The sequence below is a fragment of the Mesoplodon mirus genome (genome assembly GCF_964341445.2).
Source record: "Mesoplodon mirus genome assembly, chromosome: 3".
Taxonomy (NCBI): domain Eukaryota; kingdom Metazoa; phylum Chordata; class Mammalia; order Artiodactyla; family Ziphiidae; genus Mesoplodon; species Mesoplodon mirus.
In genome coordinates this window covers 142,475,929-142,548,017 of record NC_138978.1, presented here as the reverse complement: position 1 = coordinate 142,548,017, position 72,089 = coordinate 142,475,929, and the positions used below count along the sequence as shown (strand labels likewise).

General features: G+C 46.4%; 1 long non-coding RNA gene across 1 annotated transcript; it reads right to left on the bottom strand.

The window, feature by feature from the left end:
- Positions 1-39,257: 39,257 nt before the first annotated feature.
- LOC309800383 lies at positions 39,258-69,883 on the bottom strand. Its single transcript, XR_014293450.1, has 3 exons — positions 69,867-69,883; positions 69,366-69,468; positions 39,258-39,269 (listed from the first exon to the last, which is right to left on the bottom strand). It is a non-coding gene; the product is annotated as an uncharacterized lncRNA (long non-coding RNA).
- Positions 69,884-72,089: the final 2,206 nt, after the last annotated feature.

Here is a 72,089-nt window from a genome sequence, read left to right as displayed (position 1 = left end):
TGGGAAGTAGCATCATGGGAACTGTCATCATGAGCATTTTCACAATGGGAACTGTAACTATGGGCACTATCAACGTGAGGACTATCAGCATGGCCACTATCTCCATGGGCACTCTCACCGTGAGCACTGTCACCATGGGCACTATCACCATGAGAATTTTCACCATAGGCACTGTCATAGTGAGTAATATCACCATGCACACTGTCACCATTGGCACTATCACCGTTAGCACTATCACCATGTGTACTATCACAATGGAGTCTGTCACAATGGGCACAGCCAGCAAGTATACTATCACCATGGGCACTATCACTTTTAGGACTGTAACCATGGGCACTATCACAATGAGATGTATCACCATGGGCACTCTCACCATGAGAACTGTCACCGTGGTCACTGTCACCATTGACACCATCACCGTGAGCAGTATCACCATGTGTACTGTCATCATGGGCATTGTCACCATGGGCATGGCCACCAAATGCACTATCACTACGGGCACTCTTACTGTGAGCACTGTCACTATGGGCACTTTATCCATGGGCCCTATCACTGTGAGCACAGTTACCATGGGCACCATCACCATTTTTCAGTGCCACCATGTGCACTACAACTATGTGCACTGTCCCTATGAGCATTATAACCGTGAGCACTGTCACGATGTGCACTGTCACCATTTATCTCTGCCACCATATGCACTGTCACCATGGGCACTATCACCATGAGCAGTGTCACCATGATTACTGTCATCATGGGCATTTTTACCAAGGGCACGGCCACCATGTGCACACTTTCCATGGTCAGTATCACTGTGAGCACTGTCACCATGGAAAATACCAACATGGGCACTGTCCTCATGAGCACTTTCACCATGCGAACTGTCACCATGGGCACTATCGCTGTGAGCACTGTCACCATGAGTACTGTCATCATGGGCACTGTCAACAAGGGCAGGGCAACCATGTGCACTGTTACCATGGTCACTATCACCCTGAGCACTATCACCATGGAAACTACCTACGTGGGCACTGTCATCATGACCACGTTCACAATCAGAACTGTCACCATGGGCACTATCAAAGTGAGGTCTCACCATGGGCACTATCACCATAAGAACTGTCACCGTGTGCACTGTCACCGTGGGCAATGTCACCATGGGCACTTTCACTGTGAGCACTGTCACCATGAGTAATTTCATCATGGGCACTTTCACCAATGCCACAGCCACCATGTGCACTGTTACCATGGTCACTATCACCATGAGGACTCTCACCATGGGCAGTATCACCATGGGCACTGTCACCATGAGCACTGTCAACGTGGACACTGTCACCATGAGAATTGTCACCATAGGCACTGTCATAGTGACAATTATCACCATGCGCAGTGTCACCATGGGCACTATCACCATCAGCAGTATCACCATATATGCTGTCACCATGGGCACTGTCACAATGGGTACGGCCAACAAGTGTACTACAACCATGGGCACTATCACTGTGAGGATGGTCACCATCAGAACTACCAACATGGACACTGTCATCATGAGCACTTTCACCATGGGAACTGTCACCATGGGCAATTTCACCATGGGCACTATCAATGTGAGGACTGTCACCATGGACACTATCACCTTGAGCAGTATCACCATGGGCAATGTCACCGTGGGCACTGCCACCATGGCAGTGTCACCATGGGCAATGTCACGATGAGCATTGTCACCATAGTCACTGTCACCATGAGAACTGTCAGCATGCGCACTGTCACCATGGGCTCTATCACCTTGAGATGTATCACCACGTGTGGTGTCACCATGGGCACAGTCACCACATGCACTAACACTATGCTCAACATTACCGTGAGCACTGTCACCATCGGCACCTTAACCACATAAAATATCACCATGAGCACTATCACCATCGGCTCCATCACTGTGAACATGGTTACCATTAGCACTATCACTGTGTGCAGTGTCACTATGTGCACTATCACCGTAAGGAATCTCACCATAAGCAATGTCACCATGAGCAATGTCACCATGGGCACTGTCACCATTTTGCACTGCCACCATGTGCAGGGTGACCATGGGCACTTTAACCATAAGCAATGTCACCATTGGTCATATCACCATGGGCACTGTCACCGTAAGAAATGTGACTGTGTGGAATGTCTCGATGGGCACTGGCACAATGGGCATTGTCACGGTGAGTACTGTCACAATGGGCACTATCATAGTGAGAAATCTCACCATGCTAGCTGTCCCTATGGGTGCTGTCACCGTGAGAACTGTCACCATGGGCACTGTAACTGTTGGTACTGTTACTATGGGCATTGATATTGTGGGCACTGCCAACATGAGCACTATTTAAATGAACACTGTTACCATGAGCACTATGATCAAAAGGACTGTCACCATGGGCACTCTCACCATTGGCACTGCCACCATGGGCACTATCATGGTGTGCTCTGTCACCATGGCAACTGCCACCTCGGGTTCTGTCACCATGAACATTGTAACAATGTCCATTTTCACCGTCTGCACTGTCACCATGGGCACTATCACCATGAGCACTGTTAGCATGTGCACTGTCACTATTCAGCAGTGTCACCAGGTGAACTACCACCATGGGCACTGTCCCGATGTGCACTATCACCTTGAGCACGGTTACAATGGGCACTGTAACAATGTGCAGTGTCACCATCGGTACTGTCCCCATGGAAACTGCCACCAAGAGCACTGTCACCATTAGCACTGTCACCACGAGTACTGCCACCTTGGGAACTGCAATTATGAGCACTGTCACCATGAGAACTGTTGCTATGAGAACTGCCACCATGGGTATTTTCACCAAGAGTACTGTCATCATGTGTTTTGTCGCCATTAGCACTGTCACCATGGGCAATGCGAACTTGGGCACTGTCACCATGGGCACTGTTACCCTGGGCACTGTCACAATGGGAAGTATCACCATGCGCTTTGTCAGCGTGGGCACTGTCACCATGGGCACTGCCACCGTGACATCTATCACCATAAGTACTGTAACCATGGGCACTGTCACCACGAGCACTGTCACTTATGGCACTGCCACCATGAGCAGTGTCACCATGAGCACTGTCACCATGGGCATGACACCCTGGGTATTGTCACCATGGGCACTATCACCGTGAGAATTGTGAACATGTGCACTGTCACCATAGGTGCTATCACCATGAGCACTGTCACCATGAGTACTGTCACCCTGGGTATTGACACCATGGGCATTGTCACCATGAGCAATACACTGTGAGAATTGTGACTATGGGCACTGTCACCATGGGCCCTTTCACCATGGGCACTGTCACCATGAACACTGTCACCATGAGCACTGTCACTGTGTACAGTGTCACCATGATCACTATCACCGTGGGAACTGCCACTGTAACCACTATCACCATAAGCAAAGTCTCCATGGGCACTTTCACCATGGGAACTATCACTGTGAGCACTGTCACTGTGGGCAGTGTCACCATGAGCACTATCACCATGACAAATGCCACTGTAAACACTACCACCATAATCACTATCACCATGGGCACTCTCACCATGGGCATTTTAACAATGAGTACTGTCACCATGGGTAATATCACCATGAGCACTCTCACCGTGAGAACTGTCACCATGCGGAATGTCTCTATGGGAACTGGCACCATGGATACTGTCACTATGAGCACTGTCAAAATGGGCACTATCACTGTGAACAGTCTCACCATGATAACTGTCACCATGGGCATTCTCACTGTTGGCACTGTCCATGGGCACTGTCACTGTGGGCACTGCCACCGTGAGCATTATTACCATGAACACAGCTACCGTGAGCACTATCATCATAAGTACTGTCACCATGGGCCCTGTCACCATTAGCATGGCCAGCATGGGCACTCTCACGGTGTGCAATGTCACCAAGGGCACTGCCACGATGAGCAATGTCACCGTGAGCACTGTCACCATGGGCACTGGCACAATGCAGACTGTCACCATGAGCCCTGTCTCCATGGGCACTATCACTGTGAGAAGTCTCACCATGGTCACTGTCACTATGGGCACTGTCACTGTGAGCAGTTTCACTATAGGCAATGTAACCATATGCACTGTCACCATAGGCCGTGTCATCATGGGCAGTGTCATGGTGGGCACTGTCACCATGGGCACTGCCACCATGGGCACTGTCACTGTTGGCACTATCACCATGGCCACTGCCACCATGGGCACTGTCACTGTGATCACTTTCAGCATGGGCTCTCACTGTGTGCACTGTCACCATGAGCACTATCACCATGGGGCCTGTCACCATTTTTCACTGCCGCAATGTGCACTACCAACATGAGCACTGTCACCATGGGCATTATCCCTGTGAGCACTGTCACCATGAGTACTGTCATCATGGGCAATGTCACCAAGGGCACGGCCACCATGTGCACTCTTACTATGGTCACTATCACCGTGAGCACTGTCATCATGGGAACTAGCATTTTGGGCAATGTCATTATGAGCACTTTCACAATAGGAACTGTCACCATGGGTGCTATCAATGTGAGGAGTATCAACATGGGCACTCTCACCGTGATCACTGTCACCATGGGCACTGTCACTATGGGCACTGTCACCATGAGAATTGTCACCATAGCCATTGTCATAGTGAGAAATATCACCATGTGTACTGTCACTATGGGCATTGTCACCTTGGGCACGGCCACCAAGTGCACTATCACTATGGGCACTATTTCCGTGAGCACTGTCACCATGGGCACTTTTTCCACGGGCACTATCACTGTGCGCACAATCACCATGGGCCCTATCACCGTGAGCACGGTTACCATGGGCACCATCACCATTTTTGACAGCCACCATGTGCACTACAACCATGTGTACTGTCCCCATGGGTACTATAACCATGAGCACTGTCACCATTTATTTGTGCCACCATGTGCACTACAAACATGTGCACTGTCACCATGGGCACTATCACCGTGAGCAGTGTCACCATGAGTTCTGTCATCATGGGCATTGTTATGAAGGGCATGGCTACCTTGTGCACTCTTACCATGGTCACTATCACTGTGAGCACTGTCACCATGGGTACTAACAACATGGGCACTGTCAGCATCAGAACTTTCACCATGGGAACTCTCACCATGGGCACTTTCACCATGGACACTATCAACGTGAGGACTGTCACCATGGGCACTATCACCTTGAGTAGTACCACCATGGTCACTCTCACTATGGACACTGTCACCATGGCCACTGTCACCATGAGAATTGTCACCATAGGCACTGTCATAGTGAGAAATATAACCATGCGCACTGTCACCATGGGGACTATCACCATTAGCACTATCACCATGTGCACTGTCCCCAGTGTCACTGTCATAGTGGGCACGGCCAACAACTGTACTATCATCGTGGGCACAATTACTGTGAGGACGGTTACCATGGGCACTGTCACAATGGGAACTATCACCGTGAGCAGTATCACCATGTGTACTGTCACCATGGGCATGGCCACTAAGTGCACTATCACTATGGGCACTATTACAGTGAGTACTGTCACCATGGGCAGTTTAGCCATGGGCACTATCACCGTTAGCACTGTCACCATGGGCACTATCACCTTGAGCACGGTTACCATCGGCACTCTCACCATTTTTCACTGCCACCATGTGCACTACAACCATGTACACAGTCACCATGATCACTATCACCGTAAGCACTGTCACCATCTGTACTCTAATCATGGGCATTGTCACCAAGGTCACGGCCACCGTATTCATTCTTACCATGGTCAGTATCACTGTGAGCTCTGTCACCATGGGAACTACCAACATGGTCAATGTCATCATGAGCACTTTCACCATTGGAACTCTCACAATGGGCACTTTCACCATGGCCACTATCAACGTGAGGACTGTCACCATGGGCACTATCACCTTGAGCAGTGTCACCATGTGTACTGTCACCATGGGCACAGTCACCAAGTGCAATGTCACTATGCTCACTATTACGGTGAGCACTGTCACCATGGGCAAATTAACAATGGGCATTATCACCATGAGCACTATCATCATCGGCACTGTCACCATGAGCACTGTCACCATGGACACTTTATCATTGAGTACTCTCACTATGGGTAATATCACCATGGGCACTGTCACCATGAGAACTATCACCGTGAGCAATATAATGATGGGCAGTGGCACCATGGGACTTGTCACTATGAGCGCTCTCACAATGGGCATTATCACCATGAGCAGTCTCACCGTGGTTACTATCACCATGGGCACAGTCACCTTGGCACTGTCCCTGAGCACCGTCATGGTGGGCACTGCCACCGTGAGCATTATTACCATGAACACTGCTACCGTGTGCACTATCATAATAAGTACTGTCATTATGGGCACTGTCAGTTTCCACACTGTCCATGGGCACTGTCATTGTGGGCAATGCCACCGTGAGCATTATTACCATGAACACTGCTACTGTGAGTGCTATCATCATAAGTACTGTCACCATGGGCACTGTCACAATTGCCATGGCCACCATGGACACTCTCACAGTGTGCACTGTCACCAGGGGCACTGCCTCCATGGGCACTGTCACCATGAGCACTGTCACCATTGGCACTGTCATCATGGGCACTGTCACTGTTGGCACTGTCATCATGGGCACTATCACAATGAGAAATGTCACCATGAGAACTGTCACCATGGGCACTTTCACTATTTTCCACTGCCACTAGGTGCACTACCAACATGGGAACTGTCACCATGGGCACTATCACCATGAGCACCATTACCATGGGCACTGTCACAATGTGCAGTGTCACCATCGGTACTCTCACTGTGGGCACTGCCACCATGAGCACTGTCACAATGAGAACTATCACTATGTGAACTGCCTCCATGGCCACATTCACTATGATTACTGTCACCGTGGGTATTGTCACCTTGGGCACTGTCACCATGGGCACTGGCACAATGCGGACTGTCACCATGAGCCCCATCTCTATGGGCATTATCACCATGAGTAGCCTCACCGTGGTCACTGTCACCATGAGCACTGTCGTCGTGGGCAGTGTCACTGTGAGCAGTGTCTCCATGGGCACTGCCACCATGGGCATTGTCACCATGAGCAAATTCAGCATGGGTTCTCGCCGTTTGCACTGTCACCATGAGCACTTTCACCGTGGACACTGTCACCATTTTTCATTGCCACAATGTGCACTACCAACATGAGCACTGTTACCATGGACACTATCTCCGTGAGCATTGTCACCATGAGTACTGTCATCATGGGCATTGTCACCAAGGGCATGGCCACCATGTGCACTCTTACTATGGTCAGTATCACCGTGAGCACTGTCATAATGGGAAATAGCATTATGGGCACTGTCATCATGAGCACTTTCACAATGGGAACTGTCACCATGGGTACTATCAACGTGAGGACTATCATCATGGGCACTATCAGCATGGGGACTCTCACCGTAGGCACTGTCACCATTAGAATTTTCACCATAGGCACTGTCATAGTGAGAACTATCACCATGCACACTGTCACCATGGGCACTATCACCATGAGAAGTGTCACTGTGTGCACTGTCACCATGGGCACTATCACTGTGAGAAGTATCACCATGTGTACTGTCACCATGGGCAGTGTCACCAAGGGCACAGCCACCAAGTGCACTATCACTATGGGCACTATTACCGTGAGCACGGTTACCATGGGCACCATCACCAATTTTCACTGTCACCAATTGCACTACAACCATGTGCACTGTCCCCATGTGCATGATAACTGTGAGCACTGTCATCATGTGCACTGTCACCATTTATCTCTGCCACCATATACACTACAACCATGTGCAAAATCACCATGGGCACTATCACCGTGAGCAGTGTCATCATAAGTTTTGTCATCATGGGCATTTTTACCAAGGACATGGCCACAGTGTGCACTGTCACCATGGTCACTATCACTGTGAGCACTGTCACCATGGGTACTACCAACATGGGCACTGTCATCATCAGAACTTTCGGCATGTGGACTCTCACCTTGGGCACTTTCACCATGGGCACTCTCAATGTGAGGACTGTCACCATGGGCACTATCACCTTGAGCATTTTTCACTGCCACCATGTGCACTACAACCATGTGCACTGTCACCCTGGGCACTATCACCGTAGGCACTGTCACCATCAGTACTGTCATCATGCACATTGTCACCAAGGGCACGGCCACCGTATTGACTCTTACCATGGTCACTGTCACCATGGGCACTGTCACCATGGGCACTGTCTCCATGAGCATTGTCACCATAGGCACTGTCATAGTGAGAAATATCACCATGTGCACTGTCACCATGGGGACTATCACTGTTAGCACTATCACCATGTGAACTGTCACCATGGGCACTGTCACAATGGGAACAGCCACCAAGTGTACTATCACCATGGGCACTATCACTGTGAGGACTGTCACCATGGGCATTATCACCATGAGCTGTATCACCATGGGCACTGTCACAATGAGAAATGTCACCATGGGCACTGGCACCATGGGAACTATCACCATGAGCAATGTCAGCATGTGTACTGTCACCGTGGGCACTGTCACCATGGGCAGTTTAACCATGGGCACTATCACCCTGAACACTGTCACCATGGGCACTATCACCGTGAGCCCGGTTACCATGGGCACCGTCACCATTTTTCACTGCCACCATGTGCACTACAACCATGTGCACTGTCACCATGGGCACTATCACTGTAAGCACTATCACCATCAGTACTGTCATCATGCACATTGTCACCAAGGGCACGGCCACCATATTGACTCTTACCATGGTCAGTATAACTGTGAGCACTGTCACCATGGAAACTACCAACATGGGCAATGTCATCATGAGCACTTTCACCATGAGAAATCTAACAATGGGCACTTTCACCATGGGCACTATCAACGTGAGAACTCTCACCATGGGCACTATCACCTTGAGCAGTATCACCATGGCAACTTTCACCATTGGCACCCTCACCATGGCAGGGTCACCATGGGCAGTGCCATGATGAGCATTGTCTTCATAGGCACTGTCACCATGAAAAGTTTCACCATGCGCACTGTCACCATGGGCACTATCAACTTGAGCAGAATCACCATGTGTACTGTCACCATGGGCATAGTCACCAAGTGCAGTGTCATTATGCTCACTATTACCATGATCACTGTCACCATGGGCAACTTAACAATGGGCACTATCACTGTGAGCACTATCACCATCGGCACTATCACCGTGAGCGCTGTCACCATGGGCACTATCACTGTGAGCACTGGTACCATGGGTTCTGTCACCATGTGCACTGCCACCATCAGTATTCTCACCATGGGAACTACCACCATGAGCAATGTAATCATGAGCACTGTCACCACGAACACTGCCCCCTAGGGCACTGCCACCATGAGCACTGTCACCATGGGTACCCCCAACATGGGCACTGTCATCATGAGCATTTTCACCATGGGAAATGTCACCATGGGCACATTCACCATGGGCACTATCAACGTTAGGACTGTCACCATGGGCTGTATCATCTTGAGCAGTATCACCATGGTCACTGTCACCATGCACACTGTCACCATGGCAGTGTCATTGTGGCAGGGTCACAGTGGGAACTGTCACGATGAGCATTGTCATCATAGGCACTGTCACCCTGAGAACTGTCACCGTGCACACTGTCACCACAGACACTATCAACTTGAGCAGTATCACCATGTGTATTGTCACCATGGGCACGGTCACTAAGTGCACTATCGCTATGCTCAATATTACCGTGAGCACTGTCACCATCGGCACCTTAACCACAGGCACTTTCACCGTGAGCACTATCACCATCGGCACTATCACTGTGATCACTCTCACCATGGGCACTATCAACGTGAGCATGATTACTATGGGCACTGTCACCATGTGCACTGCCACCATCAGTACTCTCACCATGAGAACTGACACCATGAGCACTGTCACCATCGGTGCTCTCACCATGGGAACTGCCACCATGGGCAGTGTCACCATTTGGCACTGCCAACATGTGCACTCTCACCATGGGCATTGTCACTATAGGCACTTTATCATTGAGTATTGTCACCATGGGTAATATCACCATGGGAACTCTCACTGTGAGAACTATCACTGTGAGCAATATAATGATGTGCACTGGTGCCATGGGCCTTGTCACTATGAGCACTGTCACAATGGGCACTGCCACCATGAGCATTATTACCATGAACACTGCTACCATGAGCACTATCATCATAAGTACTGTCACCATGGTCACTGTCACTTTTGACATTGTCCATGGGCACTGTCATTGTGGGCACTGCCACCGTGAGCATTATTACCATGAACACTGCTACCGTGAGCACTATCATCATAAATACTGTCAGCATGGGCACTGTCACCATTGCCATGGCCACCATGGACACTCTCACGCTGTGCACTGTAACCAGGGGCACTGCCACCGTGGGCACTGTCACTGTGGGCACTGTCACCATGGGCACTATCACCATGAGAACTGTCAGCATGGGCCCTGTCACTATTTTCCACTGCCACCAGGTGCACTACAACCATGGGCACTGTCACCATTGGCAGTATCATGATGAGCACTGTAATCATGGGCACTGTCACCATGTGCAGTGTCACCATCGGTACTCTCACCATGGGCACTGCCACCATGAGCAATGTCACCAAGAGCACTGTCACCACGAGAACTGCCACCTTGGGGAATGCCTCCATGAGCACTGTCACAATGTGAACTGTCACTATGAGAACTGCCACCATGGGCACATTCACCATGATTGCTGTCACCATGGGTATTTTCACCTTGGGCACTGTCACCATGAGCACTATCACCCTGAACACTATCACCATGGGCACAGCCACAATGCGGACTGTCACCATGGGCACTATCACGGTGAGAACAGTCACCATGGTCACTGTCACCATGAGCATTGTTACCATGAGCAATGTCACCATGGTCACTTTCAGCCTGAGAACTGTCACCACGGGGACTATCACCATTGGCACTGTCACCGTGGGATTGTCAACATGAGCACTATCACTATGGGCAATGTCTCCATGAGCAGTTTCACCGTGAGCACTGTCAGTATGGGAACTATCACCATCGGCACTGTCACCATGGGCAAGGTCACCTTGAGCACTGTCACAATTGGCCTTGTGACATGGGGCACTGTCACCATGAGCACTGTCACCAATAACACTGTCACCATGGGCACTGTCACCATAAGCACTGTCATCGTGGGCACTGTCACAATGGGAAGTATCACCATGTGCTTTGTTAGCATGGGCACTGTCACCATGGGCACTGCCACCGTGATGTCTATCACCGTGAGCATTCTCACCACGAGGACTGCCACTTAGGGCACTGCCACCTTGAGCCCTGTCGCCATGAGAACTGTCACTATGAGAATTGCCACCATGGGCACTTTCACCATGAGTACTGTCACCATGGGTATTGTCACTATAGGCACTGTCACCGTGAGCACTGTCCACTTGGGCCCTGGCACAATGCCGACTGTCACCATGAGCATTGTCTCCATGGGCACTATCACCATTAGAGCTGTCACTTTGGTCACTGTCACCATGGGCACTGTCACTGTGAGCACTGTCACGATAGGCAATGTCACCATTTGTTGCATCAACATGGGCACTGTCACTGTGAGCACTGTCACGATAGGCAATGTCAACATTTGTTGTGTCACCATGGGCACTGTCACTGTGAGCACTGTCACCATGGGCACATTCACCGTGACCACGATCACCGTGAGGATTGTGACCATGGGCACTATCACCATGGGCAGTGTCCCCATGGACAATTTCACTGTGAGCACTGTCACCATGAGTACTGTCACCCTGGGTTGTGTCACCATGGGCACTATCACCGTGAGAATTGTGAACATGGGCACTGTCACCATGGGCACTATCACCATGAGCAATGTCACCATGAGAACTGTCACCCTGTTTATTTTCACCATGGGCACTGTCACCGTGAGCACTACACGGTGAGAATTGTGACTATGGGCACTGTCACTATGGGCACTTTCACAATAGGCACTATCACTGTGAGCACTGTCACCATGAGCACTGTCACTGTGTGCAGTGTCACCATGCACCATATCACCATAAGGACTCTCACCGTAAACAATGTCACCATGAGCAATGTCACAATGGGCACTGTCACCATTTTGCACTGCCACCATGTGACGTGTCACAATGGGCACTTTAACCATTAGTACTGTCACCATGGGTAATATCACCATGGGCACTGTCACCGTGAGAACTGTCACCATGCGGCATGTCTCGATGGGCACTTGCACCATGGGCATTGTCACTATGAACACTGTCACAGTAGGCACTATCATCATGAGAAATCTCACCATGCTAACTGTCCCTATGGGCACTGTCACCTTGAGAACTGTCACCATGGGCACTGGCACAGTGAGCACTGCCACCATGGGCAATGTCACCATGGGCACTATCACTGTGAGCACTGTCAAAATGAGCACGTCACCATGGTCAACGTCAACATGGGTAGTCTCTCCAAGGGAAATTTCTCCATGAGCACTGTCACCAAAGGCTCTGTCACCCTGAGCATTGTCACCTTGGACACTGTCACCAGGGGCACTGACACCATGGGCACTGTCAGTTTGAGCACTGTCACCATGGGTAATGCAACCATGAGCACTGTCACCATTGGGAGTATCATCATGTGCACTGTCACCATGGGCACTATCACCATGAGAACTGTCAGCATGGGCACTGTCACTGTGGGCACTGCCACAATGGGCAATGTCACCATGGGCAATATCACTGTGAACACTGTCACTGTGTTCTGTGTCACCATGCATACTATCACCGCAAGGACAATCACCTTAAGCAATGTCCCCTGGGCACTGTCACCATTTTGCACTACCACCATGTGCAGTGTCACCATGGGCACTTTAACCATGAGTACTGTCACCGTGGGTAATATCACCATGGGTACTGCCAGTGTGAGAACTGTCACCATGTGGAATGTCTCGATGGGCCCTGGCACCATGGGCATTGTCACTATGAGCACTATAACAATGGGCACTATCACAATGAGAATTCTCACCGTGCTACCTGCCCCCATGGGCACTGTCACCGTGAGAACTGTCACCATGGGCACTGTCACTGTCGGTACTGTCACCATGGGCACTGACATTGTGGGCACTGCCACCATGAGCACTATTACCATAAACACTGTTACCCTGAGCACTATGATCAAAAGCACTGTCACCATGGGCACTCTCACTATTGGCATGGCCAGCATGGGCAATATCATGGTGTGCACTGTCACCATCGCAACTGCCACCTTGGGCTCTGTCACCCTGAACAATGTAACAATGCTCATTATCACCGTGTGCACTGTCACCTTGGGCACTATCACCATGAGTCCTCTCAGCATGTGCACTGTCACTATTTTGCAGTCTCACCAGGTGCACTACCACCATGGGCACTGTCACTATGTGCACTATCACTGTGAGCACGTTTACACCGTGTCACAATGTGCAGTGTCACCTTCGGTACTGTCCCCATGGGAATTGCCCCCAAGGGCCCTGTCACTATTAGCACTCTCACCACGAGAACTGCTACCTTGGGCGCTGCAGTTATGAGCACTGTCACCATGAGAAATGTTGCTATGAGAACTGCCACCATTTGTATCTTCACCATGTGTACTGTCACCATGGGTATAGTCACCATTTGCACTGTCACCATGAGCACTATTACCGTGAGCACTATCACCGTGAGCACTCTCACCGTGGTCACTGTCACCATGAGCAGTGTCACCATGGGCACTGTCATCATGGGCAGTGTCACCGTAGGCACGGTCACCATGTGCACTGCCACCATGGGACCTGTCACTGTGCACACTGTCACCATGGGTACTGCAACCATGAGCACTTTCACTGTGAGCACTGTCAGCATGGGTTGTCACCCAGTGCACTCTCACAATGAGCACTGTCACCATGGGCACTGTCACCATTTTTCACTTCCACCATGTGCAATACCACCATGTGCACTCTCACCATGGGCAATATGACCATAAGCACTGTCACCATGGGTACTGCCATCCTGGGCACTGTCACCTAGGGCATGGACACCATCTGCACTGTTGCCACGGTCACTATCACCATGAGCACTCTCACCATGGGAACTACCAACATGGGAAGTGTCATCATGAGCACTTTCACCATGGCAACTGTCACCATGGGCACTTTCACCTTGGGCACTATCATGGTGAGAAATCTCACCATGGACAATATCACCATGAGCAGTATCACCATGGGCACTGTCACCATGGGCACTGTCACACTGGGCACTGTCACCATGAGAATTTTCACCATAGGCACTGTCATAGTGAGAAATATCACCATACGCACTGTCACCATGGGCACTATCACCGTTAGCACTATCACCATGTGTACTGTCACCATGGGCACTGGAACAATGGCACGGCCACCAAGTGTAGTATCAGCATGGGCACCATCACTGTGAGGACTGTCATCATGGGCACTATCACAATAAGCTGTATCACCATGGGCACTCTCACTGTGAGAACTGTCACCGTGGGCACTGTCACCATGGCACTATTGCCATGAGCAGTATTACCATGTGTATTGTCACCATTGGCACTGTCACCATGGGCATGGCCACCAAGTGCACAATTACTGTGAGCACTGTCACCATGGGCACATCCACAATGTGGACTGTCACCATGGGCACTATCACGGTGACAACATTCACCATGGTCACTGTTACCATGGGCACTGTCAACATGAGCACTGTCACTATGATAATTATCACCATAGGCATTGTCACCGTGAGAACTGTCACCATGGGCACTGTCAACATGGAGACTATCACCTTGAGCACTATCACCATGAGCACTGTCACAATGAGCAATGTCACCAAGGTCACTTTCACCCTGAGATCTGTCACCATGAGGACTATCACAATTGGCACTGTCAACGTGGGATTGTCACCATGAGCACTATCACAATGGGCAATATCTCCATGGGCAGTTTCACCTTGAGCATGGTCTCTAGTGGCACTATCACCATAGGCACTGTCACCATGGGCACGGTCACTATGAGCACTGTCACCATGGGCCTTTTCACACTGGGCACTGTCACCATCAGCACAGTCACCATTAGCACTGTCACCATGGGCACGGTCACCATGGGCACTGTCACCATGGACACTGTCACAATGGGAAGTATCACTATGGGCTTTGTTAGTGTGGGCACTGTCACAGTGGACACTGCCACCATGACGTCTATCACCATGAGCACTCTCACCACAGGCACTGCCACCTAGCACACTGCCACCATGAGAAATGTCACTATGAGAATTGTCACCATGGGCACTTTCACCATGAGTACTGTCACCATGGGTATTGTCACTATGGGCACTCTCACCGTGAGCACTGTCATCTTGGGCCCTGGCACAATGCGGACTGTCACCATGAGCACTGTCTCTATGGGCACTATCACCATTAGAGCTGTCACCGTGGTCACTCTCAGCATGGGCACTGTCACTGTGAGCACTGTCATGATAGGCAATGTCACGTTTGCAGTGTCACCATGGGCACTGTCACCGTGAGCAATATCACTGTGAGGGTTGTGACCATGGGCACTGTCACCATGGGCAGTGGCCCCTTGGATAATTTCACTGTGAATACTGTCACTCTGGGTATAGTCACCATGGGCACTATCACCGTGAACATTTCACCATGAGAATTTGACTATGGGCGCTGTCAACACGGGCACTTTCACAATGGGCACTATCACCGTGAGCACTGTCACCATGAGCACTGTCGCTGTGTGCAATGTCATCATGCGCAATATCACCATAAGGACTATCACTGTAAGCAATGTCACCATGAGCAAAGTCACCATGGGCACTGTCACCATTTTGCACTGCCACCATGTGCCATGTCAGAATGGGGATTTTAACCATGAGTACTGTCACCATGGGTAATATCACCATGGGCACTGTCACCATGAGAACTGTCACTGTGCAGCATGTCTCGATGGGCTCTGGCACCATGGGCATTGTCACTACGAGCACTGTCACAATAGGCACTATCATCATGAGAAATCTCACCCTGCTAACTGTTCCCATGGGCACTGTCACTGTGAGAACTGTCACCATGGGCACTACCACTGTTAGATCTGTCACCATGGTCACTGTCACCATGGGCACTCTCACTGTGAGCCCTGTCACTGTAGGCAATGTCACTGTTTGCACTGTCACCATGGGCACTGTCACTGTGAGCACTATCATCGTGAGGGTTGTGACCATGGGCACTGCCACTATGGGCAGTGTCCCCATGGACAGTTTCACTGGGAGTACTGTCACCATGGACACTATCACTATGGGCACTGTCACCATGAGAACTGTCACCATGCATACTGTCAACAAGGGCACTATCACCTTGAGCAGTATCACCATGTGTACTGTCACCATGGGCACTGTCACCATGGGCACAGTCAACAAGTACAGTATCACTATGCTCACTATTACTGTGAGCACTGTCATGATGGGCACCTTAACCATGGGCACTAACACCGTGAGCACTATCAGCATCGGAACTACCACCGTGATAACTGTCTCCATGGGTCATCTCACCCTGAGCATGGTTATCATGGGCACTGTCACCATGTGCACTGTCCCATTGGTACTCTCACCATGGGAACTGCCACCATGAGCACTGTCACCACGAGCACTGCCACCTAGGGCACTGCCACCATGAGCACTGTCACCCTGAGAAATGTCACTATGAGAATTTCCACAAAGGGCACTTTATCAATGAGTACTGTCACCAAGGGTATTTTTACCTTGGGCACTGTCACCATGTCACTTGTACTGTCACCATGAGCAGTATTATCATGAGCACTTTCACTGTGAGCACTGTCACCATGGGCACTGGCACAATGCGGACTCTCACCATGAGCTCGGTCACCATGGGCAATGTCACCGTGAGAAGTGTCTCCATGTCACCGTGGGCACAGTCACCATGGGCACAGGCACCATGGGCACTATCATTTTGATCACTTTCACCATGGGTAGTGCAACCATGAGCACTGTCACCATGAGCAGTGTCACTATTGGCAGTATTACCATGTGCACTGTCACCATGGACATTATCACCATGAGACTGTCAGCATGGGCCCTGTGGGAACTGTGGGAACTGGGAGCATGGGCACTTCCACCATGGACACTATCACTGTGAGCACTGTCAACATGAGCACATCACCATGGGCACTGTCAATATGGGTACTCTCTCCAAGGGAAATGTCACCGTGATCATTGTCACAATGGGCAATTTCAAAATGAGCAGTGTCATCAAAGGCACAATCACCATGAGCAATGTCACCGTGGGCACTGTCACCAGGGGCACTATCACCTTGGGTAATGTTATCATTGGAACTTTCCCCGTGAGCACTGTCACCATGGGCACTGTCATCATGGGCACGGTCACCCGGGGCACTGTCACCATGGCCATTCTCTCCATGGGTACTGTCACCATTGTCACTGTCACCGTGAGCTCTCTCACCATTGCAATGTGATCGTGGGCACTGTCACCACGGGTCTATCACTGTGGGTATTGCCAGCATGAGCAGTGTCACTATGGGCACTGCCACCATGAGCGCTATCACCATGAGCACAGACACTGTGAACACTATCACCATAAGCACTGTCATCATCGGCACTGTCACCATGAGCACTGCCATAATGAGCAGGGTCTCCATGGGCAATGTCACAATGGGCACTCTCACTGTGTGCAGTATCACCGAGAGCAAGGTTACCATTGGCACTGTCACAATGTGCAGTGTCACCACTGGTACTGTTCCCATGGGAACTGCCACCAAGAGCACTGTCACCATGAGCACTCTCACCACGAGCACTGCCACCTTGGGCACTGCTCTATGAGTACTGTCACCATGAGAACTGTTGCTATGAGAACTGCCACCATGGGTATTTTCACCAAGAGTACTGTCATCATGGGTATTGTCACCATTTGCACTGTCACGATGCACACTATTACCGTGAGCACTATCACCCTGAGAACTGTCACAATGGGCACTGGGACAACAGGGACTGTCACCATGATCGCTGTCACCATGGGCACTATCACCATGAGGACTCTCACTGTGGACACTCTCACCATGGCCACTGTCACCATGAGCACTGTCAACATAGGCAATGTCACTGTGGGCACTGTCACCATGGGCACTCTCATCATGGGCAGTGTCATCGTGAGTACTGTCACCAGGGTCATTGCCACCATGGGAAGTGTCACTGTGAGCACTGTCACCATGGGTACTGCAACCATGAGAAGTGTCACCATGAGTACTGTCAGCATAGGTTCTCATCATGTACACTGTCACCATGTGAACTGTCACCATTTTTCACTGCCACCATGTGCACTCTCACCATGGGCACTATCACCGTGAGCACTGTCAACATGAGTATTGTCATCATGGGCAGTGTCACCAAGGGCACGGCCACCATGTGAACTTTTACCATGGTCAGTAGCACCGTGAGCACTGTCACCATTTGGACTACCAACATGGGCACTGTCATCATGAGCACTTTCAGAATGGGAAGTGTCACCATGGGCCCTATCAGTGTGATGACTCTCACCATGGGCACTATCGCCAGGGGCACTATCAACTTGAGCATTATCATCATGAGTACTGTCACCATGGATATTGTCACTATGGGCACTATCAGCATTAGAAATGTCACCGTGGTCACTGTCACCATGGGCACTCTCACTGTGAGCACTGTCACAATAGGCAATGTCACCGTTTGCACGGTCACCATGGGCCCTGTCACCGTGAGCAGTATCACTGTTAGGGTGTTGACCATGGACACTGTCACCATGGGCAGATTCCACATGGAAAATTTCACTGTGAGTGCTGTCACCATGGACACTATCACTATGGACACTGTCTCCGGGGGCTCTGTCACCATAGGCACCTTCACCATGGGCTCTTACCCCATGGGCCCTATCACCATGAGCACTGTCACCAAGAGCACTGTCATGGTGGGCAGTGTCACCATGCACACTATCACCGCAAAGGCTATCACCTTAAGCAATGTCACCATGGGCACTGTCACCATGAGCCTTTATCATTGAGTAATGTCACGATAGGTAATATCACCATGGGCACTGTCACCATGAGAACTATCGTTGTGAGCAATATCATGATGGGCACTGGCGCCATGGGCATTGTCACTATGAGCACTGTCACAATGGGCACTATCACCATGAGCAGTCTCACCATGGTAACTTTCACCATGGGCACTGTCACCGTGAGAAATATCACCATGGGCACTGTCACTGTTGGCACTGTCCATGGGCTCTGTCACCGTAGGCACAGAGACCGTGAGCATTATTTCCATGAACACTGCCACCGTAAGAATTATCATCATAAGTACTCTCACCATGGGCACTGTCACCATTGGCATGGCCACTATGGTCACTCTTGTGGTGTGCACTGTTACCAGGGACACTGCCACCATGAGCACTGTCAACATGAGCACTGTAACCATGGGCACTGTCACCATGAACAATGTCACCATGAGAACTGTCACCTGGGGCACTTCCACTATTTCCCACCGCCACCAGGAGCACAACCACCATGGGCACTCTCACCATGGGCACCATCACCATGAGCAATGTTACCATGAGCACTGTCAGCATGTGAAGTGTCACCATCGGTACTCTCACCATGTGCACTGCCACCATAAGCACTGTTACCAAGAGCATTGCTACCTTTGGCACTGCCACTATGAGCACTGTAAATATGAGAACTGTTACTATGAGAACAGCCACCATGGGCATTTTCACCATGATTACTGTCACCGTGGGTAGTGTCACCTTGGGCAATGTTACCCTGAGCACTATCTCCTTGAGCAATATCACCCTGAGCACTGTCACCATGGGCACTATCACCGTGAGCACTCTCACTGTGGTCAATATCTCCATGGTCACTGTAACCATGAGCACTGTCACCATAGGCAATGTCACCATGGGCACTGCCACCATGGGCACTGCCACCATGGTCTCTGTCACTGTGAGCACTGTCACCACAGGTACTGCAACCATGAGCACTGTCACCATGAGCACTGTCACCATGAGTACTGTCATCATGGGCACTGACACCAGGGCATGGCTACCATGTACACTGTTACCATGGTCACTATCACTGTGTGCACTGTCACAATGTGAACTACAAACCTAGGCACTGTCATCATGAGCCCTTTCACAATGGGAACTGTCACCATGTGCACTATCAACGTGAGGACTCTCACCATGACCACTACCACCATGGGCATTATCAACATGGAGACTATCACCTTGAGCACTGTCACCATGAGCAATGTCACCATGGTCACTTTCATACTGAGAACTGTCACAACGGGGACTATCACCTTTGGCACTGTCACCGTGGTGTTGTCACCATGAGCACTTTCACCATGGGCAATGTCTCCAAGGGCAGTTTCACCATGAGCACTGTCACTATTGGCACTATCACCATTGGCACTGTCACCATCGGCAGAGTCACCGTGAGCACTGTCAACATGGGCACTGCCAAAATGACCACTGTCTCTTATGGCACTGCCAACATGAGCACTGTCATATTGAGCACTGTCACCATGTGCATGACACCCTGGGTATTGTCACCATGGGCACTGTCACCATGAGCACTCTCAGCATGGGCATTTCACCCTAGGTACTGTCACCATGGGCACTTTTACCATGAGCACTGTTACCATGAGCTCTGTCACCCTGGGTATTGTCACCATGGGCACTATCACCGTGAGAATTATGATCATGGGCACTATCACCATGGACACTATCACCATGAGCACTGTCATCATGAGTACTGTCACCCTGGGTATTGTCACCATGGGCACTGTCACTGTGAGCCGTACACCATGAGAATTGTGACTATGGACAATATCACCAGGTACAATACCACCATGGGCACTGTTGCCATGTGCCCTATCACCGTGAGCAAGTTGACCATGGGCACTGTCACAATGTAGGGAGTCACCTTCGGTACTGTCCCCATTGGAACTGCCACCACGAGCCCTGTCACCATTAACAATGTCACCACAAGCACTTCCACCTTGGGCACTGTTACTATGAGCACTGTCACCATGAGAACTGTCGCTATGAAAACTGTCACCATGTGTATTTTCACCATGAGTACTCTCACTATAGGCATTGTCACCATTTGCACTGTCAGCATCAGCAATATTACGGTGAGCACTATCACCTTTAGCACTTTCATCATGGGCAGTGGCAAAATTCGGACTGTCACCATAAGCTTGTCACCAGAGGCACTATCACCATAAGCACTGTCACCATAGGCATTGGCACCATGGGCACTGTCACCGTGGGAACTGTCATCATGGGCAGTGTCACCGTAGTAACTGTTAACATGGGCACTGCCACAATGGGCACTTTCACTATGAGAACTGTCAACAAGAGAAATGTCATGGTGGGAAATGTCACCATGCGCTCTATCACTGCAAGTACTATCACCTTAAGCAATGTCACCATGGGCACTGTCACCATGGGCTGTGTCACCGTGGGCACTATCAACATGGGTACTGCAACCTTGAGCACTGTCACTGTGAGGAATGTCAGCGTGGGTTGTCACCATGTGCACTGTAACCATGAGCACTGTCACCGTGGGCACTGTCACCATGGGCATTATCACCGGGAGCACTGTCACCATCGGTACTGTCATCATGGGCATTGTCACCATGGGCACAGCCACCATATGCACTCTTTCCATGGTCAGTTTCACTGTGGGCACTGTCATCATGAGCACTTTCACTTGGGAACTCTCACCATGGGCACTTTCACCATGGGAACTATCAACGTGAGGAATGTAACCATGGGGACTATCACCTTGTGCAGTATCACCATGGTCACTGTCACCATTGGCACGGTCACCATGGGCACTGTCACGATTATCATTGTCATCATAGGCACCAGTCCCGTGAGAAGAGTCAACATGAGCACCATCACCATGGGCACTGTCACCATGGCAGGGTCACCATGGGCACTGTCAGGATGAGCATTGTCACCATAGGCACTGTCACCATGCACACTGTCAACATGGGCACTATCACCTTGAGCAGTATCACCATGTGTAATGTCACCATGGGCACGGTCACCAAGTGCACTATGACTATGCTCACTATTACTGTAAGCACTGTCACCATGGGCACCTTAACCATGGGCACTATCATCGTGAGCACTATCACCATCGGCACTATCACCGCGAGCACTGTCACCATGGGCACTATCACCGTGATCATGGTTACCATGGGGACTGTCACCATGTGCACAGCTACCATTGGTACTCTCATCATGGGAACTGCCACCATGAGCACTGTCACCACGAGCACTACCACATAGGGCATGGCCACCATGAGCACTGTCACCATGGGAAATCCGAACATGGGCACTGTCATCATGAGTGCTTTCTCCATGAGAACTGTCACCATGGACACTTTCACCATGGGCATTATCAACGTTACGACAGCCACCATGGGCAATATCACCTTGAGCAGTATCACCATGGTCACTGTCACCATGAGCACTTACACTGTCGCAGTCTCACTGTGGCAGTCTCACCATGGGCACTGTCACGATGAGCATTGTCTCCATAGGCAGTGTCACCGTGAGAACCGTCAACATGCACAATGTCACCATGGGCACTATCACCATGAGCATGGATACCATGGGTGCTGTCACCATGTGCACTGCCACCATCGGTTACCTCACCATGGGAACTGCCCCCATGAGCACTGTCACCATGAGCTCTGTCACCACGAGCACTGCCACCTAGGGCACTACCACCATGAACATTGTCACCATGAGAACTGTCACTATGAGAATTGCCACCATGGGCACTTTCACCATGAGTACTGTCTCCATGGGTATTTTCACTATGGGCACTGTCACCATGAGCATAGTCACCTTGGGCACTGGCACAAGGTGGACTGTCACCATGAGCACTGCCAGCGTTAGAACAGTCACCACAGTCACAGTCATCATGGTCACTGTCACTGTGAGCACTGTCATGATAGGTAATGTCACCGTTTGCACTGTCACCATGGGCACTCTCACCGTGACCTCTATCACCGTGAGGGTGGTGATCATGGGCACAGTCACCATGGGCAGTGTCCCCATGGAATATTTCACTGTGAGTACTGTCACCATGGACACTATCACTATGGGCAATGTCACCATGGGCACTGTCACCAGGGGCACTATCACTGTGGTTAATGTTATCATGGGCACTTTCCCCATGAGCACTGTCACCATGGGCAGTGTCATTCTTGGCACTGTCACAATGGACACTGTCACCATGAGCACTGTCACCATGGCCATTGCCTCCGTGGGCACTATAACCATTGTCACTGTCACCGTGAGCTCTCTCACCATTGCATTGTGATCATGGGCACTGTCACCATGGGTCTCTCACCGTGGGTATTGCCAACATGAGCAGTGTCACTATGGGCACTGCCACTGTGAGCACTATCACCATGAGCAGAGACACTGTGAACACTATCACCATAAGCACTGTCATCATTGGCACTGTCACCATGAGCACTGCCACATTGAACATTGTCACCATAGGCACTTCCACTATGAGCACTGTTACCATGAGCACTGTCACAATACGGAGGGTCTCCTTCAGCAGTGTCACAATGGGCACTCTCACCGTGTGCACTATCACCGAGAGCAAGGTTACCATTGGCACTTTCACAATGTGCAGTGTCACCATCGGCATTGTTCCCATGGGGACTGCCACCAAGAGCACTGTCACCATGAGCACTGTCACCACGAGCACTGCCACCTTGGGCACTGTTACTATGAGTACTGTCACCATGAGAACGGTCGCTGTGAGAAATCCCACCATGTGTATTTTCACCATTCGAACTGTCACCATGCACAATATCACTGCAAGGAGTATCACCTTAAGCAATGTCACCATGAGCAATGTCACCATGGGCACTGTCACCAATTTGCACTGCCACCATGTGCACTATCACCATGGGCACTGTCACCATGGGCACTTTATCATTAAGTACTCTCTCCATGGGTAATATCACCATGGGCACTCTCACCATGAGAAGTATCACCGTGAGCAATGTCACCAAGAGCACTGCCACCTTGGGCACCACTATTATGAGCACTGTCACGCTGAGAACCCTCGCTATGAGAACTGCCACTATGTGTATTTTCACCATGAGTACTGTCACCATGGGTATTGTCACCATTTGCACTGTCACCATGTGCACTGTCACCATGAGTACTGTCACTATGAGAATTGCCACCATGGGCACTTTGACGATGAATACTGTCACCATGGGTATTTTCACCATGGGCATTGTCACCGTGAGCAGTATTACCGTGAGCTCTTTCACTGTGAGCACTGTCACCATGGGCACTGGCACAATGCGGACTGTCACCATGAGCCCTGTCACCATGGGCACTATCACCGTGAAAAATATCACCATGGTCACTGTCACCATGGACAATGTCACCGGGAGCAGAGTCACCATAGGCAATGTCACCATGGATGTTGTCACATTGGGCACTGTCAGTGTGACCACTGTCACCATGGGTACTGCAAACATGAGCACTGTCCACATGAGTACTGTCACCATTGGCAGTATCACCATGTGCACTGTCACCATGGGCTCTATCACCATGAGAACTGTCAGCATGGGCACCAAAATGTGTGCACTGGCACCGTGGGCACTGCCACCATGGGCAATGTCACCATGGGCACTATCAATGTGAGCACTGTCAACATGAACACATCACCATGGGCACTGTCAACATGGGTGATCTCTCCAAGGGCAATGTCATCATGCGAATTGTCACCATGGGCAATTTCACCATGAGCAATGTGAACATGGGCACTGTCATCGTGGGCACTGTCACTGTGAGCACTATCACCATAGGAAATGTCACCGTGTGAACTGTCACCATGGGCACTGTCATCATGGGCAGTGTCACCATGAGCACTGTCACCATGGGCAGTGACACCATGTGCACTGTCACTGTGATCACTGTCACCATGGGTACTGCAACCATGAGCATTGTCACCATGAGTACTCTCAGCATGTGTTGTCACCATGTGCACTCTCACCATGGGCACAATCACCGTGAGCACGTTCACCATGAGTACTGTCATCATGGGCAATGTCACCAAGGGCATGGCCACCATCTGCAATCTTACCATGGTCACTATCACTGTGAGCACTGTCACCATGGGAGCTACAAATATGGGCACTGTCATCATGAGCAATTTCACCATGTGAACTGTCACCATGGGCATTTTCACCATGCGCACTATCAACGTGAGAACTGTCACCATGGACACTGTCACCATGAGCATTGTCATCATAGGCACTGTCACTGTGAGAACTGTCACCATGCGCACTGTCAACAAGGGCACTATCACATTGAGCAGTATCACCATGTGTACTGTCACCATGGGCACTGTCACCATGGGCATGGTCACCAAATACACTATCACTATGCTCACTATCACTGTGAGAACTGTCACCATTGGCACCTTAACCATGGGCACTATGACCGGAAGCATTTCCAGCATCGGCACAACAGGCATGATAACTGTCAACATGGCACATATCACTGTGAGCACGGTTACCATGGGCACTGTCACCATGTGCACTGCCCCATCGGTACTCTCACCATGGTAAATGCCACCATGAGCACTGTCAGCATTAGAACAGTCACTATGAGAATTGCCACCATGGGCACTTTCACTGTGAGCACTGTCACCATGGGCACTGGCACAATGCAGATTGTCACCATGAGCCCTGTCACCATGGGCAATGTCACCGTGAGAAGTGTCACCATAGGCAATGTCACTGTGGGCACTGTCACCATGGGCATTTCCACCAGGGCCACTGTCATTTTGAGCACTGTCACCAGGGGTACTGCAACCATGAGCACTGTCACCATGCACACTGTCACCATTGGCAGTATCAACATGTGAAATGTCACCATGGGCACTATCACCATGAGAACTCTCAGAGTGGGCACTGTAACTGTGGGCACTGGCACCGTGGGCACTTCCACCATGGGCAATGTCTCCATGGGCACTATCACAGTGAGCACTGTCAACATGAACACATCACCATGGGCACTGTCAACATGGGCACTCTCTCCAATGGAAATGTCACCATGAGCATTGTCAGCATGGGCAATTTCACCATGAGTATTGTCACCAAAGGCACTATCACCAAGAGCAATGACATTGGGGGCACTGTCACCAGGGGCACTATCACCATGGTTAATGTTATCATGGGCACTTTCCCCATGAGCACTGTCACCATGGGCAGTGTCATCATTGGAACTGTCACCATGGGCACTGTCACCATGGCCATTGTCTCCGTGGTCACTGTCACCATTGTCACTGTCACCATGAGCTCTCTCACAATTGCACTGTGATCTTGGGCAGTGTCACCATGGGTCTATCACCATGGGTATTGCCAGCATGAGCAGTGTCACTATGGCCACTGCCACCGTGAGCACTATCACCTTGAGCACAGACACTGTGAACACTATCACCATAAGCACTGTCATCATCGGCATTGTCACCATAAGCATTGCCACAGTGAGCACTGTCACCATGGGCACTTCCACCATGAGCACTGTAACCATGAGCACTGTCACAATGAGGAGGGTCTCCATGGGCAATGTCACAATGGGCAGTCTCACCGTGTGCACTACCAAAGTGAGCACGGTTACCATGGGCACTGTCACCATGTGCACTGCCCCATCGGTACTCTTACCATGGAAACTGCCACCATGATCACTGTCACCATGAGCACTGTCACCACGAGCACTGCCACACAGGGCACTGTCACCATGAGAACTGTCACTATGAGAATTGCCACTATGGGCACTTTCTCGATGACTACTGTCACCATGGGTAATTTCACCTTGGGCACTGTCAGTGTGAGCAGTATTACCATCAGCACTTTCACTGTGAGCACTGTCACCATGGGCACTGGCACAATGTGGACTGTCACCATGAGCCCTGTCACCATGAGCCCTGTCACCATGGGCAATGTCACCGTGAGAAGTGTCACCATAGTCAATGTCACAGTGGGCACTGTCATCATGGGAACTGCCAGCATTGGCACTGTCATTTTGAGCACTCTCACCATGGGTACTGCAACCATGAGCACTGTCACCATGAGCACTGTCACCATTGGCAGTATCACCATGTGCACTGTCACCATGGGCACTATCACCATGAGAACTCTCAGCGTTGGGGCTGTCACTGTGGGCAATGGCACCATGGGCACTTCCTCCATGGGCAATGTCACCATGGGCACTATCACTGTGAGCACTGTCAACATGAGCACGTCACCATGGGCACTGTCAACATGGTTACTCTCTCCAAGGGCAATGTCACCATGAGCATTGTCAGCATGGGTAATTTCACCATGAGCACTGTCAAAAAGTCACTATCACCGTGAGCAATGTCACCGTGGGCACTGTCACCAGGGGCACTATCACCTTGGGTAATGTTATCATTGTCACTTTCCCCGTGAACACTGTCACCATGGGCACTGTCATCATGGGCACTGTCACCATGGGCACTGTCACCATGGCCATTGCCTCCGTGGGGACTGTCACCATTGTCACTGTCACCGTGAGCTCTCTCACCATTCCAATGTGATCATGGGCACTGTCAGAATCGGTCTATCACCGTGGGTATTGCCATCATGAGCAGTGTCACTATGGGCACTGCCATCATGAGCACTATCACCATGAGCACAGACACTGTGAACACTATCACCATAAGCACTGTCATCTTCGGCACTGTCACCATGAGCACTGCCACAAGGAGCACTGTCACCACGGGCACTTCCACCATGAGCACTGTTACCATGAGCACTGTCACAATGAGGAGGGTCTCCATGGGCAATGTCACAATGGGCACTCTCACCGTGTGCACTATCACTGAGAGGAAGTTTACCATTGGCACTGTCACAATGTGCTGTGTCACCATCGGCATTGTTCCCATGGGAACTGCCACCAAGAGCACTGTCACCATGAGCACTCTCACCATGAACACTGCCACCTTGGGCACTGCTATTATGAGTAGTCACCATGAGAACAGTCGCTATGAGAACTGCCACCATGGGTATTTTCACCATGAGTAGTGTCACCATGGGTATTGTCACCATTTGAACTGTCACCATGCGCAGTATCACCGCAAGGAGTATCACCTTAAGCAATGTCACCATGAGCAATGTCACCATGGGCACTGTCACCATTTTGCACTGCCACCATGTGCACTATCACCATGCGCACTGTCACCATGGGCACTTTATCACTGAGTACTCTCACCATGGGTAATATCACCATGGGCACTGTCACCATGAGAGGATCACCATGAGCAATGTCACCAAGAGCACTGACCCCACGAGAACTGCCACCTTGGGCACTATTTTGAGCACTGTCACGATGAGAACCCTCGCTATGAGAACTGCCACTGTGTGCGTTTTCACCATGAGCACTGTCAACATGAGAACAGTCACTGAGAATTGCCACCATGGGCACTTTGACGATGAATACTGTCACCAAAGTAATTTTCACCATGGGCATTGTCACCATGAGCAGTATTACCGTGAGCACTTTTACTGTGAGCATTGTCACCATGGGTACTGGCACCATGTGAACTCTCACCATGAGCCATGTCACCATGGGCACTATCACCATTAGAAAATTCACCGTTTTCACTGTCACCATGGGCAATGTCACCATGAGCAGAGTCACCATGGGCAATGTCACCATGAGTATTGTCACCATAGGCAATGTCACCATGGACGCTGTCACCTTTGGAACTGTCATCATGGGCATGGTACCCGTGAGTACTGTCACCATGGGTACTGCAACCATGAGCACTGTCATCATGAGTATTCTCACCATTGGCTGTATCACCATGTGCACTGTCACCATGGGCTCTATCACGATGACAACTGTCAGCATGGGCACTGTCACTGTGTGCAATGGCACCATGGGCACTGCCACCATGGGCAATGTCACCGTGGGCACTGTCACCATGGGCACTCTCATCATGGGCAGTGTCACCATGAGCACTGTCAACATGGGTACTGCAACCATGAGCAGTGTCATCGTGAGTACTGTCAGCATGGGTTTTCACCGTGTGCAGTGTCACCATGAGCACTGTCACCATGTGCATTGTCACCATTTTTCACTGCCACCATGTGCACTACCACCATGTGCACTCTCACCATGGGCACTATCACTGTGAGCACTTTCACCATGAGTACTGTCATCATGGGCACTGTCATCATGAGCACTTTCAGAATGCGAACTGTCACCATGGGCACTATGAGCATGAGGACTCTCACCATCTGCACTATCGCCACGGGCACAATCATCTTGAGCATTATCACCATGAGTACTGTCACCATGGGTATTGTCACTATGTGCACTATCAGCATTAGAACTGTCACCGTGGTCACTGTCACCATGGGCTTTGTCACTGAGCACAGTCACGATAGGCAAAGTCGGGGTTCGCACTGTCCCCATGGGCCCTGTCACCGTGAGCACTATCACCTTGAGGGTGGTGTCCATGGGCACTACCAACTTGAGAATTATCACCATGTGTAATGTCAGCATGGGCATGGTCAACAAGTGCACTATCACTCTGCTCACTATTACCATGAGTACTGTCACCATGGGCACCTTAACCATGGGCACTATCACCGTGAGCACTATCACTGTGATCACTGTCACCATGGACACTATCATGGTGAGCACGATTACCATGGGCACTCTAATTGTGAGCACTGTCACCATGGGTAATGCAACCATGAGCATAGTCACCGTGAGCACTGTCAGCATGGGTTGTCATCGTGTGCACTGTCACCATGGGCACTGGCACAATGGGGACTGTCACCATGAATGCTGTCACCATGGGCACTATCACCGTGAGCACTCTCACTGTGGTCGCTGTCACCATGGGCACTGTCACCATGAGCACTGTCATCATAGGCAATGTCACCGTGGGCACTGTCACCATGAGCAATATCACCATGGGATCTGTCATCACTTTTCACTACCACCATGTGCACTACAACCATGTGCACTGTCACCATGGACACTATCACCGTGAGTGCTGTCACCATGAGTACTGTCATCATGGGCAATGTCACCAGTGGCACAGCCACCATCTGCAATCTTAACATGGTCACTATCACTGTGAGCACTGTCACCATGGGAACTACCAACATGGGCACTGTCATCATGAGCACTTTCACCATGAGAACTCTCACAATGGGCATTTTCACCATGGGCACTCTCAATGTGAGGACTCTCACCATGGGCACTGTCACCATAAGCATTGTCACCATAGGCACTGTCACCGTGAGAACTGTCACCATGCACATTGTCAACAAGGGCACTATCACATTGAACAGTATCACCATGTGTACTGTCACCATGGGCACTGTCACCATGGGCACGGTAACCAAGTACACTGTCACTGTGTTCACTATTACTGTGAGGACTGTCACCATGGGCACCTTAACCATGGGCACTATCACTGGGAGCATTATTAGCATTGGCACAACAGTCGTGATAACTGTCACCATGAGTCATATCACTGTGAGCACGTTTACCATGGGCTTTGTCAACATGTGCACTGCCCCATCGGTACTCTCACCATGGGAACTGCCACCATGAGCACTGTCACCATGAGCACTGTTACCATGCGCACTGCCACCCAGGGCACTGCCAGAGTGATCACTGTCACCATGAGAACTGTCACTCTGAGAATTGCCACCATGGGCACTTTTTCGATGAGTACTGTCAGCATGGGTATTTTCAACTTAGGCACTGTCAGTGTAAGCAGTATTACCATGTGCACTTTCACTGTGAGCACTGTCACCATGGGCACTGGCACAATGGGGACTGTCACCATGAGCCCTGTCTCCATGGGCAATGTCACCATTAGAAGTGTCACCATAGGCAATGTCACCGTGGGCACTGTCACTATGGGCACTGCCACCATGGGCACTGTCATTTTGAGCTCTGTCACCATGGGTACTGCAACCATGAGAACTGTCAGTGTGGGCACTGTGACTGTGGGCACTGGCACCGTGGGCACTTCTACTATGGGCAATGTCACCATGAGCACTATCACTGTGAGCACTGTCAACATGAGCACGTCACCATGGGCACTGTCAACATGGGAACTCTCTCCAAGGCAATGTCACCATGAGCATTGTCAGCCTGGGCAATTTCACCATGAGCACTGTCACCAAAGGCACTATCACCATGAGTAATGTCACCGTGGGCACTGTCACCAGGGGCACTATCACCATGGTTATTGTTATCATGGGCACTTCCCTGTGAGCACTGTCACCATGGGCACTGTCATCATGGGCACTGTCATCGTGGGCACTGTCACCATGAGCAATGTCACCATGGCCATTGCCTCCGTGGGCACTGTCACCATTGTCACTGTCACCGTGAGCTCTCTCACCATTGCACTGTGATTGTGGGCACTGTCACTCTGTGTCTATAACCGTGTGCATTGCCAGCATGAGCAGTGTCACTATGGGCACTGCCACCGTGAGCACTATCACCATGAACACAGACACTGTGAACACTATCACCATAAGCACTGTCATCATCGGCATTGTCCCCATGAGCACTGTCACCATGGGCACTTCCACCATGAGCACTGTCACTATGAGGACTGCCACCCTGGGTATTTTCACCATGAATACTGTCACCATTTGCACTGTCACCATGAGCACTATTACCATGAGCACTATCACCGTGAGAACTCTCACCATGGTCACTGTCAACATAGGCACTGTCACCATGGGCACTATCACCGTGAGCACTCTCACTGTGGTCAGTGTCCCCATGGGCACTGTCACCATAGGCAATGTCACTGTGGGCACTGTCATCATTGGCAGTGTCACCGTGAGCACTGTCACCATGGGCAGTGTCACCATGGGCCCTGTCTCTATAAGCACTGTCACCATGGGTACTGCAACCATGAGCATTGTCACCATAAGTACTCTCAGCATGGGTTATCATCGTGTGCACTGTCACCATGAGCACTTTCACCATGTGAACTGTCACCATTTTTCACTGCCACCATGTGCACTGTCACCATGGGCACTATCACCATGAGTACTCTCACTGTGGTCAGTGTCACCATGGGCACTGTCACTGTGAGCACTTTCACCATAGGCAATATCACCATGAGCACTGTCACCATGGGCACACATACCATGGTCACTGTCACCATAGGCAATGTCACCATGGGTGCTGTAACCATTGGAACTGTCATGGGCACTGTACCCGTGAGCACTGTCACCATGGGTATTGCAACCATGAGCACTGTCACCGTGAGCACTGTCAGCATGGGGTGTTACTGTGTGCACTGTCACCAAGAGCACTGTCATGGTGGGCAGTGTCACCATGCACTCTATCACTGCAAGTACTATCACGTTAAGCAATGTCACCATGAGCAAAGTCACCATTGGTACTGTCACCATTTTGCCCTGCCATCATGTGCACTATCACCATAGGCACTGTCACCATGGGCACTTTATCATTGAGTACTCTCACCATGGGTAATATCACCATGGGCACTGTCACCATGACAACTATCATGTGAGCAATATCATGATTGGCCCTGGCGCCATAGATCTTGTCATTATGAGCACTGTCACAATGGGCACTATCACCGTGAGCAGTCTCGCTGTGGTATCTGTCACCATGGGCACTTTCACCATGAGAACTGTCACCATAGGCACTGTCACTTTTGGCACTGTCCATGGGCACTGTCACTGTGGGCACTGCCACCGTGAGCATTATTACGATGAACACTGCTACCGTGAGCAGTATCATCATAAATACTGTCACCATGGGCACTGTCACAATTGGCACGGCCACCATGGGCATACTCATGGTGTGCACTGTCAACAGGGGCACTGCCACCATCGGTACTGTCACCATGGGCACTATCACCATGGGCACTGACAGCATGGGCAGTGTCACCGTGGGCACTGTCACCATGGGCCTTGTCACATGGGTGCTGTCACCATGGGCATTCTCACCATTAGCACTGTCACTATGGGCACTGTCCCCAGGGGCACTACCACCGTGGTTAATGTTATCATTGGCACTTTCCAGGTGAGCACCTTCACCATGGGCACTGTCATCATGGGCACTGTCACCATGGACACTGTCACCATGAGCACTGTCACCATGGCCATTGTCTTTGTGGGCAATGTCACCATTTTCACTGTCACCGTGATCTCTCTCACCTTTGCACTGTGATCGTGGGCACTGTCACCATTCATCTATTACCATGGCCATTGCCAACATGAGCAGTGTCTCTAAGGGCACTGCCTCCGTGAGCACTATCACCATGAGCACAGCCACTGTGAACTCTATCATCATAAGAACTGTCATCAACGGCACTGTCACCATGAGCACTGCCACAATGAGCAGTGTCACCATGGGCACTTCCACCATGAGCACTGTCACCATGAGCACTGTCACAGTGAGCCGTGTCTCCACGGGTAATATCACCATGGGCACTCTCACCATGTGCACTATCACCGAGAGCAAGGTTACCATTGGTTCTGTCACAAAGTGCAGTGTCACCATCAGTACCCTTCCCATGGGAACTGTCACCAAGTGCACTGTCACCATGAGCACTGTCACCACGAGCACTGCCACCTTGGCCCTGCTATTATGAGCACTGTCACCTTGAGAACTGTCGCTATGAAAACTGCCACCATGGGTATTTTCACCATGAGTAGTGTCACCATGGGTATTGTCAGCATGTGCACTGTCACCATGTGCACAATCACCACAAGAACTATCACCTTAAGCAATGTCACCATGCGCAATATCAACATAGACACTCTCACCATTTTGCAATGCCACCATGTGCACTATCACCATAGGCACTGTCACCATGTTCACTTTATTATTGAGTACTCTCACCATGGGTAATATCACCATGATCACTGTCACCATGACAACTATCACCGTGAGCAATATCATGATTGGTCCTGGCGCCATGGGCCTTGTCACTATGAGCACTGTCACAATGGGCACTATCACCGTGAGCAGTCTCACTGTGGTATCTGTCACCATGGGCACTGTCACTGTGAGAACTCTCACCATGGGCACTGTCACTTTTGGCACTGTCCATGGGCACTGTCACTGTGGGCAATGCCACTGCGAGCATTATTATGATGAACACTGCTACCGTGAGCAGTATCATCATAAATACTGTCACCATGGGCACTGTCACAATTGGCACGGCCACCATGTGCATACTCATGGTGTGCACTGTCACCAGGGGCACTGCCACCATGGGCAGTGTCACCATGAGCACTGTAACCATGGGCACTATCACCATGGGCACTGACAGCATGGGCAGTGTCACCGTGGACACTATCACCATGGGCCTTGTCAAATGGGTGCTGTCACCATGGGCATTCTCACCATTAGCACTGTCACTATGGGCACTGTCCCCAGGGGCACTACCACTGTGGGTAATGTTATCATGGGCACTTTCCAGGTGAGCACTTTCACCATGGACACTGTCACCATGAGCACTGTCACCATGGCCATTGTCTTCGTGGGCACTGTCACCATTTTCATTGTCACCATGAGCTCTCTCACCATTGCACTGTGATGGTGGGCACTGTCACCATGCATCTATCACCGTGGGCATTGCCAGCATGAGCAGTGTCACTAAGGGCACTGCCTCCATGAGCACTATCACCATGAGCACAGCCACTGTGAACTCTATCACCATAAGCACTGTCATCATCGGCACTGTCACCATGAGCACTGCCACAGTGAGCAGTGTCACCATGGGCACTTCCACCATGAGCACTGTCACAGTGAGCTGTGTCTCCATGGGCAATGTCACCATGGGCATTCTCACCATGTGCACTATCACCGAGAGCAAGGTTACCATTGAATCTCTCACAAAGTGCAGTGTCACCATCAGAAATGTTCCCATGGGAACTGTCACCAAGTGCACTGTCACCATGAGCACTGTCACCACGAGCACTGCCACCTTGGGCCCTGCTATTATCAGCACTGTCACCCTGAGAAATGTCGCTATGAGAACTGCCACCATGGGTATTTTCACCATGAGTACTGTCACCATGGGTATTGTCACTATTTGCACTGTCACCATGAGCACTATTGCCGTGAGCACTATCACCATGAGCTCTGTCACCATGGGCACTGGTACAATGTGGACTTTCACCATGAGCCCTGTCACCATGGGCAATGTCACCGTGAGCACTTTCACCATGATCACTGTCACCATGGCCACTGTCACCATGAGCACTGTCACCACAGGGAATATCACAGTGGGCATTGTCACCATGGGCCCTGTCATCATTTGCACTGCTACCATGGGAACTGTCACTGTGAGCACTGTCACCATGGGTATTGCAACCATTGGCACTGTCACCATGAGCACTGTCACCATGAGCACTGTCACTGTGTCCAGTGTCCCCATGCGCACTATCACCATAAGGACAATCACCATAAGCAATGTCACCATGAGCAATTTCACCATGGGCACTGTCACCATTTGGCAATGTCACCATGTGCACTATCACCATGGGCAGTGCCACCATTGGCCCTTTATCATTGAGTACTGTCACCATGGGTAATATCACCATGGGAACTGTCACCGTGAGAACTATCACCGTGAGCAATGTCATAATGGGCCCTGTCGCCATGGGCTTTGTCACTATGAGCACTGTCAGAATTGGTATTATCACAGTGAGCAGTCTCACCATGGTAACTGTCACCATGGGCACTGTCACTGTCGGCATTGTCCATGGGCACTGTCACTGTGGGCACTGCCACCGTGAGCATTATTACCATGAACACAGCAACTGTTAGAACTGTCATCAGAAGGACTGTCACCATGGGCACTGTTACGATTGGCATGGCCACCATGGGCACTCTCAAGGTGTGCACTGTTACCAGGGGCACTGCCACCATGGGCACTGTCACCATGAGCACTGTAACCATGGGCACTGTCACCATGGGCACTATCACCATGAGCAATGTCACCATGAGAACTCTCACCTTGGGCACTGTCACTATTTTCCACTGCCACCAGGTGCACTACCACCATGGGCACTGTCACCATGGGCACTATCACCATGAGCATCGTTACCATGGGCACTGTCACCATGTGCAGTGTCACCATCAGTAATCTCATCATGGGCGCTGCTACAATGAGTACTGTCACCAAGAGCACTGCCACCTTGGGCACTGCCTTCATGAGCACTGTCACAATGAGAACTGTTACTATGAGAACTGCCACCATAGGCACTTTCACCATGATTACTGTCACCGTGGGTATTGTCACCTTGGGCACTGTCACTGTGCACACTATCACTGTGAGCAGTATCACCCTGAGCACTGTCACCATAGGAAATGTCACCATGGGCACTGCCACCATGGGCACTGTCACTGTGAGCACTGTCACCACAGGTACTGCAACCATGAGCACTGTCACTGTAAGCACTGTCAGCTTGGGTTGTCAGCACTAGCACCATGAGCACTGTCACCGTGTGTACTGTCATCATGGGCACTGTCACAAGGGCACGGCCACCATGTACACTGTTACCATGGTCACTATCACCGTGAGCACTGTCACAATGTGAACTACAAACATGGGCACTGTCATCATGAGCACTTTCACAATGGGAACTGTCACCTTGTGCCCTATCAACGTGAGGACTCTCACCATTGGCAGTATCACCGTGGGCACTGTGTACATGTAGACTATCACCTTGAGCACAGTCACCATGAGCACTGTCACCATGAGCAATGTCACCATGGTCACTTTCACCCTGAGAACTGTCACCATGGGGATTATCACCATTGGCACTGTCACCGTGGGGTTGTCACCATGAGAACTATCAACATGGGCAATGACTCCATGGGCAGTTTCACCGTGATCACTGTCACTATTGGCACTATCACCATCGGCACTGTCACCATGGGCACAGTCACCATGAGCACTGTCACAGTGAGCACTGTCATGGTGAGCAATGCCACAATGAGCACTGTCACTTATGGCACTGCCAACATGAGCAGTGTCACCATGAGCACTGTCACCATGGGCAGGACACCCTGGGTATTGTCACCATGGGCACTGTCACCATGAGCACTCTCAGCATGGGCATTGCACCCTAGGTACTGTGACTACGGGCACATTCACCATGAGCATTGTTACCATGAGCTCTGTCACCCTGGGTATTGTCACCATGGACACTATCACCATAAGAATTATCATCATGGACACTGTCAACATAGGCACTATCACCATGAGCACTGTCACCATGAGTAATGTCACCCTGGGTATTGTCACCATGGGCACTGTCACCGTGAGCACTACACCATGAGAACTGTGATTATGGGCACTGTCACCAGGTGCAATACCACCATGGGCACTGTCACCATGTGCACTATCACTGTGAGCAAGGTTACCATGGGCAATGTCACAATGTGCAGAGTCACCTTTGGTAATGTCCACAGGGGAACTGCCACCAAGTGTACTGTCACCATTAGCAATGGCACCATGCGCACTGCCACCTTGAGCACTGCCACCTTGTGCACTGCTATTATGAGTGCTGTCACCATGAGAACTGTCACTATGAGAACTGTCACCAAGGGTATATTGACCATGAGTACTCTCACAATAGGTATTGTCACCATTTGCACTGTCAGCATGAGCACTATTACGGTGAGCACTATCACCATTAGCACTTTCACCATGGGCACTGGCACAATTCGGACTCTCACAAAGAGCCCTGTCACCATGGGCACTATCACTGTGAGCACTGTCACCATAGGCAATGTCACCATGGGCACTTTCACCGTGGGCAGTGTCACAATGGGCACTGTCACCATGGGCACTGCCACCATAGGCACTGTCACTGTGAGCACTGTCACCATGGGTAATGCAAACATGAGCACTGTCACCGTGAGAACTGTCAGCATGGGTTGTCACCGTGTGCCCTGTCACCAAGAGCACTGTCATGGTGTGCAGTGTCACCATGTGCTCTATCACCGCAAGTACTATCATGTTAAGCAATGTCACCATGAGCAATGTCACCATTGGTACTGTCACTATTTTGCACTGCCATTATGTGCACTATCACCATAGGCACTGTCACCATGGGCACTTCATCATTGCATACTGATGGTATGCATACTGATGATGCATACTCAATGGTACATTGAGTTTATAATTATTATACATTCAAGATAGAATAATCATTTTATCATTTTAAAATGTCTTTGTCTCTAGTAAAAATTTTCGTCTTAAAATATATTTTTTCTGATATTTTCTTAGCCACTCCAGTTTTGTTGTTGTTGTCTTGTTTTGTTTTGTTTTTACTGTTATGGTATATCTATTTCAACCCTTTACACTTCACCTATATATTTTCTTGACTCTAAAGTCTGTCACTTTCTTGTTGATGTTATATACGTATATAACTGTATATTACATTCAAAAATTACATATATAATAACAAATTATGGCAGACTTTGAACTGGAACTTTTTTTTTTTTTTGGTACACGGGCCTCTCAATGTTGTGGCCTCTCCCGTTGCAGAGCACAAGCTCCGGACGTGCAGGCTCAGCGGCCATGGCTCACAGACCTAGCCGCTCCGCGGCATGTGGGATCTTCCCAGACATGGGCATGAACCCGTGTCCTTTGCATCAGCAGGCAGACTCTCAACCACTGTGCCACCAGGGAAGCCCTGAACTTCACCTTTAAATGAGTATGATTTAGACAGTAGAGCTTCCCTACCAAATGCAAATAACTCACTTGAACTCTCTTTTTTGTAAAGGACAGACCAATTCTTCCAAGGGGAATTCTTGAACTCATTAGATATGTGATATTCATTATAATTAGTTTCATTTAACACCACAGAAAGGACTTGATCAAAGGCTATTTTACTCTTTTCTTCCTCACTGGATGATTAGCTAGGTTCATTTTTAAATGGAAGATATACTCTCTCTCTCTCTCTCTCTCTCTCTCTCTCTCTCTCTCTCTCTCTCTCTCTCTATATATATATATATATATATATATATATATATATATAATTAGTCTCTGCTTTACAACAAAGTGAATCAGTCATACATATACATCTGTTCCCACATCCCCTCCCTCCCGCGTCTCCCTCCCCCACACCCTCCACATCCCACCCCTCCAGGCGGCCACAAAGCACCGAGCCAATCCCCCCGTGCCACGCGGCCAACCACCACCATCCATCCACCCCACGCCCGGCAGTGTGTACACGTCCATGCCGCTCCCCCGCCCCATCACAGCCCCCCCTCCCCATATCCCCAAGCCCACCCCCAGTAGGTCTGTGTCTCTATTCCTGTTTTACCCCTAAGTTCTTCATGACATTGTTTTTTTCTTAAATTCCATATATATGTGTTAGCATATGGTATTTGTCTCTCTCTTTCTGACTTACTTCACTCTATATGACAGACTCTAGGTCTATCCACCTCATTACAAATAGCTCTGTTTTGTTTCTTTTTATGGCTGAGTAATATTCCATTGTATATATGTGCCACATCTTCTTTATCCATTCATCTGATGATGGACACTTGGGTTGTTTCCATCTCCGGGCTATTGTGAATAGAGCTGCAATGAACATTTTGGTACATGTCTCTTTTTGAATTATGGTTTTCTCAGGGTATATGCCTAGTAGTGGGATTGCTGGGTCATATGGTAGTTCTATTTTTAGATTTTTAAGGAACCTCCATAATGTTCTCCATAGTGGCTGTACCAATTCACATTCCCACCAGCAGTACAAGACTGTTCCCTTTTCTCCACACCCTCTCCAGCATTTATTGTTTCTAGATTTCTTGATGATGGCCATTCTGACTGGTGTGAGATGATATCTCATTGTAGTTTTGATTTGCATTTCTCTAATGATAAATGATGTTGAGCATTCTTTCATGTGTTTGTTGGCAGTCTGTATATCTTCTTTGGAGAAATGCCTATTTAAGTCTTCTGCCCATTTTTGGATTGGGTTGTTTGTTTTTTTGCTATTGAGCTGCATGAGCTGCTTATAAATTTCGGAGATTGATCCTTTATCAGTTGCTTCATTTGCAAATATTTTCTCCCATTCTGAGGGTTGTCTTTTGGTCTTGTTTATGGTTTACTTTCCTGTGCAAAAGCTTTGAAGTTTCATTAGATCCCATTTGTTTATCTTTGTTTTTATTTCCATTTCTCTAGGAGGTGGGCCAAAAAGGATCTTCCTGTGATTTATGTCATAGAGTGTTCTGCCTATGTTTTCCTCTAAGAGTTTGATAGTTTCTGGCCTTACATTTAGGTCTTTAATCCATTTTCAGCTTATTTTTGTGTATGGTGATAGGGAGTGATCTAATCTCATACTTTTACATGTCCCTGTCCAGTTTTCCCAGCACCACCTATTGAAGAGGCTGTCCTTTCTCCACTGTACATTCCTGCCTCCTTTATCAAAGATAAGTTGACCATTTGTGCGTGGGTTTATCTCTGGGCTTTCTATCCTGTTCCATTGATCTATCTTTCTGTTTTTGTGCCAGTACCACACTGTCTTGATTACTGTAGCTTTGTAGTATAGTCTGAAGTCAGGGAGCCTGATTCCTCCAGCTCCATTTTTCGTTCTCAAGATTGCTTTAGCTATTCGGGGTCTTTTGTTTTTCCAAACAAATTTTGAAATTTTTTGTTCTAGTTCTGTGAAAATTGCCAGTGGTAGTTTGATAGGGATTGCATTGAATCTGTAGATTGCTTTGGGTAACAGAGTCATTTTCACAATATTGATTCTTCCAATCCAGGAGCATGGTATATCTCTCCATCTATTTGTATCATCTTTAATTTCTTTCATCAGTGTCTTATAATTTTCTGCATACAGGTCTTTTGTCTCCTTAGGTAGGTTTATTCCTAGATATTTTATTCTTTTTGTTGCAATGGTAAATGGGAGTGTTTTCTTGATTTCACTTTCAGATTTTTCATCATTACTGTACAGGAATGCCAGAGATTTCTGTGCATTAATTTTGTATCCTGCTACTTTACCAAATTCATTGATTAGCTCTAGTAGTTTTCTGGTAGCATCTTTAGGATTCTCTATTTATAGTATCATGCCATCTGCAAACAGTGACAGCTTTACTTCTTCTTTTCCGATTTGGATTCCTTTTATTTCCTTTTCTTCTCTGATTGCTGTGGCTAAAAATTCCAAAACTAAGTTGAATAAGAGTGGTGAGAGTGGGCAGCCTTGTCTTGTTCCTGATCTTAGTGGAAATGCTTTCAGTTTTTCACCATTGAGGACGATGTTGGTTGTGGGTTTGTCATATATGGCCTTTATTATGTTGTGGAAAGTTCCCTCTATGCCTACTTTCTGCAGGGTTTTTATCATAAATGGGTGTTGAATTTTGTCAAAAGCTTTCTTTGCATCTATTGAGATGATCATATGGTTTTTCTCCTTCAGTTTGTTAATATGGTGTATCACATTGATTGATTTGCGTATATTGAAGAATCTGCATTCCTCGGATAAACCCCACTTGATCATGGTGTATGATCCTTTTAATGTGCTGTTGGATTCTGTTTGCTAGTATTTTGTTGAGGATTTTTGCATCTATGTTCATCAGTGATATTGGCCTGTAGTTTTCTTTCTTTGTGACATCCTTGCCTGGTTTTGGTATCAAGGTGATGGTGGCCTCGTAGAATGAGTTTGGGAGTGCTCCTCCCTCTGCTATATTTTGGAAGAGTTTGAGAAGGGTAGGTGTTAGCTCTTCTCTAAATGTTTGATAGAATTCACCTGTGAAGCCATCTGGTCCTGGGCTTTTGTTTGTTGGAAGATTTTTAATCACAGTTTCAATTTCAGTGCTTGTGATTGGTCTCTTCATATTTTCTATTTCTTCCTGATTCAGTCTTGGCAGGTTGTGCATTTCTAAGAATTTGTCCATTTCTTCTAGGTTGTCCATTTTATTGGCATAGAGTTTCTTGTAGTAATCTCTCATGATCTTTTGTATTTCGGCAGTGTCAGTTGTTACTTCTCCTCTTTCATTTCTAATTCTATTGATTTGAGTCTTCTCCCTTTTTTTCTTGATGAGTCTGGCTAATGGTTTATCAATTTTGTTTATCTTCTCAAAGAACCAGCTTTTAGTTTTATTGATCTTTGCTATCGTTTCCTTCATTTCTTTTTCATTTATTTCTGATCTTATCTTTATGATTTCTTTCCTTCTGCTAACTTTGGGGGTTTTTTGTTCTTCTTTCTCTAATTGCTTTAGGTGCAGGGTCAGGTTGTTTACTCGAGATGTTTCCTGTTTCTTATGGTGGGATTGTATTGCTATAAACTTCCCTCTTAGAACTGCTTTTGCTGCGTCCCATAGGTTTTGGGTCGTTGTGTCTCCATTGTCATTTGTTTCTAGGTATTTTTTAATTTCCTCTTTGATTTCTTCAGTGATCACTTCGTTATTGAGTAGTGTATTGTTTAGCCTCCATGTGTTTGTATTTTTTACAGATCTTTTCCTGTAATTGATGTCTAGTCTCATAGCATTGTGGTCGGAAAAGATACTTGATACAATTTCAATTTTCTTAAATTTACCAAGGCTTGATTTGTGACCCCAGATATGATCTATTCTGGAGAATGTTCCATGAGCACTTGAGAAAAATGTGTATTCTGTTGTTTTTGGATGGAATGACCTATAAATATCAATTAAGTCCATCTTGTTTAATGTATCATTTAAAGCTTGTGTTTCCTTATTTATTTTCATTTTGGATGATCTGTCCATTGGTGGAAGTGGGGTGTTAAAGTCCCCTACTATGATTGTGTTACTGTCGATTTCCCCTTTTATGGCTGTTAATATTTGCCTTATGTATTGAGGTGCTCCTATGTTGGGTGCATAAATATTTACAATTGTTATATCTTCTTCTTGGATCAATCCCTTTATCATTATGTAGTGTCCTTATTTGTCTCTTCTAATAGTCTTTATATTAAAGTCTATTTTGTCTGATATAAGAATTGCTACTCCAGCTTTCTTTTGATTTCCATTTGCATGGAATATCTTTTTCCATCCCCTTACTTTCAATCTGTATGTGTCTCTAGGTCTGAAGTGGGTCTCTTGTAGACAGCATATATATGGGTCTTGTTTTTGTATCCATTCAGCCAATCTGTGTCTTTTGGTGGGAGCATTTAGTCCATTTACATTTAAGGTAATTATTGATATGTATGTTCCTATTCCCATTTCCTTAACTGTTTTGGGTTCGTTATTGTAGGTATTTCCTTCTGTTGTGTTTCTTGCCTAGAGAAGTTCCTTTAGCATTTGTTGTAAAGCTGGTTTGGTGGTGCTGAACTCTCTCAGCTTTTGCTTGTCTGTAAAGGTTTTAATTTCTCCATCAAATCTGAATGAGATCCTTGCTGGGTAGAGTAATCTTGGTTGCAGGTTTCTCTCCTTCATCACTTTAATTATGTCCTGCCACTCCCTTCTGGCTTGTAGAGTTTCTGCTGAGAGATCAGCTGTTAACCTGATGGGGATTCCCTTGTGTGTTATTTGTTGTTTTTGCCTTGCTGCTTTTAATATGATTTCTTTGTGTTTAATTTTTGACAGTTTGATTAGTATGTGTCTTGGCGTATTTCTCCTTGGATTTATTCTGTATGGGACTCTCTGTGCCTCCTGGACTTGATTAACTATTTCCTTTCCCATATTAGGGGAGTTTTCAACTATAATCTCTTCAAATATTTTCTCAGTCCCTTTCTTTTTCTCTTCTTCTTCTGGAACCCCTGTAATTCGAAATTTGGTGCATTTAATGTTGTCCCAGAGGTCTATGAGACTGTCCTCTGTTCTTTTCATTCTTTTTTTCTTTATTTTGCTCTGCATCAGTTATTTCCACTATTTTATCTTCCACCTCACTTATCCGTTCTTCTGCCTCAGTTATTCTGCTATTGATCCCATCTAGAGTATTTTTCATTTCATTTTGTTGAGGTTTTAATCAATGCTTGATTCATCTTTAGTTCTTCTAGGTCCTTGTTAACTGTTCCTTGCATTTTGTCTATTCTATTTCCAAGATTTTGGATCATGGAAATAAAATCTTGGATCATCTTTACTATCATTATTCTGAATTCTTTTTCAGGTAGACTGCCTATTACCTCTTCATTTGTTAGGTCTGGTAGGTTTTTATCTTGCTCCTTCACCTGCTGTGTGTTTTTCTGTCTTCTCATTTTGCTTATCTTCCTGTGTTTGGGGTCTCCTTTTTGCAGGCTGCAGATTCGTAGTTCCCATTGTTTTTGGTGTCTGTCCCCAGTGGCTAAGGTTGTTTCAGTAGGTTGTGTAGGCTTCCTTGTGTGGGGGACTAGTGCCTGTATTCTGGTGGTTGAGGCTCGATCTTGTCTTTCTGGTGGACAGGTCCACATCTGTTGGTGTGTTTTGGGGTGCCTGTGGCCTTATTATGTTTTTAAGGCAGCTTCTCTGCTAATGGGTGGGGTTGTGTTCCTGTCTTGCTAGCTGCTTGGCATAGGGTGACCAGCACTTTAGCTTGCTGGTCGTTGACTGATGCTGGATGCTGGTGTTGAGATGGAGATCTCTGGGAGATTTCCGCCGCTTGATATTATGTGGAGCTGGGAGGTCTCTTGTGGACCCGTGTCCTGAAGTTGGCTCTCCCACTTCAGAGGCACAGCACTGACTCCTGGCTGCAGCACCAAGAGCCTTTTATCTATCCAGCTTAGAATAAAAGGGAGAAAAAGTACAAAGAAAGAATTAGTAGAAGAAAGGAAGAGAGAGACAAAGAAAGGAAGAAGGAAAGAAAGGAAGGAAGGAAGAAAGAAAGAAAGAAAGAAAGGAGGGAGGGAGGGAGGAAGGAAAGAAAAAGAAAGAGTGAAAGGACGAAGGGAGGGAAGGAGGGAGGGAGGAAAGAAAGAAAGAAAGAAAGGGGTGGAGGGAGGGAGGGAGGAAGGGAAGGTAGGAAAAAAGAAAGAGAGAAGATAAAGTAAAATAGAATAAAGTATAAAATATAGTAGCGTTATTAAAAATAAAAAAGTAATTATTAAAAAAAAATGGAAGGATAGAACCCTGGGACCTATGGCGGAAGCAAAGCTATACAGAGAAAATCTCATACAGAAGCATACACATACACATCCACAAAAAGAGAACAGGGGGGAAAAATCGAAAATCTTGCTCTCAAAGTCCACGTCCTCAATTTGGGATAATTCGTTGTAAAAAGAGGAAAAGGGGAAAAAATCTTAAATCTTGTCCTCAAAGTCCACCTCCTCAATTTGGGATGATTCACTGTCCATTCATGCACTCCACAGACGCAGGGCACATCAAGTGGACCGTGGAGCTTTAATCCACTGCCTCCGAGGCTGCACAGAGAGATTTCCCTGTCTCTTCTCTGCTCTCACAGCTCCCGGGTCTCAGCCTTGGACCTGGCCCTGCCTCTGCGTGTAGGTCGCCGGAGGGCGTCCGTTCTTTGCTCAGACAGGACGGGTTTAAAGGAGCCGCTGATTCGGGGGCTCTGGCTCACTCAGGCCGAGGGGAGGGAGGGCCACGCAGTGCAGGGCGGGCCTGCGGCGGCAGAGGCTAGCGTGACGTTGCACCAGCCTGAGGCGCTCCATGCACTTTCCCGGGGAAGCCGTCCCTGGGTCCCGGGACCCTGGCAGTGGCGGGCTGCACAGGCTCCCCAGAAGCGGTGGTGGACAGTGACCTGCGCTCGCACACAGGCTTTGTGGCGGCGGCAGCAGCAACCCCAGCATCCCACACCCATCTCTGGGGTCCACGCCTTCAGCTGTGGCTCACGCCCATCTCTGGAGCTTCTTTAAGCAGCGCTCTTAATGCCCTCTCCTCATGCACCAGGAAACAAAAGGGAAGAAAAAGCCTCTTGCCTCTTCAGCAGCTCCAGACTTTTTCCCCGGACTCCCTCCAGGCTAGCCACGGCACACCAACCCCTTCAGGCTCTCTTCCTGCCCCCAGCCCCAGTCCTCACCCTGTGCTCTGACCAAAACCCGATACCCGAGCCTCAGCTCCCAGCCCCGCCTGCCCCGGCGGCTGAGCAGACAAGCCTCTCGGACTGGTGTGTGCCTGAGGGCACCGATACTCAGTGCAGGAATCTCTCCACCTTGCCATCCCCTCCCCTGTTGCTGTGTTCTCCTCAGTACTCCGAAGCTTTCCCCCTCTGCCACCCACAGTCTCCACCCACGAAGGGGCTTCTAGTGTGTGGAAACCTTTCCTCCTTCACGGCTCCCTCCCACTGGTGCAGGTCCTGTCCCTATCCTTTTGTCTCTGTTTATTCTTTTTTCTTTTGCCCTACCCAGGTATGTGGGGAGTTTCTTGCCTTTTGGGGGGGTCTGAGGTCTTCTATCAGCGTTCAGTAGGTGTTCTGTAGGAGTTACTCCACTTGTAGATGAATTTCTGATGTATCTGTGGGGCGGAAGGTGATCTCCGCATCCTACTCTTCTGCCATCTTCCTCCGGATCCACTCTAGATAATTAAACGTAGGGCATCTCTTCCTTTCAAATCTCAGAAAGAAAGGTGTGCTTCAGTTTCCCTGCAGAAAGCTCTAGTATCTTGCCCCCCTTTTGAAAGAGGAACGAATCCTTCTCTCTCTATTCTTCTTTGTCTTCTTCCCTTCATCAACAGTGAGCCTCTTTATCATTTTTGTCAGCCCAAAGAATAATTTTTCTCTTTCCAGGCCATTCAAAAATTGTACACTACAAAGTAAATGGAAAGAGCTATATTTATAAAAATAAAACAGCTATGGCATTAGTTCTTAAAGAGTATAAAATTTTGATCCCTCATTCCAACAAAAAGTCTTGTTAGCATTTAGGGTTCAATGAGAGGCAATAAACAAAAATGTTTTGGTGACTCATTTGACATCTTTACTAATAGGTTTGAATTCATACTGGTGAATATCAGACATATTTGTGTTAGGCAATTAAAATTAAATTATATCTAGACGTCTTTTAAATTACCATATTAACATTAACAAGTAATCTTAGAACTCATCTCGAAAGTAAAAGGTACTTTTATACTTTATAATGAAAAAATCAATAAAATGTGCCTTTATGCAGAGAAAATGTAATTATAATACCAATTAATGTTAACTGGTCACTTTTTTATTGAAGTAGAGTTGACATACAATATTATGTTAGTTTCAAGTGTTCAACATAGTGATCCAACGTCTAAATACATTTGAATTGGTCACCATGATAAGTCTAGTAACCATATATCACCATACAAAATTATTACAGTATTATTGACTCTATTCCTTATGCGGTATATAGCATCCCCAAGACATTTATTTTATAACTGGAGATTTGTACCACTTAATCCCCTTCACCTATTTCTCTCAATCCCTTATCCCCCTTCCTCCCTAGTAATCACCAGTTTGTTCTCTGTATCTACAAGTTTGTTTCTGTTTTGTTTTGTTTTATTTTTTAGATTTCACATGTAAGTGAAATCATACAGTATTTGTTCTTCTCTGTCTGACTCATTTCACTTAGCACACCTAGTACTCTAGGTCAATCCATGTTGTTGCAAGTGAAGATATTTCATTCTTTTTTAGGACTAAGTAATATTTCATTATATATGTGTGTATATATACACCACATCTTCTTTATCCATTCATCTATTTATGGACACTAGTTTCTTCCATATTTTGGCTATTATAACTAATGCTCCAATGAACAGAGGGGTGCATACATCCTTTCTTATTAGTGTTTTTGTTTTCTTTGGATAGATACTCAGAAGTTGAATTGTTGGATCATAAGGTAATTCTATTTTTAACTTTTGGGGGAACCTCTGTACTGATTTCCATGGTGGCTGCACCAATTTACATTCCCACTAACAGTGCACAAGCGTTCCCTTTTTGATGATGGCCATTCTGACAGGTGTAAGGTGATATCTCACTGTGGTTTTGATTTGCATTTCGCAGATGATTAGTGATATTGAGCATCTTTTCATGTGTCTTTTGGTCATTTGTATGTATTCCCAAAGCAATGTAACCCCTAGCAAAATACCAATGGTATTTTACACAGAATTAGAACAAATAATCCTAAAATTTGTATAGAATCATCCAAACAAACAAACAAAAAACCTCCAATAACCAAAGCTATATTGAGAAAGAAAATCAAAGCTGGTAGTATGACATGCACTGATCTCAGACTATACTACAAATCTATAGTAATTAAAACAGTATGGTATTAGCATAAAAACAGATATGCAGGTCAGTGGAATAGAACAGAGAGCCCAGAAATGAACCCACAGTTATGTGATCAATTAATCTACAACAAAGGAGGCAAGAACATACAATGAAATAAAGACAATAAATGGTGTTAGGAAAATTGGACAACTACTTGCAAAAGAGTGAAACTGAATTATTTCCTTATACCATACATAAAAATAAATTTAAAACGGATTGAAGAATCACATTTAAGACCTGAAACCATAACACACCTAGGAAAAATACATTGACATTGATCTTAACAATAATTTTTTGGGTCTATCTCCTCAGGCAAGGCCAACAGAAGAAAAATTAAACAAGTGTGATTATGTCAAACTGAAAATCTTTTGCAGAGAGGAGAAAACCATCACAAAATGAAAAGGTAACTTACTGAAAGATTTTTTCAAATGATATATCTGATAAGGAGTTAATATCCAAATTATCTAAAGAAATCATACAATTTAATACCAAAAAGCCCCAAATATTCCAATTTAAAAATGGGCAGAGAACCTAAACTGGTCACTTTTTAAAGTGTTTGATACAGTACTTAGATGCATTCTTTTTTTCATTAGCCTTGAATATCAATACTCTTAACATCTCCATTTATAAATGAAGAAATTAAGGAATGGAGAGATAAATGACTTGTCTAAGGTACAAAGCTTATTACAAAAAAGATTATACTAAACCAGACCTCTGGATAAGATTCCTTTACTTTAATCATTATGGCTTACTGCAGAAGATTAGGGACAGAATTTGACATTGAAAGCTTAGATTCCAGTTTTTAATGAGACTTCCTCACTATGCCTTTATGTCTAAGGGAAAAAATTCTGGTCTGTACTGCCATTAATGATAATACTGCTTTAGAGAAATGTTCTGGAGGGAAAGGATATTATTCAAATTTATTTTTAAAGTTTTTTTTGGTTTGACTTTGTTTCTTAATTTTCTCATGCTAGGATGGGAGGGCAAACAAAACCTAAACAATACCAACTATACGTGTGTGTGTGTGAGTGTGTATGTACTTATAAGTATGAAAATACAACTTACAAGAAAAGGCAAGGCCAGAATCTATAAGGCTAAGGATTTTGACTTTATCTTAGATGCAAGAGAAAGCAATTAAATGAAAAGATAGTTGTGTAGATACTAGACTGTTCAAGTAGAACAAAGGAGAAATGGTAGTGGCTAAGATGGTGGCAATGAAGATGAAGAGAAACATTATGTATGTGAAGAGAGAGAGAGAGAGAGCAAGAGATGAGATTCCAGAGGACCTAATGATGCAGTCTATGCACAAAGTGAAGAAAAGGAAGGAATTGAGGATCATTCCCAGGTTTTTGCATTGAGTTAGTTTTTGTGTGAATCATGGCACCATTCACTGAGGAAGAAAAGATTTGCAGGATGGGACAGTTTGGAAGAAGGAATAATTGAAGTGTCATTTTAGACATCTTAGTAGTAGAGACATCAAGCAGTGATCCTCATATTTCTCCAATGAAAAGAATCACCTGGGGATCTTATTGCACATATGGATTATCACCTTTTCTGCTAGAACTTCTGGTTTTGTAGTCTGAGTTGAACACAAAGTACTGGATTTTCTCACACTGCAGAAGAAAAAAAAACACACTGAAAGAGGTGGGAAAGAGCTAACCTAAGTAACTTTGGAAAATAGTATTTTAGTATACTGTAATTAACCATGTACAATATATATTGAAAAGCTAAAGACAAAAAGAAATGTACACAAATATTGAACTTGTTAGTAAATTTATTTTTCACACGTGTACAGGTTAATGATTTTTAAATATTTTATGTGTATTCCAGAATTGAGCAAATGACTAAATAGACTGCAAATAATGAGAATCAGGTTTCTAATTGTTAAAGAGTGACAAATAAGGAAAGGGTAAGGGAGGCTAGAATAAACCCTGTGGTGCTGGATTGGAATCAAGGTAGCAATTTGAATTCATATATCAATTTGAAGTTATATATATATGTAGGTAGACAGATGATAGATAAGGTGTGTGTGTGCACACGTGTGTGTGTATACACACACACCCAGATAGATAATATGAAAATAGAGATACTTGTATATTTTTATGTATTCGTGTATATATTTTTAGCTCTCTCTGCTGAAAACACAATGAGGTAGCTTGGATAGTGATAAATCCACCTCATACCAAGATTCTGGTTTCTGAATACCATTATTAATGCAAGGAACAAGAACTCCATGGAGAAATGACTGATTCAAGCCTGAGACAGAGGAAAGTAAAAGATGGGTCTGGAGCATTTTGTGGTGTCAGAAAGTAAGATATTACTCCAAAAATTGTATGGCCATGTAGGAAAAATATAGGAGACAGCTTGAAGGAGCACCAGTGACCAAATATGGAACACTCTGAGAAACAAAACTATTAATGATAGTAATAAATTTTAACCCGTAGAATAAAATAAATATCCACAAGTTCACACTGATGTATGTATATATATATGAACAAATAACCAGATAAATACATAAATGAACGAGAAGAACAGCTCTTTCTTATACTCAAGTTATAGTTAATAAATGTAGAGGGAATGATGGGAATAGAAAGTGAACAATCATCAAACACCACAGTAATTGGGGGAGTCAAAAATTATTGATGGATGCTAAAATTAGTATGGGAAAATTAAACAAGAAACAGAATATTTGAACAATCTCAAATAATTACAAAGGGAAAAATAGTGATTTTGCAGCTATCTTTATACCTAAGTCATCAAAGTTAGCATCCCCAGTAGTGAGACACACAGATTGGTTTGTACCTTTAATATGTACTTAAAATGCCATAATATCTCTCCTGAAGTGTTCTTGTCAAGAAATACATATCCTCAGTCTAACCATGTGAAAATATCAAACAAACCCTATTTGAGAAAAATTCTACAAAATGACTGGCTAGGATTTTCCATTAGTTCAAGGTCATAACAGACAAAAAAAGTCTGAGGAACTATCCTAGATTAGAGAAGAATGGGGAGATATGACAAGCAAATGCAATAAGGGATCTTAGATTTGAATCTGGACCACAAGACAATAGGCAATATTTGAATACACGTCTATAAATCGTTAGTAGCATTGTGACAATGTAAACTTTCTGCTTTCAATAATTATACTCTAGTAATATAAAATGTTAACATTTGGGGAAGCTGAGTAAAGGGTATATGGGAACTCATACTGCTATGTTTGAAGTTTTTTGATAAATAAGATTTGATAACACAGTTTTATAAAAACTTATTTTGGACATTTCTGAACCTCTTTTTTGTTTCCTTATGGAAGAAAGCTGCTTGTTTAAGGTTAATACTAATTCAATGGGGGTAAGATTTACACAGGACCAACCCTAACATTCATAGTGTGTGGCACAGGAAACAACTTTGAATGGCCATTTCAAGGAACAATATACTTAAGTGTATACAATGAGTAAAATGGATGAACTACACAAATTAACGAGTTGAAAATCCATAGAATCATAGAATTTTCACACTGTAAAGACACTTACTTTCATAATTTTTCATAACTTTTCAGTTCCTATGCATAAATACCAAAGAGCATGATTACTAGATCACTGTATGGTAAAAGTACGTTTATTTTGTAAGAAACTGCCAAGTATCCCGCTAGCCACAAATGAGAATTCCAATTGTTCTGCATCACCACCAACTTCGGTATTTCAGTTTTGGGATTTTAGTCATTTAAATAGTTGTGTAGTGGTATCTCATTATTGTTCTAATTCAAAATTCACTGATGACATGGAATGTGTAGTATCTTTTCATATGCTTATTTTACATGTGTCTATTTTCTTTCTTTAACCATAGTAGGTTTGTTGTTTCTTTTTAATCAAGGCCTGCTAACTCTTGTCCTCCTGTGTCTATTGATGTTGTCTTTTTTCTTTCTTTCTTCTTTTTTTGAACTTTTGATCATTTAGTCTTTTTCCTGGAATGTCCAATGTCCAATTATTTTTTATATTAAAATTGGGAAGATACCTCCACATTCTGGATGTTGTTATCTTTCTCTTGAAAAGATTTACTTTGGCCCATGGCAGACAGTTACTATAGGGACTGGAAACCTTAGTCCATTCTCAGTTTGAGCTCATTCAAAGCCGTTTTTCAGTCTGTGTGAAGGGTGCTCTATTTCTGTCTTGGCCTTCCTCTATGGGTATGGTTGCCCTTTGGGATTACCATGTGAAAGTATGGATTCTCCCTATTCCCAAGTACCCTTGTATTTGTTAGACTTTAAATGTAATGGTTCCCCCAGCCCTGTGAGACTAAAGATACACTTAGCTTGTTATTCCATTAGTTGTTCCTTTTAGCTTGAGCTGTTGCCCTTTGGCTTCTGTGGTTAGAGTCTTTTGAACACCTTGGCTTTTCAGTTCCTAGGCTGTATGAGCTGAATCAGCAAATGACCAAAGGAGAAAAGCTGCACCAAATATCAAGCTTGCATCAGTTTTTCCCTTCTCTCCATAACTTGGACCACATGTCTTGGTGTCTCTCTGACATTCAGATGCCAGTGAACAGATGTTTTCTTACTTTATCCAGCTTTTCTAAAATTTCTTTAGACTTCACCTGATCTTATGTTATTATTGAACTATCATCTCAATTACCCCTAGGAAGAAAATTTACAATTTTATGTTTTATTTTTTTATTTTCCATATTACCTCAGTTTCTGTAGAGACCTTTTACCTCACTGTTCGGTCTACTTCCTGTGTTAGCAGTAAGATGGAGATAAGGTGGAGGCTAAGAATACTGGGGGAAAATCACTGAAGAATGATATGTCTCGTTCTTTTCGTTTTTCCTCTCCTTATTTATTACTCTGGCAGCCTACATCTGCCCTTCTTCATTTGACCCAGTTGCCCAAATAAGAAACCCACTCTGGTAAAGACCTGACTTTACTCTCATCAATGTCTGCATGTTAGGATTAGCTAGATGATGAACACCATGCCAAAGTTCTTTGTGTGAGACTTTTGCAGACTTTTGTTAGCTCTTTAGTTTGCCTCTTGCAAACGCTGCTCAGATTGTTGAGGTTTTCTAAGATTCTGTAGGTCAAACCTCTCTACCTGCATACCAGATGAGCCCTTCTCTCTTTCCTGAATTCACTTGTGGGAAGTTAGCCCTCGGTTCTTCTTTTTCCCCATCCAATCATAATTGTTCATGAATTCCAAAAAGCCCTCAAAGTATCTGTCGTCCCTTTCTCTCTTCTCTATTTTATCAACACTGTTAAATATTAACCATATATTTGCATACCTCTTTCTTACTTACAGTGGAATATTGGAAGGCTCGATCGTTAAGTGTGAGCCCCACCAAAGTAGGACTCATACAACACTCTCCTGCAGGCCAAAACTTTTGATAGCCACTGGGTTTTTTTATACTATCTTATATGTATCTAAATTGGTAATGATTTAGTTAATTCCTGAGTTACGTGACAATAAGAAATCAGTCAAATTAGCACTACAGAAGTGCAGCTTAGACCTAGGGACCAGAACCAAGGGCCACAAAAACCTGTTAACTAGTAAGCTTCACTTGTACTTCATGTTTAACAACTGCTGAGGGTGAATGGGAAGTAAGGGAAAAAGAGTTTAACTTCATATCACAGAAACTTGCACTAAAATGAAGAGGAAAATGACCCAGTTCCTGGTTCATGTGACTATAATCTGCTTCAATAAATAATAACAGCATAAAAGGAAAAAAACACTATATGATAGGAACAATGGATAATCAATTACCAGATCAGAGAGGGCAGATTACACTTGCTATGGGATTTCATTAAAGAAGGATTCCAAAACGTACTGGCTTCTTCTGAGAAGACTTCTCAGAATAGGTAGCATTTAAACTGAGTCTTGAACAGGTATATAGAAGGTAGGGAACAGGCCTTCCGGGCAGGGAACAGGCACAGTGTCAGGAATGGCACAAAGGCCTTATGGAATAGGGGACAAAACTGGCTGAACACAGGAGTGCTACGTGTTGGAGAATATGGGGGAAGGCTGGCTGAGGTTGGTTAAATGAAACATAATTAGACGGAAGAGAAAGTAGGTGGAAAGACACATGGAAGACTGTGGAAAGCCCCTGAAGATGGAGGTCAGCATAATAATATGAAGAACTCAGTGGTACTTTGACACTGTATGAATGTCTAGGTTTAAAAAATCAGGAAAACACAATAAAAGAATAAACTACTGATATAATGATATGTAACCAGAGGCCAGATACCAAAGAATACACACTGTGTCTTTCCATGTATGTCATATATGGTGATAGAGGTCAGCTTAGGTGTTGCCCGGGGAGAGTATGGAACAGAAAGAAGTAACAGAGAACTGTGTAGGTTGTTAGAAATATTTTATAATATCTTCATCTGGTGTTGGATACATGGGTGCATAGAGATGTAAAAATTCAGTTATTAACAATGCAGTTAACCTACTAGAGTTTTTTTTTTAATGTATGCATACATTAAAAAAAACTCTAGTAGGTTAATTAGGCTGTCAGTTGTATGAAGTAAATTTTGGTCAAGGAATAGTCAAGGTAGTAATGTAGTAATAAGTTATAAATGTACTCACTGTGCCCTAGAATGTCACAATTGGAATAAAAGAAATATGTGTAAGAAGAAACACAAATATTCAATTTTTTTGGAGGTTGCCCATTCTTTTTTTAAAATTAATGAATTAATTTATTTTTTGGCTGTGTTGGGTCTTCGTTTCTGTGCGAGGGCTTTCTCTAGTTGCAGCGAGCGGGGGCCACTCTTCATCGTGGTGCGCTGGCCCTTCACTATCGCAGCCTCTCTTGTTGAGGAGCACAGGCTCCAGAGGAGCAGGCTCAGTAGTTGTGGCGCATGTGTTTAGTTGCTCCACGGCATGTGGGATCTTCCCAGACCAGAGCTCGAACCCGTGTCTCCTGCACTGGCAGGCAGACTCTCAACCACTGCGCCACCAGGGAAGCCCCAAATATTCAATATTGATGGTTGGATGAGCTGAATAAATTAGATCACTCTACTTTCAATTTAAGAACTTGGCCAGTGTTTGGATACCTTTGAACAAAGAAAAAAAAAGAAATAAAATTTTTATTACACATATGCTATGTATCAATCCCTGACTTATATTTTGACACATATAAACATGGGAAATACTGCACCTTGTAACTGAGACAATGAAGATGAGTGAGGTAGCTGGTTTTGACACTAGAGGCTGAGAAAACCATCAGCTCATAATCGTAAGAACTCTGAAGTCGGAGGAAAAGAATCAAGAGGAAATAGTGGTAAGTGCCAGGAGCTTCTGGAAACTACATCAGAGATGAAGACTCCAGGATTGTTGAGCTTTCTAAGAGTCCCAATGACTCAGGTAAAAACAGAGGGCTTAAAACTGAATCCTAGAGATATATGAATGCATATACCTGATTCACTTTGTTATACAGCAGAAACTAACACTACACCATAAAGCAATTATACTCTAATAAAGATGTAAAAAACAAAACAAAACAAAAAAAACTGACTCCTGCAAAGTAACAATTGTTAGGACAAACAGTAAAGAATTATAAGAAAAATAATCACATGCCTGTCCCAACAGAGAAATATCCTAAGCTCCATCTCACCATTTCTCCGTTTGGCCTTTCACAAAGTACAGTCCCATCAGCTGAATATAGGTTTGTCAAGTAACTGTGAGTAAGACTGAATTAAACAAAAATAAATCAATTCCTTCCTCCAAAACTTTTCAGAGTATGTAATGTAACAAAGTGAAACTTGAATTTCAGGTCGGGATGTAGAGTACAGCTCTTCCCAAATGCTTCTGTCTTGTAACTACATTAACATCATCTAAAACCAGTGTTCTGCAGGACAGAGATTGTGAAACGCTGCTCTCATCATGTAAGATATCAAGTCCTTCTGAAAATCCATTCTTCCTTCTGCCCTTTCTCGTGTTGTCCCTGTCACCTGGAATGTCTGTCCTAAGCTCCACCTGCCAAAACCCTACCCATTTTTAGGATCCAAGAGATAATAAAAGGCTTAAATTACTGAAAGGCAGAGAAAGAAATCCCTTCCTAGGGATCTACATTTCCTTCCTAGGGAAAAGAAAAATTGTAAAGTATATCACAGTGACCTTAAGTCTGTGAATGTAAGTATGTTGTGTTACTTTGAGTTCTGTAAAAGTCAATGTGCTACAATATACATGGATATGAATGTTTGATCTCTTACAAGTAGAACTTGCTGATAACTTTCATCATGAGCGAGGTTAATGATTAAGGGAGCCATTGTATTTGGCTCAGCCCTTATAACTAGGGAATATTAAAATTGGAAAGGTCCCTAGATATTAGCAAATCTATCCACCTCATATTCTAAGTATGGAAACTGAGACCTTCATAGATTGAATATTTATATTAACAAAGGAAAAGGATATAAGATATTGGCAGACCTACCTTTTAGATTAAGAATTTTGAGATTTTTATAGAATACTAGGACATTATGTCCACTGATATTGAGACAATGTGTTTCTTAGTCATCATTTTCTATTGCACTGACCAAGCGAGGTGGCAGTCAGTAGTTGTACAAAGGGAAAAAGAAAACTTTAGGAACTCCCAATTTATATACACAGGGAAATTCATCATTCATGTTATTTAAGCTAACTGGATGCAGTTTATCAGCTACATTGAGGAATGGTAAAGTGAAGTGTCTATACAATTAACATGTTAGTTTGTGTCATGACCTCCCTGTTGTTCAAGTGAGTTAATGGTTAGCACTCAACTAGGCACTTAAGAGTCCATTATAAATCTGGACTAAACGTTTATTTGTGGCATCTTTATTCTTCTTTGGTGCCCTTAGGCAGAATTAGCCCTCTTATGTTTGATAAATTCAAGTATTAATCAGGGCTAAGGTTTCACAAGTTCTTTGGCCTAAACATGGGGGTAAGGGAGACCAATGAGCTGGAGTACTTCTAGACTTAAGAATGGTCAGATTGAGGAAGAAGAGTCTTATGCCAGAGGTGAAAGAAGACTGAGTATAATTACCTATTTTTAAAAATTCCAACCCTTTTCAATGTTCTAAAGTGATCAGGAAGTACATGGGTATGCTAGGAAGTAAGGGACTGAAGCAACAATATTCTCTAAGAGTTTGTGGATGGCAATGAAGAGGAAAGGAAGATAGAGTCAATCCTAGAAAAGGTTTTGGTTGGCCATAATAATGAAGTCAGAAGGAGAAGAAGAAGAAGAAGCAGAATGACACATGCAATGGGACAGAGAAAGCAAGAATAGAGAAGCAAAAGGGAGAGTAGAAAAATGAGACAAATTTGGAGAAGGAAATGAGAAAGAAAACTGGGCGAAAGAGGGAAGCACTGATGGTAGACCACTTGACACTCAAACAGTAACACGATGCACATTTAAGATGTGCCATCAATAGCCATGGTCATTACCCTCAAATAGTTTACAGTATGTGTTTCAAAGACATTTATAAATTGAAAATGCCATTAAAATAAGTGTCAGGCTATAAGTATTCATGGAATTGTATGGGAGAATAAAAAGTCCCCCTTCAAAGAGCCTTCTGAGACATCGGGGAAAAAGGAAAAACCTAAAAAGCATAAGACTCTTCCTATTTTCATTTCCAATGATACATCCCAATCTTGATGATCAATCAGTGATTTAAATACCAACTATAAACACAGTATTTTATGAGCTGCTATGCAGTATACTAGAGAAATAGAACAGAGAGGACATCAAACCCTGTTCCCTCAAATTGAAAGGCACGTTTCCTGACCCCTCCAGACCACTACTGGACACAGGGAACACACACTAAGGACCCCAACCAGCAGTCACCTGCTTTGTGATTACTTCCATGACACACCCTCACTAACACCACTGACTTTCCTGCTCCTACGGGACATGACATATATTTCCTATTTTAACACATACCACAGTGCATTATGATTGCAGGTAGATGTTCTAACATCTTAAAAGAGAATGATGACTTTTTTGCTCTTTACATCTTGTTATTTCCCTACTCATAATATTTCTTGACGAGAAACCATAAAAATATAAACAAACACAAAAAACAGATAATATACAAAACGTGTGCTTTGCACCTTAACACAAACTTAAGTAAAATTACTTCTGACAGTATCCGGCATGAGAAACTTCCATGGTACAAATGAGAATGGACCAAGGTTTGAGCAGGTACAGGAGACCATCCAGGTATGAACAACACCAAGGAAAGGTAGACAGGAAGTAACATGGTGTGTAGGAAATCACGAGACCAGTCTGATGGGAAGAGACTTAAACAAGACTGAAACTCACTTTCTAAACCTCCATCTCCAACTGGACAATTCGCAAGAACAGGTGCACCAAAGTGGCCCAATATTCAATCCCTTTAATGGGGAGGAACAGTTTAAAATTTTATTGCTTTAGTTTGCCCCAAAAGCAACTATCAAATGTTGGCAGGACACAATGAAGGCTTACCTTTGTTAACATAGTTAAGTCTCTCTCTCTCACAACTAGCCCACTTGGCTCCACGTTCCTTAGCACACCCGAAGCACTTACACAACATTGATGAGCTTTACACAACTGGAAGGTCACATGTTTATTTCTTATCACAGGAACACAACATCTGGAAACTTTATTTCTATCGGAAGCTAAAGCAAAATTATTGTAAAATGAGTCATTTAAACCATACATTTTATCACCGTTAAAAAGCATCTGCTCTGTGCGAAGGATTAGAAATGACTCCTGCCCTTAAAGCCTCATTAAGGACGAAGATCTAAAAACTCAAAATTTCAGTGACATGAGATAAAGGCACAGAGGTGCCTATGGAGGCCAAAAGTTGTATCTAAGTGACGGCTTCATGATAACCCTGAAGTACAGTCTAGAAAGATGAGGCTATGCAGAGTTGGAGTAGGAGGTGCATTAACTGCACAGGGAGCACCTGTGCAAAGATACTCAAGCCTGACACCTGCTGGGCACTGTAAATACTGCAGGTGGGGATGACTAAAGGCCAGGGGTCCGAGTGTGAGAAGAGACAGAAATGAAAATAGAGATGTTGGCCCAAGCAAGCCTGGGAGAGAGCACGGCTTGTATCCCACAGGTGATGAGGCCTGGGGCTACCACTGGCTGAGTAAGGGTGCCTCCGCTGATTAGAAAAAGGTGCCCCGCTACTGAAGGACCAATTAGATAAAAAGAGTGATCACAAAAAGCTCCCCTTCCTCAGGGCCAAAGAGCCTCAGGAGGCTTGGCAAAGCACAGTTCAGATTACAGGCCTCTGTGCATAGCACATGCTGGGCGGCTAGTATGCACTAACTCTGTGTGGGCAAGCCATTAGCAGCATTATTTTAGGCATATCTTGTCATGTTAGAAGATCACTCAACCCGAGTAGGCAGATGAACTTAGAGGAACTGAGACCAGGAGCCGCAAAACCACCCAGGAGTTTCTACCATAGTTGGGGCAAAATGTAATGTGGATAAAGAAGCAAATTTAGGAGGAGGCCAAAATTTACAAGCTAGACCCACTGGATGAAAGTCATAAAGAAAGTTCAGTGAAGGCATTCTGAAGAGAATGGGCTCTGCATTTTTCTGACAATCAATGTAAAATATTAGGCAAAATTAAGTACAGTGGCCTTTAAGGTCCCTTCCAGCTCTAATTTCTTTTGATTTCTAACTTATTACTCTGGTTAAGTAAAGTCCCTTCAGAGGTACAGAACAGTTCCTACACCTGAATGGGATGCAAAGAATAATCTGACTTCTCTTCACCAGGGGGTGAGTTGAACTGTCCTTGCAGAAGAGGTAACACGTGGTGAAAACCCCAGATCCTAGAAAAGGGCCAGGCACACGATAAGTATTCAGCTTTTTGAAAACAAATGAACAATCATTTCCTCTCCTAGATCTTCACACCCTTTCTCCGCTGGCTGCTTTCTTTCAGCTTATAAACTTCCTCAGTATACCCACTTAAAAAGCCCTCAGACCTATGATTCTTTGGATCTTGTTGTGGGTAACCTAAGTCTCTCCCATGCCTTCAAACACCTGTCCTCCCCAAAAGCCCAGATCTGAACCTTGGGCCCAGACCTGTCTACCAGGCCCCTCTAAAGCACTGAAGATGAAGTAAGATCCTCTCGCCACCCCCAATCCCTTTCTACTGTGCTCTGTATCTCTCAAAAAGATGCAGCTGTAAACTGTCACCCACGCTTGCTGCCCTCCCTTTTCTAACTGGTCACCAGGCCCCACCCATTCTCTCTCAGATCTGCAAAACCCAGTTCCACCTTTCATAACTTAAGTGGGACCCTCAGATTACAATTCACCCTGCACCAAATCAACTGCCTTCCACATGGAGGTCCGAGTGAGCCTCTAAACCACAAGTCCATCTCGCTGTTCTTCTGTGTTTCCCACAGCCTTCAGGATAAACATCTAAACTTCTGACAAGATAAACAAGGCCCCTTTCTGTTGAGCCCCACTACGTTTCCAGTATCAACTCTCATTTATTTCCCAAACCCTGAGTTCCAGTCCTATACCTTAGTTTTGCCATATTTTCTTATATTTCTCAAACTTTGACACACACTGCTCCCTCCTGCCACCCCAGTAGCTTCTACATATCCTTAGAAAGGATGGCACCTCCTCCAAGAAGCCTACCCTGAACTTTCCCTTCCACGATTCGGTGCTCTGCGAAGGGGAAAGGTGGGGGGGGAGGGATACATTAGGAGTTTGGGATTAACATAGACACACGACTCTATATCAAATTGATAATCAACAAGGACCTACTGCATAGCACAGGGAACTCTACTCCATAGCCTGTAACAAACTGTACGGGAAAAGAATCTGAAAAAGAATGGATATATGAATAACTAAATCACTTTGCTGTACACCTGAAACTAACACAATATTGTACATCAACTAACCTCCAATATAAAATAATAATTAAATTTTAAAAAAAGATTCTGTGCTCTGTAGCACCAGAACTCACTTCTTCCAGAGCACTGACTACTGTGCTTGTGTCTACCTGCCGCCCAGTAGAAGGGGAGATTACCTAGGGCAGAAGCATCGTCTCCAGCAGCTCTTGGTTCTGACAACTCATTCAAGTGCCAGGATACTTTACACACATAACCTGCTTAATTAATTCTAAGAACCCACAGAAAGAGTGGTTTTTAATGTCATTTTACAAGTGTGGGGATTGCAGTTCAAAAGTAACCTGCCCAGGCCACAGACAGCATAAGGCCTGGAATTCAAACCGTAAGCTGCCTTCACACTGGTGCTCTTTGCACTATATGATACAACTACTGAAAAACAAATTTTTTTTCCTGAGCCCTGTTTTAATGGAAAGGAAATGAAGCTGGGATATACCAATTTCCTAATTGCTTTGGCGTGTACCAGGCAAAGTCGTTCAACAGACCAGGTAACATCTGTGGAACAATTAACGATGCTCCAAACTGTCCTAAGTGTTCTACATTGTAGGGTGTACAAGCATTAACACAGTGCGACCTTGTAACCTCCAGAGAGAGTGAGTCCTGTTCAGTCCATGCTACAGTTGAGATCACTGAGACCTAGAAGCCTTAAGGCACTTGGCCGGGGTCACCGAGCCAGCAGTAGTCCTAGGGCACACGCCCCGTCTAGTGCACGCACACCCGGGCACTGGGCACCGTTTCTAGTGCCCACCCTCCACCTTGCACCATCTAAAACCCCGCTTCTCAGCGCCCACACGAGGGGCCCTGGTAGCGGGAAGTACAAATCTGTCTCACCAAGCCGTGGCTGGAAGAAGCTCTGGATACAGATCAGGGGGAGCGGGTGCTCAGGGGCAGCGCCCATTCCACCCCACAGAGGCTGTTGGCGTCTAAGTCCAGCGGGCCATCCTGCAGGGAGGCGTGCAAGGCTGGCAGAGGCAGCAAATCCTGCAATGCACCCAGGTCCTCACCAAGCCAGAAAAAGTCGGCCACGCTGTCGGGGTGCAGCTTCATTGAGTGATTATGGGCCGAGCGCGGCCTCGGGGACACTGGCTGCAGACACTATGCCCACACAAGCCTGGAGGCCCTGGCTGGCCTCCTGGCCCCTCGGGCGGCCACCACAATCCAGCGAGTGGTAATAAGGATCAACGTGGTAAAGGTCCTGCCTTCTTCTTCTTCTTGCATTATTTCAAAACCCTCATCGCTGGCATCAGGCAGTCTGGTAATTGGGACCGGTAATTGGGTTCATTTGCCTCTGTGTTATTTGCCTGCTATCTGCTTCCTGAAATGCAAACAGCTACACAGGGTGATTTGCTACAAGAGAGTGTGGGGGAGCTTAAGCACCAGATGCAGGATGTAATTTACATAGACAGCTAGGGAGTGACAGGAACAGAATGTAATTTAGCTTTGTGAAAGATAAATCTAGTTACAGACACTACAGATTAGTAACAGTTTAAATAAAACTAGGATCGATTAACCCTTTCAGGCCAGTTTATGTGTCTTCTCTAGCCTGTTCACTCTCCCCTTTACTTTCCTTATTTTCAGGAGAGGAAAAACTTCATTTCTATTTTTGCTGCAACACTATTATGCTTAGAGAAATAAGTCAAACAGAGAAAGACAAATACGGTATGTTATCACTCGTATGTGGAACCTAAAAAATAAAGAATAAATGTAACAGAAAGGAAATGAACTCACAGATACAGACATCAACGCAGTGGTTACCAGTGGATAGAGGAAAGGGGGGAGGGGCAAGATAGAGGTAGGGGAGGGGATTAAGAGGCACAAACTACCATGCATAAAATAAATAAGTATAAGGATAGCCAGTGTTTTATAATAACTTTAAATGGAGTATAATCTATAAAAATATTGAATCACTGTGTTCTAATATATTGTTATTACAATATAATACTGTAAATCAACTATACTTCAATTTAAAAAAAACGGTCACCACAGTATGTCTAGATAACATCCATTACCATACATGGTAGAAATCTTTTTTCTTGTGATGGGGATTTTTAAGATCTACTCTCTTAGCAACTTTTAAATATGCAATATGGTATTATTAACTATAGTCACATCCCCAGGACTTATTTACTTGATAACTGGCACTTTGTACTTATTGACCACCTTTACCCATTTCACCCACCCTCCACCCCCTGCCTCTGGTAACCACCAGTCTATGTATCTATGAGCTTTTTAAAAAACTCCATATAGGGCTTCCCTGGTGGCGCAGTGGTTGGGAGTCCGCCTGCCGGCGCAGGGTGCGCGGGTTCGTGCCCCGGTCCGGGAGGGTCCCGCGTGCCACGGAGTGGCTGGGCCCGTGAGCCATGGCCGCTGAGCCTGCGCGTCCGGAGCCTGTGCTCTGCAATGGGAGAGGCCACAACAGTGAGAGGCCCGCGTACCACAAAAAAAAAAAAAAAAAAAAAAACCTCCATATAAAGTGAGATCTTACAAGATTTCTCTTTCTCTGTCTGACGTATTTTACCTAGCTAGCATAATGCCCTCACGGTCCATTCATGTTGTCACAAACGGCAGGATTTGCTTCTTTCTCATGGCTGAATTATATATATATATATAATATATATATATATAAAATATATATAATATATATATATATATTATATATATATTATATATATATATATATATATATATATAATTTGGCATATTATGCTAAATGTCTTTTATCCATTTTACATCAATGAACACAGGGTTTTCCAAGTCTTGGCTATTGTAAATAATGCTGCAATGAATATGGGGGTACAGATTTCATGTTGAATTAGAGTTTCTGTTTCCTTCATATACATACCAAGTAGTGGAATTGCTGGATCATATGATAGTTCTATTTTTAATTTTTTGAGGACCTCCATACTGTTTTCCATACTGGCTGCAACAATTTACATTCCTACCAAGAGTGTCCAAGGCTTCCCTTTTCTCCACACCCTTGCCAACACTTGTTAGTACCTGTCTTTTTGATATTAGCCATTCCAACAGGTATGAGGTGACATCTCTTTGTGGTTTGATTTGCATTTCTCTGCTGATTAGTGATTTTAGGTGTCTTTTTAACTATCTGCTGGCCATCTCTGCATCTTCTTTGTAAAAATGTCTATTCAGATCCTCTGCCCATTTTTTAGTTGGATAATTTTTCTACTTTTTTTGTATGAGTTCTTCATATAATTTGAATACTAACCCCTTATAGGACATATGACTTATAAAAATTTTCTCCTATTCGGTAGGTTGCCTTTTCATTTTGTTGTTGGTTTCCTTTGTTGTGCTATTTAGTTGGATATAGCCCCACTTGTTTATTGTTGCTTTTGTTGCCTTTACTTGGATCAACGTCTTTGCATAAGTTCTGGAAACAGCACTTTCATAGGTTCCATGGATCGTTTTTAGGGGAGAGGGTGAGTTGAGATGAACTACTAGTGAAAGGAGGGTCAGTGGGTCAAACTATACCCTCTGTAACTCTAGGTGGCCTCAAGGCCACAACTGATAGTCATTGTCTCCCTCCTGTGCTATCCATTCTCAATTTCACTCATCTTTGGATAATATCTCTGCTAAAATGGATGGCTTACTTGGTGGGGTGACCTTCACCCTCGTCCCCGAGTGAGTGTTCTGAGCCCCGGTCATCATTTCTTTCTCAAACCATGGCTGGTGTACTTGACCATTTACTGTGTAGTTGACCATTTACTGTCAAAATTGGGAAAGGCAGCACCAAGAAATACCCCACAGACTTCTGTTTTTAATCAATCATTTTCCAATTAAAAAAAGTTTTTTCCCACAGACATTTTTATCACCCCAAAAGGAAACTCTGTAGCCATTAAGAAGATACTACTTCGCTCTCTCTACCAGGCCCTGGAGACCACCAATCTGCTTTCTTTCTCTATGGATTTACTTATTCTGGATATTTCAGATAAATGGAATCATACAATGTATGACCTTTGTGTCTCGCATCTTTCACTTAGCATGATGTTTCTGAGAGTCATCCACACTGTAATATGTATTAGTATTTCATTCCTTAAAAAAATGTTTTTGGTCGTGTAATTGTTTGAAATTTAATTGCTCCATTCTTTTTTATGACTGAATTACTATTGCACTGGAGGTATATACCACAATTTGTTTATTCATTCATCCATTAATGGACATTTGGGTTATTTCCATGATTTTTCTATTGTGAATAGTGCTGCTATAAACATGTGTGTACGCAGATTTGAGTGTTTGTTTTTAATGATTTAGGAGTGGAATTGCTGAGTCATACAGTAATTCTATGTTTATCCCAAAAATACACACCCCAAGTAACTTCCTCAAATTCTCTCCTTGTCTCAGAATCAGTTTTTCAGGAAACATGGTGTGCAACAGTATGGACAGTGTCCCATGAGAGCTTATTTGTGATGCCTGGGGGTCTGGAGTTGGAAAGGGCTTCCCTTAGGAAGTGGCAGCTAAACTGAGGGCAAATTCAATGCTTTTTCCTTCCTTCCTTCCTTCCTTCCTTTCTTCCCTCCTTCTTTCCTTCAGAGGGATGACAAAGATATTTTACACAGTATATCCTTTTAAAACTTTTGCATGTGAACCCTGAACTTATTCATAAGACAAATAAATGATTATTTTACGCAGGGTATTAGGGCTCAAATTATTAATATCATAGAACCATTATAGTGACAACTTGGATTGGAGACAATTTCTTAGGAAAACATATGGAAGCTTTTTTAATAACATTTTTGATAAATAAAAAACTTGAGAAATCAAGAGTGTATAGAGAGAATATTGGTTATTTGGGAAACTGTATCATAAAATGGATGAGCTGCACAAATTCTTCCATTTACCTGGAGAAAAGAGGGCTAAGTCAGTTTGGGCTGTTGTCACAAAGTTCCATAGATGGGACAGGGTGGGGGCTTGTAAACAACAAAAATGTATTTCTCAGTCCTGGAGGCTGGAAGTCTGAGATCTAGGTGCCGGGATCATCGCCTTCTGGTGAAGACTCTCATCCGGGTTGCAGACTGTCCACTTCTCATCGTGTCCTCACAGGGAACAGAGCAGAGAGAAAACGCCAGCTCTCTCATGAGTCTCACAAGGGTAAGAATCTCACCATGAGGCTCCATCCCGATGACCTCATCAAATCCTAATCACCTCCCCAAAGACCCACCTTCTAATACCTTCACATTGGAGGTAGGGAGTCAACATGTGAATGCTGGGGGACCCAAATATTCAGTCTATAACAAGTACTAATGGGGAAATCAGAGCTTCTCTTGAGGATGCTAAGGGCTGCTACAAAGATCAATGGTACATGTGTTTCCAGAGAGAACTACAATATAGAATAAGGCGTTCACAGAATAGATTCATCTTTCTTCCCCCAAACAGTCCTTGGTATCCAGGGACCCATTCCTGGAACTTCACTCTTGCTCAAGGAAATCGATCCTCTCATTAAAAAAAAAAAATCTTACGAACCTACATGAATGACACAAAGGACTTTTCCCAGCTCTAAGATTCTGTGTGTAAAACCTGTTAGTCTAAATTTATTTCCAAAAGATAGACCCTATGCAGGGTCTGCTCCTGCGGGGAAGATGGGACCCCCGCTTGTGCCCTGGCCCCCAGGTGTGGCTGCCTCAAGTTTGGGGTGAAGCCCCCAGCCCCCTTGGGCTCTGCAGCGCTGAGGTGGGCTCAGGGGAAGGTGCACCGTCTCTGGGGTTTCTCAGCAGGAGATGCCAGGGCTGCCACGCAGGAACCCAGTCGCCCTGGGTGGGGGGCAGACTGGCCAGGCCCGGGTGTCTCTGCTGCGCACGGCTGCTGAGAACAGGGTCTGCAATGAAGGTCTGCCTTGCAAACGGGGACTGTTGGCGGCTCCATCCTCCCCTTCCATCGACACAGCCCCATGGCAGCCCTCCCTTCCAACAGGCAAAGCCTGTGACCTGTGGCCAGACGGCTCCACACCCTCACGCCCTGGTGCTCGCCCCATGCAGGGAACAGTCACAACCCCTGGGCCGGCCTTTTCGGATGGCTCGAGCAGGATGGCTTCTTCGGCGTGCCTGTCACCCACCCCCCCACCCCGAGCCCAGGGGCCGGCAGAGAGGTCTAAGGGCCCCTCGGGCCAGGGCGGGGCGGCAGCACCGGCTTCTCGGCTGGGCCGGCCCTCCTTGCCACCTCCTACCTCTGCACCCCAGGCCCGGGGTGGGCTTCCTGTGGCCCCGTCTCATTCCCACCCCTGTCGTGCCTCTTTCCCCCTGGGCCACGGGCTCCACCCAGAGCAGCACAGCGTCTTGTAAGGGTGCAGGACGGCTCCTTCCTCGGGGCTTCCCCAACACCTACCAGCTGTTCTGGGTGTTCTGGCCACATCCGGGACAGGCACAGGCAGGTCAGTGGAGCATAGTTGGCCAGGGTCTCCTCCCCCCTGAGGAGGGGCCAACTGGCACCACACACAAAGCAGCCCTGGTGGGAGGGAGACCAGGGGGTTGGGGGTCGGTGGGAAGCTTGACTCGCAGTCACTTCTGAGGGGATGCTGAGCCCCCAGAGCTGTGGGCTGACTGGCCTCAGCACTCCCATGAGGGGGTGGTCAGGAAGGAGGGACCCTGTCCCTGGGGCCCAGGGCGCTCCCGGGTCAGGCGGAGTCACCAAGTGTGTCGGGTGCCGTGGACAGCTGAGGCACGTTTCGCCCAAAGGAAAGTTCCAGCGCATTGCAGAGAGCAGACAAAATACCCAGTGGTGAAAACTCACTGTTGCTAAGGGTTGAAAGGAACCAATAATTCCTCCTGTTTCTCAGGGTGTTCCGTTTGGCTGTTAATGAAGTATATTTCCAAGGAATGCAGGCATGTGGCTGAAAAGGCCAGCAGTGCCTGGGGGTCACAGCGAGACCCTCCCATCTCGCCCCGCTGGGCCATCCTGTGTTCTGGGAGCAGAGCTGTCAGCTACAAGTGAAACATAGTAGCATCCATATCCGGATTCTAAGATTTTCTAAAGCCCTTTAAAGGCCCCCTTCTCTGAGTGGTGCTTGACCTGTTGGTGTTTGGGGCGGGAGGATGGGCTGGGTGGAGGGTCTGAGCGCCATCCTGAGGGAAGGGCTTTGGAGGCCTGTGTGAGCCTGAGACCAGGGGCCCAGTGCCCATGTCCAAGGGGAGGCCAGAGCTGACTCCAGCCGTGCTGAACCAGACGTCGCCCTCCTTCTCGACAACCCAGCAAAGCCTGTCACTCAAATTCCTGGCTGTGCTGCTTACACTTGCCCTCTGGGAAGGCCAGCCTGGCAGAGCTCTGTTCCTGCCCTTTGGGCTGCTGCTAACTGAGTACCTAGCCCGGGTGCTGGAGGGGAGGATCCATAGATGGTGGAGGCCCAGTGCCTGCCCAGGGTTCTGCCCCTCTGCTGACATGAAACTTCTAATCAACGTCTTAAAAAAAAGAAAAGGGGCTTGATATTGTTCTACCACCTGTGCCTGACCAATGTCAGCCCTTTGTCATATGGGGCAGTGCTGTCTAATGGTAAAGCTTCCAGTATCAGATCCCCAATCCCTACTCCTACCCCCTCCCATGGGGGTTCAGTGGGTACATCTGTATTTCATAGAACCTTAAACTCTTGATTTTACAAAGGAGCTGGAGTTCTGGAGAAAGAACTGGTCTGATCTCAGTTAAGAATGCAACTTTATACCTGGACAATACTAGAACACTTTAGTTTGAAAATGAGACCTGCACAAAGACCTCATGGGCAGGAGATGCAGGCAGGAGAGGGGGCAGACTGAAGCTCTGTGACTGACTGATCAAGTAGCAGAGGTCCAGCTGACTTCCAGGCCTACTGCTGATTTGCTATCACCAGAGCCACGTAACACACCTTCCACATACAAAACTAGCAGAAAAATGAGTTTGAAGAGCATTTTCACTAAATCCAAGGTAATTTTGATCATTAGTGAAAGTCATTCTATTCCTACATGCTCCCCACACCCTGACCCCCTTTCCTAAAACCAAATGGGTTCTGAGATTAAGGTGGAAGTGACAAACCTGGAGGTGACCAGGCTTTACTTTATCATCTCTTTCTTCTTCTTCCACGTGTGTTTCTGGTCTTACTCTTCCCGGTTCTTCTGCAGGGAGCGGTCCAGCAACTCTGTCAAGCAAAATCACACACCCTAAGGATGACTTTCACAGACTCCTTCCCCTAGAGGCAGTTTTCTAAAGGTCTTCCCTCCTACACATGCCTCCCCCCAAAAAATCAATCTTCATCTTAGGAGCCCTGAAAGGCACATATTACCTCAACATTTAATATTTAATACAACCTTTAGATCTAGTTCTGATAACTGCCAGTTGCCCCCAATTCACTCTTTGTAAGACAATTCTACCTGAATCACAAGGTTAATAACCTGACTGCAAACCCAGCATCCTTAAGCTATCTATGGTCACCCTGGCAACTCACTATAAAGTTCTTCTTTTTAAAAGATTTCAGAAAAGTAATTTCAGTCATCAAGATTACATATTGCACAGAACAAAAAGGTTTATTATTCTTACTGTTCTCTGGATGTAACTCTACATCTCTTTTCCTCCTATGTGGAGAGAAGGGAAAAAGAGAAAAACAATCTTTCAAAAGAAGATCAAAACCAAAAGCATGAGTCAAAGCATTAAATAAATACATTTGATGTGGTTAAAAACAGGGGTTGGGGGGTAATCTGGGTTTGGGGGAGATCTGGGCAACCTTCAGTCTGGTGTTGATGTCCCACCACTCTCAAAACAAAGACGGGCCCAGGAGCTGGCCTGGCACCTGTCTGCACAGTAGAGGTCATCTAGTGATGCTATGTAAGTCAAAGATCCACCTCATGTCAGGAATTTGTTAATACTAGAAAAAAAACAAAGGAGTAATTTGGGATTCACATCAGGAAGTGATGATGTCAACCTAAACTGGACACTAGCTCTTCTCTGATGAATATCTTAGTCCACTACTTCCCTAAGTTCACAACACTTGCCATCTCCAGGATATCTGTATTTATGTATTTAAGAGGGATAAAAATATTGTGGTGATGAAACCAATCTATGTCTTGTTTGAGGTGGAGGGTACAAGAATGCATGCATGCATAAACGTGACCAGACATGCACAGTGAATAAAGTCTGTAGATTATGCCGATGTCCATTTTCTGGTTTTGCTATTACAGTTATGTGAGATGTCACCATTGGAGAAAGTTGGGTAAACTACACAGAACCCCTCTGTACTATATTATACAGAATTAATCTGTATGTGCATATATAAAATTCTGCCTCCAAACTGCCTTTAGACTTGATCTACAACATCAACTCTTCCCTGGGTCTGTCTCTCTTGGCCTGTCCTGCATATTTCAGACTCACCAGCCTGAAGTCGTGTGATTCAGTTGCTTAAATTAATCTCATATACATAGTCATCACTGGGTCTGTTTCTCTGGAGAACCCTAAGATAGATTTTATACTAATACACTACAGTAATGTATACATACATATAATCTGAAACAATACAGAAGAAACTGATGAATGCTCACCTCTTGAAGGAAGGACGGGACGGAGAGGGGGGAGCACCACCCCTATGTGCCAAACAGCCTTTTGTGCTGCTGCCAGCCCGGCCGCCCCAGGTTCAAGCAGATATAATGGCATGTGGCCCAGGCAGTGGCTAAGGATTTTAAGGCACAATGCAGTGAGATGCCAGGGCCACGGTCACACACGTGGAACATTCTAAAACCAAGAGCGGTCACAGGATTCCACGCATGGACCCCTGAGGGCACTCTGGAGACCGTCGCAGACCCTCAGGTCCCACGTGAGGAGACAGCCCACTAGAAACACAGCAGGCGGCCCTCCTCCCAGATCTCACCTGGCTCAGCCTCCCAGGCACCCGGCCTCATCTGCACAGCACAGGGCAGGCTCACAGAGGGAAGAGGGTCCCAAACCCAAAGGTCACACCAAACCCCACGGGAGAAGATTAAAGTAAGGTGATGAGGGGAGAGGGGAGGGGTCCCTCAGGAAGCTGGCCACTCAGGATTTCCAGCCTCTTCCACAGGAAGCCAGCATACGAAGCACCAAGACCCATCCTGGGCCACAATCAGAGGACTTGACCCCCCTGACCCCACAGCCCCGCTTCCCAAGCCTCCTGGATGCTGACGATGCTGACGAGGATCAGCACAGAGGAATGGGGGAGCGCACGGCTGGGGGGCTGCTGGGAACTCAGGACTGGCCCACCCCGAGGCCCCGCCCCAGCAGGCGCCACACTCAGCAGATGGTCTCGATGATTTCGTGAGCAGCATCATGGGGTTTGTCCTGAAAGACAACGGGACAGGGTTCAGAGCCCTCCCTCCCCACTCCGGTGATTCAGGTGACTAGAGAAGGCAGGTGCTGCAGCTCCCGGGACTCCCCGCCTCATTTCCCCACCCGTGGGTCCTACCAGAGAGCTCCACCCACAGCGCTGGGATCATGTCCTACCACGTGGGACACGCTGGCTCCGGAAGCGCCTGTTCCTGCAGTGCCCTGCCGCCCAGCAGGCTGCGGGGAAGGGACCGGGACGGACTTGAAGCCGCCGACCCTCCTTCCCAAGGACTTCCCCCGGGTGCTCCTGCAGCCTGGAAGCCACAGGCCTGCCTCTGAGTCCCTGAATGGCCTCAGGCCTTGGTCCCCATCTGTAAAATGGGGAAACACCACTCATGCAACCGGGAGCAGGAGAGCAGCGGTCCTCCCTCCAGGCCACAGCGGCGCTCTCCTGGCCTCACTGCGTCCAGCAGG